This window comes from Dendrobates tinctorius, unplaced genomic scaffold, assembly GCF_039654945.1.
Source record: "Dendrobates tinctorius isolate UK_male_01 unplaced genomic scaffold, ASM3965494v1 ptg000205l, whole genome shotgun sequence".
In the NCBI taxonomy this organism is placed as follows: Eukaryota; Metazoa; Chordata; class Amphibia; order Anura; family Dendrobatidae; genus Dendrobates; species Dendrobates tinctorius.
This window is the reverse complement of record NW_027361872.1, coordinates 5,413,595-5,485,683: the sequence shown is the minus strand read 5'-3', so window position 1 is coordinate 5,485,683 and position 72,089 is coordinate 5,413,595.

The window sequence follows — 72,089 nt, the reverse complement described above, 5'->3', positions numbered from 1 at the left end:
GTATTAAGGTATCCCTTACCGATTGGATAGGGAATAATTTATTAATCGTTGGTGATCCGACCACTATGACCCCAAATGACCCAAAGGGATCTGAAGATCCTTGTCTAAAAGGAGTGGAGATCAAGCTTGCAAGCCTATTCCTTTATGAGATTGTCAGGAATAGCGAGTACAGTATTCGGCTAGAGTGATGCTTGACCTTCGCTCCTTTCAAATTGAGTTCTTCAGAGCACTATTCTCATTCTCATCGATGGGGTCCCAAGAGTCAGACCCCCAGCGATCAGTAAGTTATACCTAATCCTTTCGATATCACAAGGGTAAAGTTGTAATTAGCTCCATAAAACAAAATGAAATTTACAATTAATGGACTAATGCATTTTCTTACATCTCTCAACTGAAGAGTTAAGCATTTTTCAAAATTGTTAAAAAAAAGAAATAAAAAATTACAACCTCATTGCCAGCTTGCGGAGCCCATAATCTCTGCCCTGGAAATATCTGGAATTAATTCATAATGAAGAAATTATGTATTACATAGCTAGTAACTTTACTTGTATGCCTCCAAATCACAGCAAGGTAAGGGAGCTAGAACTATACATCTGGAATTTTTGAAACTGATTTGTCATATTGGATCAACTTGTATGTGACTTTGATTTTTCCTTTGAAGTCCATTATTGTTTAATACCCCGTTAATACACTGTGCACAGTGCTGTTCCTTATTTGATGGTTTACATCTGAAGGCAGAGAACTGTAGCAGAAAGAGCATTAGCAGCCTTTAATCAGCATGCTTGTCACTACAGAGCTGCATGCATTGCTAAATACTCAGTTTGATGATTCCTGTGATGTATTACTCCCTGCTGTTAACTATTTTTGCTTGGTTTTTCATTAGTGTAAACTTCTTATCTTCTGAAAGCTTTCTAGGTATCTTTTGTCAGGATAGCATTCAGAGTAGAGGGCGATGCATATAAACAGTGATACTGTCATGTTAGTGTTTTCAAGAGATATAGTATTAGCAGGTTTTAATTCTTAACTATACACAGTTCTCTGCCAAATCTGGTTTGTCTCTCACTGGTAAATAACATTATTCTATCCTACTATACATGAGTCTGAAAGGCACGACTGGCACATGCGCGGACATTGAGAAGCCACTGGATGAATGCCCATTTCACGGATGGAGAGAAACAGGGTTTTATCAAAGATAATTTAACATTCACTTGTTGCAGGAATAATTTTTTCTGCTTTACATGATTTTTTTGTACAACCTTCATATATTTACATCTAAGTGTACATTATTAATCTTAAAGAGGCTGTTCGATCTTAGAGTATAAGTCTACAGTCGCTCTATGTGACTGCAGACTTGTGAATCTTCACAGCACGTGCACTGCATGCTGTCAGGATTCTCTGGTGCCTGTACTGGAAGTAGACGGTCATGTGACCGTAATTATGCGATTTGCATACTTCAGGCCACATTCTGACTAGATGTGTCAATTCACCTGCATTGAGTGAAGCTGTGCACATCTAGATTAGGGTACAAATCTGCAGTCACATAGAGCGCTTCCTCAAACAGGGGCATATATATATATGACTTGCAGCTTCTAGGAACGGTGCACGTTGCACTTCACTTTTTAGCTGGTCAATCATGCTATATTCAGGAGAATCATGATAAGTTATACATTTTTGGCCTGTACATTTAAGTGACGGTGCACGGTGCCCTTTATTTTATTAACTGGCCATTTACTGTATATTTGTTATGATCATGATTGCGTTTATGTAGCTATTCCCACCTGATCTAGTAAAATCAGGAATAATATAATTTACATTTGATATATTGGCAATTTACATTGTAGCACATATGCGTGAAGCACTTTAATTGTTCGCTGCTATATATTGTGCTTTGTATACTCCTGAATCTGTATTTGCACTATTGCATTTTTGGTGGCACAATTATACTCCTGGTCTCTTTATACCCTTGTTTTTTACCTATGAGGATTCCTTGTTTGGGAGTCAATCATTTTAATATGCTTAAATAAAACTTTTTTAATTTATACTGTGTCTATGCCTCTATATTCCCATTTATGTGTGGGGATGTTGTTGTTCAAGTATAAATTTAAGGGTTTGTTATTTTTTAACATTGAGAGAGATAATACCAAAAATAAAATCCAGGAAATTACATTGAATAAATTTTATAAATTTATTTGCTTTTTGCAGTGAGAAATAAGTATTTCGGATTGGGTTGGGATTGGACTGATAAAAAATCACAGCAGGTTGCGAGTCGATGCAAGTTTCGGATCGCAACCACCAATGCAAGTCAATGGGTGCAAGAAGAAAATTTTTTTAGCACTTCTGCAGTGTCTAATGCTGATGTGAGTAAAATCACCGAAGTTCATAGCCAATGAACCCCGGTCATGTTACTGACGCCACTGCTCACATCGTGAGAAAATTCTCATGATGTGAGCAGTGTCATCAGTAAGATGACTGGGTTTCATAGACTATGACCTCCGGTGACCTCACTCACGTCTGTGCAAGACACTGTAGGAGCGTTGTCACACTGCTGTCTCAGTGTGTTCTGGCTGGATCATGACCTGCTCAGCAAACCATCTGGATGAAGGCTAGAGTTCTTCATGGGACAGCATCACATAGAGATTATCTGCGGACAGGTGAGGATTACTTTGTGTTTGTATTTTTATTTGTATATTAATAAATGGGTAAAAGAAGGTCGGGGAGTTTTTATTTAAAATAATAGAATTCCATCTGTGTTTGTCTTTATTACATTTGACTATGGGGTTAGTAATTGGGGTGTCTTATAGACACCTATCCTTTTCTAACCCCTGGGCTTTGTGTCAGCAGACATAATCCAGCTGACTTCAACCTCAAAACTATTGCCAACACACCAGGGCAAGTAGGAAGCGCCGAGGCTAAGCACCAGAATGAACTCATTTAATAGATGCCATTTCTGGTATGGATGAGAGCTGGTGTTCTTAGTCTGGGAGTTGGCTAACATCCATGACCCCTTCCCAGGGTATTAATATCAGCCCACAGCTGTCTGTTTAGCCTTTGCTGGTTATTAACCCCTTTGTGACATTGGATGTATCCATACTTGCCGATACATCATGGAAATAGCCTGTGCACAGGGGTTGTGTGTGCTCGATCGTCGACGGGTGTCAGCTGATTCTGATAGCTGACAGCAAGCACTCAGTGCCGGTGGGGGGCCACACTGTTCTCAGCATTTTCATCCTCTAAATGCTGCGATTGAAATCAATTGCAGCACTTAGAGAGCAGGCAGAGGAAGGAAGCCCCCTCTCCACTTGGATTGGCTATGGTGACCCAATGTCATCATGACGACATCTGGGTCACCAGAGTTAGTAAACTTGCTAGATAATGCCCGGAGCATGATCTATCAAGTTTGTGTGTCAGTGCAGCGCTGACAGTTTGATAGCATAGCAATGCTCCTGCATTCCTATGCTGTGCAAGCGAACAGCCTGCAAAAAGTGAAAGTGCCATAGTGGGACAAAGTAAAAAAATAAAAAAAAAGTGAAAAACAAATTGTAAAAATATAAAAAAAAAATAAAATCACAGAATGCTAAAATAAAAATATTTTGTATCCATAAATAAATATTTTTATGAAAAAAGTACATGTCCCACAAGTTAACCCCTTTGTGAAAACGAGGCAAAGAATTATGTTTAATCATCACCACCGGGGTGGCACGGTGGCTCAGTGGTTAGCACTGCGGCGTTGCAGCGCTGGGGTCCTGGGTTCAAATCCCACCAAGGACATCTTGTATGTTCGCCTTGTGTTTGTGTGGGTTTCCTCCCACATTCCAAACTAAAATAAATTAATATCGCCAAACAAAAGGTGGGATAAAATGTAATAAAAAGACAAATGAAAATAAAAATGATACTGCTGAAAACATCATCTTGTCCTACAAAAAAACAAGCTATGATACAGCTCAAGTAGCAGAAAATTAGGAAGATATAGCTCTCACAATATAGCAATGCAAAAATAATTATTTTTTCAATAATTAAACAGGAATGGTCACAAATACCTTCATCCAGGATCCAGGAACTCAATAATAGCTACAGGAAGCGACTAGAGGCTGTTATTTTTGCAAAAGGAGGATCTACGAAATATTAATGTCACTTTTATGTTGAGGTGCCCATACTTTTGCACCGGTCAAATTTTGTTTAAATGCAGATTGCATATATATACAGTTGTGGCCAAAAGTATTGACACCCCTGCAATTTTGTCAGATAACACTGTTTCTTCGTGAAAATTATTGCAAACACAAATTCTTTGTTATTATTATCTTCATTTAATTTGTCTTAAATGAAAAAACACAAAAAGAATTTTCATAAAGCCAAACTGGATATAATTCCACACCAAACATTAAAAAGAGGTTGGACAAAATTATTGGCACTGTTCGAAAAATCATGTGATGCTTCTCTAATTTGTGTAATTAACAGCACCTGTAACTTACTTGTGGCACCTAACAAGTGTTGGCAATAACTAGATCACACTTGTAGCCAGTTGACATGGATTAAAGTTGACTCAGCCTCTGTCCTGTGTCCTTGTGTGTACCACATTGAGCATGGAGAAAAGAAAGAAGACCAAAGAACTGTCTGAGGACTTGAGAAACCAAATTGTGAGGAAGCATGAGCAATCTCAAGGCTACAAGTCCATCTCCAAAGACCTGAATGTTCCTGTGTCTACCGTGCGCAGTGTCATCAAGAAGTTTAAAGAGCATGGCACTGTGGCTAACCTCCCTAGATTTGGACGGAAAAGAAAAATTGACAAGAGATTTCAACGCAAGATTGTGCGGATGTTGGATAAAGAACCTCGACTAACATCCAAAGAAGTTCAAGCTGCCCTGCAGTCCGAGGGTACAACAGTGTCAACCCGTACTATCCGTCGGCGTCTGAATGAAAAGGGACTGTAGGGTAGGAGACCCAGGAAGACCCCACTTCTTACCCCGAGACATAAAAAAGCCAGGCTGGAGTTTGCCAAAACTTACCTGAAAAAGTCTAAAACATTTTGGAAGAATGTTCTCTGGTCAGATGAGGCAAAAGTAAAGCTTTTTGGGCAAAGGCATCAACATAGAGTTTACAGGAGAAAAAAAGAGGCATTCAAAGAAAAAAAACACTGTCCCTACAGTCAAACATGGCGGAGGTTCCCTGATGTTATGGGGTTGCTTTGCTGCCTCTGGCACTGGACTGCTTGACCGTGTGCATGGCATTATGAAGTCTGAAGACTACCAGCAAATTTTGCAACATAATATAGAGCCCAGTGTGAGAAAGCTGGGTCTCCCTCAGAGGTCATGGGTCTTCCAGCAGGACAATGACCCAAAACACACTTAAAAAAGCACTAGAAAACGGTTTGAAGGAAAGCACTGGAGACTTCTAAGGTGGCCAGCAACGAGTCCAGACCTGAATCCCATAGAACACCTGTGGAGAGATCTAAAAATGGCAGTTTGGAGAAGGGACCCTTCTAATATCAGGGACCTGGAGCAGTTTGCCAAAGAAGAATAGTCTAAAATTCCAGCAGAGCATTGTTAGAAACTCATTGATGGTTACCGGAAGCGGTTGGTCGCAGTTATTTTGGCTAAAGGTTATGCAAACAAGTATTTGGCTGAGGGTGCCAATACTTTTGTCTGGCCCATTTTTGGAGTTTTGTGTGAAATGATCAATGTTTTGCTTTTTGCTTCATTCTATTTTGTGTTTTTTTCATTTAAGACAAATTAAATGAAGCTAGTAATACCAAAGAATTTGTGTTTGCAATCATTTTCAGGAAGAAACTGAGTATCTGCCAAAATTGCAGGGGTGTCAATAGTTTTGGCCACAAATGTATATATTCCTTTAGGAATCTAGTTTCCAAAATGGGGTCACATGTGGGGGACTTCCACTGCTTAGGCATATCAGGGACTCTCCAAACGCGACATGACGGCTGCAGGCAATTCCATCAAAATCTAAAAATTTCTGTGAAGCATCCGAAGGGTTAATAAACTTCTTGAATGTGGCTTTGAGCACCTTGAGGGGTGCAGTTTTTAGAATGGTGTCACTTTTGGGTATTTTTTTGTTTTGTAAATTTTCTTGAAAAAAATGAGAAATCGCTGGCCAACTTTTAACCCTTATAATTACTAACAAAAAATATGTTTTAGAAATTGTACTGATGCAAAATAGACATGTGGGAAAAGTTATTGATTAAATATATTGTGTGACATAACTCTCTGATTTAAGGGCATAAAAAGAAAAAGTTTGAAAGTTGCAAAAAACTTTACGCTAAATTTCCATTTTTTTCACAAATAAATGCAAGTCATATCAAATACATTTTACCACTATCATGAAGTACAATATGTCACGAAAAAACAGAACCAATGGGATCCATTGAAGCATTCCAGAGTTATTACCACATAAGTGACATTGGTCAGGAGTGTAAAAAGGTAAAGGTGTAAAATATAGGGGGACCCCACAGCATTTTTTTTCTTTTATTTATTTAATTTTGAAATAAACACGAGTACAGACAGCATAAATCACTGATTACACATATCAATGACTTCTTTCTCTCTAATTACAGGTGCTTCTCACAAAATTAGAATATCATCAAAAAATTAATTTAGTTCAGTTCTTCAATATAAAAAGTGAAACTCATATATTATATAGAGTCATTACACACAGAGTGATCTATTTCAAGTGTTTATTTCTCTTAATGTTGATGATTATGGCTTACAGCCAATGATAACCCAAGAGTCATTATCTCAGTAAATTAGAATAATGTATAACTAGTGTTGAGTAGTGTTGAGCGATACCATCCAATATCGTGAAATATCAGATCGGATTGGATCGGACCGATACCCAAAAAGTATCGGGTATCGCCGATTTCGATACTGGAAACCAATGCAAGTCAATGGGACAGAAATAGCGGAATTCAAAAAAACCCTTTCTTTCCTTGTAGGTTAATTCTACATGAAGAAAAACAACTAATAATAATGTAGAATGTATTGGGGGAGGTGGAGGAGACATTAAAGGCATAGAGGTTTAGCCCAATCAAATGGAATAGCAGGAATTATTTTTTTTTTTTTTAAAGATGTTCGGAGTTACAAAGATATTGACTATGTTAACTTTTTTATATTTTGTCAGATATGTATGTTTCACTACTTCCATGCTCTTCACCTTCTTTTTTACTTCTCCCACACTTTATCCTTCATGATCCTCAGCAGCAGCATCGTTTTCATCAACTTCTTCACCTTATTCATCTTCTTCTTCTTCACCTTCTTCCTATTATTCTTTTTTTTTACATTCTTCATATTCTTCGTATTCAGCTATTATTCTTCTTCATATTCTACTTCTTCATCTTCTTCCTATTCTTCTTCTTCATCATATTCTTATTTGTGACAGGCATTCCTGTAGTTGTTATCTATAAAAGTTTGAAGATTACACCTTCCGTTCTGCCTGTCACAAAAGATTTACAACAGGATTTGTCCGCATTCAGTTTGGCCTGCAGCAGCAGGCATTTTCCAGGGGCACCACGAGGAGGAACGGACTCACCCCCATACACTGCTTAGTCTTCTTCTGCTTATAATTTAGATAATATCTTTTGCTCTGATTTTTAGTCTTATGCTTAATGTTCTTCTGCTTTTTGTTCTTCTGCTTCTTGGTCTTCTGTCTCTTGTTGTTCTGCATCTAGGTGGTTGTCATCATGTTCTTTGTCCTCTTGGTCATCTTCTTCAGGGTCATCTTTTTGGTCGTCTTTGTGGTGGTCTTCAGGGTCATCGTCTTCAGGGTCGTCGTCTTTGGGGTCGTCTTCTTCTTCGGGGTGGTCTTCAGGGTCGTCGTCTTCAGGGTCATCGTATTAGGTGTCATCGTCTTCTTCGGGGTGGTCTTCAGGGTCGTCATCTTCAGGGTCGTCGTCAGGGAGATCCAGAGTGATTACCAAAAACCATTTCAAAAAGCTTGAACTTGGAAATGTAGCAGAAGGTACAAGAAGGCTGAGGAACTGCCGAGAACCAGCTGACGGTACTGGAACCCGCATGGGTAGCATAAGGAACAAGAGCTAATGGCACTACCGAGGACCAGCTGATGGTACTGGAACCCGGTTACTAAGAAGGAGGTACCTGTGCTAGAAAACACTACCAAGGACCAGCAGACGTTGATGGAACTCGGATATCGAGATGGAGGCACCTAAGCCAAAGGCACTGCTGAGAACCAGCTTACAGTACTGGAACCTGGAGGGGTAGCAGAAAGTACCCCTGAAAAACAACTTTTCAAGGTCGTGAGTCGGCCGCAGTTACCAAAACCCACAGTCCTACAGGGGGTGCTTGTCCTATTGGCACTATGGAACCAGCCTTTATTGCCAGATCCCGCAGCCTACATAGGAAGCACCTAAACTGCAGGCACCATAGAGTCAGCTAAGCTAACCCGACCGCAACATGACAGAACAATGTATTGGTGCCAAAGTGACGTTGACACTACCCAGAAACAGCTGGCGTGCTGGAACCAGGCTGGGCAGGAGGGAGTACCTGTGCCAAAGACACTTCTGATCAGCAACTGGCGGTGTTGGAGCCCAGGGATTACAGTAGAAACAGAGTGTAGCCAGAGGCCTAATTTTTGCAAGTTTAAAATCTGGAGTAGTGTGAATGTGGACAGAGCAGGCGAAATTGCTGGACACACAGCAGGGGAGCAGCTGACGTTACTGAACCCCACTAACACAGGAGCTAGTGTTTTCCTCTGTGCAGACAGAACTTCTGAGCAGCAACTGGCAGTGTTGGAGCCCAGGGTCAATCATGGAGTAGGCTGAGGCCTAATTGGAGCAAGTTTAATATTTGATGTTGGGATGAATGTGGAGGGAGCAGGAGATATTGCCGGACACGCAGCAGGGGAGCAGCTGGCATTACTGAACCCCACTAACACAGGAGCTAGTGTTTTTCTCTGTGCAGACGGCACTTCTGAGCAACAACTGGCGGTGTTGGAGCACAGCGTCAATCATAGAGTAGGCTAAGGCCTAATTGGAGCAAGTTTAATATCTGATGTTGGAATGAATGTGGAAGGAGCAGGAGATATTGCCGGACACACAGCAAGGGAGCGCTGGCGTTACTGAACCCCACTAACACAGGAGCTAGTGGTTTTCTCTGTGCAGACGGCACTTCTGAGCAACAACTGGCGGTGTTGGAGCACAGCGTCAATCATAGAGTAGGCTAAGGCCTAATTGGAGCAAGTTTAATATCTGATGTTGGAATGAATGTGGAAGGAGCAGGAGATATTGCTGGACACACAGCAGGGGAGCGCTGGCGTTACTGAACCCCACTAACACAGGAGCTAGTGGTTTTCTCTGTGCAGACGGCACTTCTGAGCAGCAACTGGTGGTGTTGGAGCCCAGGGATTACAGTTCAGGTGGTAAAAACATGAACACAACAGGAGACCTGGATACTGTTGCCAACCAATTATTTATTCTGGAAGAGGACTGGCAAATTCCGGTGAGATCCAGGCCTTGTTCATTTTCAGAAAAGTAAGCCGGTCAACATTATCGGAGGATAGTCGGGTGCGACGGTCTGTTAGTACACCACCTGCGGCACTAAAGACGCGTTCCGATAATACACTAGCAGCAGGGCAAGCCAGCACCTCCAATGCATACTGGCTAAGCTCTGGCCATGTATCCAGCTTAGAGACCCAAAACTTGAAGGGGGAAGAGCCGTCTGGGAGTACACTGAGAGGGCAAGACATGTAGTCTGTCACCATCTGATGGAAACGTTGCCTTCTGCTGACACAAAACTTTGCCACATTTGGGCCATACTGGTCTTGCCTTGTGCTGAGGCGCTGCCTCTGCTCCCTCTTTGTGCAGAGCTTCCTCCACTGCGTCGACACACAGAGCTGCTTTGTAAAGCACTAGCAGCACTGCTCTCGGGTGGAATGGAGAACATGATGGAATGCACCAGTGTGTCTTGGTACTCCCGCATTTTACGCTCCCGGTTCAACGGTGTTATGAGGCTTTGTAAGTTGTCCCGGTAGCGAGGATCTAGGAGGGTGTACATCCAATAATCAGCCGTGTTGAGAATGTGGGCGATGCAGCGGTCGTTTCTCAGGCACTGCAGCATGAAATCAACCATGTGCTGCAGACTCCCAAGAGGCCAAGAACGCTGTCCCCTGCTTGAGCCGTCATTTCTGCCTGCTCTGCATCACCCCACCCTCGCTTTACAAGCTGACTACTAGAGCATTGTGTATTTCCCTCTGGAGAGATGTCTTCCTCCTCCATGGACTCCTCCTCATCCTCCTCACAAAGTGTCCCCTGCCTAGGCCTTTGTGAGGAACCACGTTGCGCAGACTGTCCAGAAGCAGATGGCATTTGTGACTACTCATCCTCCACCTCTTCCAAAACCTCCTCCCTTAGTGCTTGCAGTGTTTTTTGAAGCAGGCAGATAAGGGGGACAGTCATGGTGACTAGTGCATCATCTGCACTCGCCATCCGCGTGGAATCATCCAAGGCATGCAAAACGTGGCAGATATCCTTCATAGAGGCCCACTCAGTGGTGGTGAAGTGTGAACGGCGAGCAGTGCGACTTGTTTGTGCCTGATACAGCTGGTACTCCATTACTGTTGCCTGCTGCTCACACAACTGCTCCAACATATGTAACGTTGAATTCCACCTGGTGGGTAGGTCACATATGATGCGATGTTCCGGAAGGCGCAATCGGCGCTGCAGAGCTGCAATGCACGATCTTGCCATGCTGGTACGCCACAAGTGAGCGCACTCTATGCAGACCTTGTGCAGCAGTGCATCAAGATCCGGATAGTCCCTCAAAAAACTCTGCACGACCAAGTTGAGCACATGTGCCAGACATGGGATGTGTGTGAGGTTGCCTAGGCCCAGAGCTGCCACCAGATTTCAGCCATTGTCACACACTACCATGCCTGGCTGGAGATTCGCTGGCACAAACCACACGTCGCTCTCATGCTTGATGGCATTCCAGAGCTCCTGCGCTGTGTGGCTTCGATTCCCCAAAGAAATTAATTTCAGTACGGTATGTTGACGTTTGGCCACGGCTGTGCTCATATCGGCCATAACAGGAAAGCTTTCATGGGTCCATGTGGAGGTAGACCGTGATGGCTCCTGCAGCGCTGATTCTGAGGAACTGGAGTATGAGGAGGAGTCAATGTGTACAGACTGGATTCCTGCAATCCTTGGAGTTGGCAGAACACGTACAGCGCCATGCTCAAGATCTGTACCCGGCTCCACAACATTTACCCAATGGGCAGTGAGGGAAAGGTATCGTCCCTGTCCATGGTTACTGGTCCACGCATTGGTGGTCAGGTGGACCTTGCTACTGACGGCGTTTAGTAGCGCATGTTTAATTTTTCCCTCCACATGCTTTTGCAGGGCAGGAACGGCTTGCCTGCTGAAATAAAAGCGGCTGGGCACATTGTATTGTGGGACTGCCAATGCCATGAAGTTCCTGAAGGTGTCAGTCTCCACCAGCCTGAATGAGAGCATTTCAAGGGCCAATAGTTTTGCAATGCCAGCATTCAGAGCCTGTGCTCGGGGATGGTTTGCCGAGTATGGCCGCCTTTTCTCCCATGCCTGTGCTATCGATGGCTGTAAAGTGGCCTGGGAGTGTGAGGATGACAGGGAACGTGGTGCTGTGGGTGTAATTACACTGGGTCTCTGTACAACAGTGCCAGAGGTTCTTCCATGGCGATCCTGTGAGGAAGCCGAACCAGCTGTGTGTGAGCTGGAGGAAGAGGCTACAACACGAGCTGAAGAGGTGGTAAGTGTTGCTGTAGGTTGGCCTACGTCTTCAGTGTGTCTTTGTAACTCCACCACGTGCTTGGTCCGCAAAAGTTTGCACATATTTGTGGTATTGAGGTTGCTGACACTTTTCCCTCTTTTGACTTTCTGATTACACAGCTTGCATTTGACAAAGCAAATGTCATCTGCAACTGTGTCAAAAAAGGACCACGCACTGCAAGTTCTGGGAGCGTCCGTTTTTGGTTTTGGAAGAGGAATGCTCCTAATGGGTGCCAAAGTGGAGGCTAAAGGCAACCAAGTCTGCCCCCTCCCTCTCCCTCCTGTCTTGGCCGTTCGGGGAATCTCTTCCTCAGAGCTGCTCCCACCACCTTCCTGTTCCTCACGCCATGATGGGTCAAGGACCTCATCATCTACACTCCCCTCTACAAACACCTGCTTCTCCTGGGTAGTCTCGTCAGCACAGTACGCACCAGAAAGTGGCACCTGAGTCTCATCATCAGATGCGTACTGAGGTGTGCTGACCATAGGCACTGGCCCACCCGCCTCTTCAGATTCAGAGAGACAAAGCTGTTGCACATCACTGCATACTCCCTCTTCTTCACATTCTAGAATGCTGCTTGGCTGGCCCCCTCTTTCCAAGCCAAGAGATTCAGAGAACAGAAGTAGAGAATGAGATGGCTCCTGTCCAGGGCTCTCTGACTGCCTGGGCAATTTGGCAGGTGGTGAAGAGACAGATGGTTGCTCTTCAGTGCTCTGGACCTGAGGCGATGTGGAAGTAATTGAAGTCGATGCGTTAGCTGCCATCCATCCGACAAGGGCTTCAATTTGTTCCTCCCGCAGCAGTGGGGTACGGCGAGCTCCTACAAAGCTGCGCATAAAGGACTGTTCCCTGTTATAACTGGGGGATGCTGAGTCACTGGTGCCCGCAGCAGGCACAGAATCCCCACGTCCTCTCCCTGCTGAAACTCCACACCCACGACCAGATGCCTTACTCCCTGCCTTCTTCATCTTGGTAGAGTGATAAAGGCAGAAAAGTACTAAGGGCTTAGTGTGCTTATTCCTGAACTGCTGCTAACAGGTGTAAGAAACACTACTTTTATAAAGTATGTGGACTACACTTTAATATGAGCTAATGTGGCCTACACAACTGTAAAGTGTAGTGTTTGGTGAACTTTATTTACGTGTTTTTTTTCAAAAAAACAAAAAGGATGTGACCAAAGATGTAAAAGCGATAGTATCACAAACTTTTTGGAGCTATTACAATGCAGGAAGGTAACCTACAATGCAATAGATGAGGCTCCAAAAAATAGGCTAATACTAATCTGGCTGGGGCTGCAGGGCACAAGCCAGCAAAAAGGCTCCTCTATCTACTCCTATATAGTGTTTGCAACCAATCTAGCTGGATACGGATGGAAGAAAACTAATAGGAGAAATTCAGGAAAAATAAGCAGCACTACAGCAAAAAAGGACAATGTATGAGGCAGTGACGCACGCTAAGCGGACTACTACCAGAGGTGGTGCAGAACACACTACAGCGTGAGCTGCACTCACACACAGAGACCTCACAGACAGCAATGAACAGTGCATAGAACTGTGCACTAGCACTGAAAGGCTGCAGAAAGGCTCTGCTATCCACTCCTATATAGTGTTTGCAACCAATGTAGATGGATACGGATGGATGCACACTAATAGGAGAAATCAGTAAAAATGAGCAGCAATAAAAAAAAAATATGTATGAGGCAGTGACGCACGCTGAGCGGCCTACAACCAGAGGTGGCTGCAGAACACACTACACCGTGAGCTACACGCACACACACAGACCTTGCAGACAGCTGTGAACAGCGCTGCAAGGCAAAAGAAAGCTTCACACAGGGGTTGCTAAAGTAGCCTGGGTTAAGCACAATATAGCAAATCGCTATCTCTAACTGTCCCTCAGAGTCAGAAGAGCAGCATCCTGTCCCTAACTGAATTCACAGCAGAGTGAACCCAAAATGGCGGCGGCGGCTTTTATAGTGCATCATGACATCATTTCAGCAGCCAATCACAGCCATGCCATTAGTTAACATGCCTACATGCCTAACAGGATGTGCCCACACTTCTTAGGATTCCTCATTGGCTGAATCAAATCAAACTGGCTCATAGCATTATGGGAACTTCCGATTCCGGTATTCAATATGCTAAAAGTATCGGAACTCAGTATCGGAATTCCGATACCGCGAATATTGGAATGCTCAACACTATTTATAACACCAGCTTGAAAAATGATTTTAAAATCCGAATTGTTGGCCTACTGAAATGTATGGTCAGTAAATGCACTCAATACTTGGTCGGGGCTCCTTTTGCATTATTTACTGCATCAATGCAGCGTGGCATGGAGGCGATCAGCCTGTGGCACTCCTGAGGTGTTATGGAAGCCCAGGTTGCTTTGATAGAAGCCTTCAGCTCATCTGCATTGTTGGATCTGGTGTCTCTCATCTTCCTCTTGACAATACCCCATAGATTCTCTATGGGGATAAAGTCAGGTGAGTTTGCTGCCAATCAAGCAAAGTGATGCTGTTGCTTTTAAACCAGGTATTGGTACTTTTGGCAGTGTGGACAGGTGCCAAGTCCTGCTGGAGAATGACATTTCCATCTAAAAAAAAGCTTGTCGGCAGAGGGAAGCATGAAGTGCTCTAAAATTTCCTGGTAGACCGCTGCGCTGACTTTGATCTTGATAAAACAAACTGGACCTACACCAGCTGATCACATAGTTCCCCAAACCATCACTGATTGTGGAAACTAGACACACACTAGACCTTAAGCAGCTTGGATTGTGGCCTCTCCACTCTTCCTCCAGACTCTGGGACCTTGATTTCCAAATGAAATGCAAAATTTACTTTCATCTGAAAACAACTCCTTGGACCAGTGAGCAACAACCCAGTTCTTTTTCTCCTTGGCCCAGGTAAAACATTTCTGGAGTTGTCTATTGGTCATGACACAAGGAATGAGACACTTGTAGCCCATGTCCTGGATACGTCTGTGTGTGGTGGCTTTTGAAGCAATGACTCCAGCAGCAGTCCACTCCTTGTGGATCTCCCCAAATTTTTTGGCCTTTTCTTAACAATCCTTTCAAGGCTGCTGTTATCCCGGTTGCTTGTGCACCTTTTTCTACCAAACTTTTTCCTCCCACTCAACTTTCCATTAATATGCTTGGATACAGCACTGTGTGAACAGCCGGCTTCTTTAGCAACTACCGTTTGTGGCTAAAGCTGATGTTAATAACGAAATGTATAAGGATTGCAGACGCATGTCAGATGGATGTTACTTGCTAAAAATCACATTGTACTCGCATGACACTCCTCCTAGTTTTCTGGAACAACATCAGACTAAATTTTTAAATGCTAGTATGACTCCATAACTCCTGCCTAAGTCTTGTTGAAATATTGCAGAGAGCTCAGGTAATATTCTCTTGCTGATCAGCTCAATAACAGGTTGAAGAAAGTCAGATTTAGCAATCTTTTGTTTTACTGCATGGGAAAAGGTTTCTGCTCTAGGCGGTTATCTTAAGAAAGCCATACATATTGAATGAAATTTGTCACCAGGTTTTTGCTATGTAGCCTAAGAGCAGCATGATGTAGGGGAAGAGACCCTGATTCCACCAGTGAGTCACTTACTGGACTAGGCTTTACTGTTTCAATACAATCATTGTTTTATTAGCAGTGCATCATAGAATCATAGAATCATAGAATCGTAGAGTTGGAAGGGACCTCCTGGGCCATCTGGTCCAACCCCCTGCTCAAAGCAGGATTCGCTAAATCATCCCAGTCAGATGTCTGTCCAGCCTCTGTTTGAAGACTTCCATTGAAGGAGAACTCACCACTTCTCGTGGCAGCCTATTCCACTCATTGATCACTCTAACTGTCAAAAAGTTTTTTCTAATATCTAATCTGTGTCTCCTCCCATTCAGTTTCATCCCATTGCTTCTAGTCTTTCCTTGTGCAAATGAGAATAAAGTTGATCCTTCTACAATGTGACAGCCCTTTAGATATTTGTAGACAGCTATTAAGTCTCCTCTCAGTCTTCTCTTTTGCAAACTAAACATTCCCAAATCCTGCAACCTTTCCTCATAAGACAGGGTTTGCAGACCGGTCATCATTCTGGTCGCTCTTTTCTGAACTTGCTCCAGTTTGTTGATGTCTTTTTTAAAATGTGGTGCCCAAAACTGGACACAATATTCCAGATGAGGTCTGACCAAAGAGGAGTAGAGGGAAATAATGACTTCACGTGATCTAGACTGTATGCTTCTGTTAATACATCCTAGAATTGCATTTGCCTTTTTTGCTGCTGCATCACACTGTTGACTCATATTCAGTCTGTGATCTATTAGTATACCCAAGTCTTTTTCACATGTGCTGTCACTTAGCCCTATTCCTCTCATTCTGTATATGCTTTTTTCATTTTTATTGCCCAGATGTAGTACTTTGCATTTCTCCCTGTTAAAAACCATTCTGTTAGTTGCTGCCCACTTCTCCAGTTTATTTAAATCTTTTTGAATCCTCTCTCTCTCTTCTCTAGTATTAGCTATCCCTCCTAGCTTTGTGTCATCAGCAAATTTAATCAGTTTACCCTCAATTCCTTCATCTAAATCATTGATAAAGATGTTGAACAATACAGGGCCCAGGACAGAGCCCTGTGGTACCCCACTTGAGACATTCTTCCAACTGGATGTGCAGCCATTTACGACCACTCTTTGGGTCCGATCACTAAGCCAGTTATGAATCCACCTAACAGTTGCCTTGTCCATTCCATACTTAGTCATTTTTTCAATAAGGATTGTATGAGAGACTTTGTCAAATGCTTTGCTGAAGTCAAGATATACTATATCTACAGCATTTCCTTGATCCACCCAATCAGTGATACCGTCATAGAAGGAAATTAAGTTAGTCTGACATGACTTATTAGTTACAAACCCATGCTGACTCTGTTTGATCACTTCATTCTTATCCAGGTATTGACATACATGTTGTTTAATAATTTGTTCAAAGATCTTTCCTGGTATAGAAGTCAGACTCACCGGCCTATAGTTCCCTGGGTCCACCTTCTTCCCCTTTTTGAAGATAGGAACAACATTTGCTCTTCTCCAGTCTTCTGGCACTTCTCCTGTTCTCCAAGAATTTTCAAAGATTATGGAGAGGGGTTCAAAAATTTCTTCTGCTATCTCCTTCAGTACTCTGGGGTGTAATTCATCTGGACCTGGAGACTTGAATTCATTTAGGTTAGCTAAGTGTTTCCTCACTATCTTTCTGTTTATAGATATCCTGGATTCTTCTATTCCCTTAATAGGACAGTGAATAACAGTTGATGTTACATTTCCTTTCTGAGAGAAAACAGATGCAAAATAAGAATTTAAAAGTTCAGCCTTCTCAACATCCTGTCTTACCATTTCATCATTTTCATCCTGTAAAAATCCTATAGCATCTTTGACTTTTCTTTTACTTTTGACATATCCCCAAAATCCTTTATTATTGTTTTTGACATCTCTTGCAAGCCTCAATTCATTTTCAGCTTTAGTTAATCTGATTTGTGCCCTGCAGGTTCTGCAGACAGCATTATATTCTTCTTTAGATATGCCTCCCTCATTCCATTTTATAAACATTTTTTTCTTCCTTTTTAGCATGTGCTTAAGTTCTGTGTTCATCCATCCTGGTTTCCTTAAATGCTTCCTATTCTTCCCTCTTTTCGGAATTGTTAACAACTGTGCTTTGAGAATTTCATTTTTCAAGATTTCCCATCCCTCCTGGACATTTTTGTCTTTTAGGATATCCAGCCATTGGATCCCTCCAATTCTCTTTCTGAATCCCTTAAAATCTGCCTTTCTGAAATCTAACCTTGACGTCTGAGTCTTCACAGGTCTTCCGCCTCTAGTTATCCAAAATTCTAAAATAGCATGGTCGCTACCTCCTAGGGTCCCAGCCACTTTTACCTCCTCAACCATTTCCTCCCTGTTTATAAGGATTAGATCCAAGGTAGCAGTTCCCCTTGTTTTCTCCCTTACCTTTTGGAAGATAAAGTTGTCAGCAAGAGAGGATAAGAATTTCCTTGACCTGTTAGTTTTGCCTGAGAGAGATTCCCAACAAATGTCTGGATAGTTGAAATCTCCCATGACAACTATGTCATATTTTTTGGAGAACTTGGCCATTTGATGCATAAAGAGTTCATCCATATCGTCAGCTTGCACAGGCGGCCTGTAGTAAATGCCTACAATGGTGTCCTTTCCATTGTTCTGTCCTTGTATTCTTACCCAAACAGTTTCCACAGAACTCCCAGTCTCTGAAGCTTCAATCTCTGTGCAGATATACATGTTTCTAACATACAATGCGACACCTCCTCCTCGTTTATCAAGTCTGTTTCTTGCAAATAAGTTGTATCCTTCTAGTCTTGTATTCCAATCATGTGTATTGTCCCACCAAGTTTCAGTGATCCCAATGACATCATATTTCTTTTCCTGTGTTAGTAGTTCCAATTCTCCTTGTTTGTTGCCCATGCTTTGTGCATTAGTATAGAAGCATTTTAGTTTGTGATTGGTTTCTCTTTCTCCAATATTTTTATTAATTAGATTCTTTCGTCTTTGTTCTTCCTTTCCACTTCTAATAGCAGAGTACTCAATAGCATTTGTCAGGTGTATGGCTTTTTCTGGTCTTTTGCTTCCCTTCCCATGTTGTTCTAGTTTAAAGCTCTCCTTACAAGTGTAGCAAGGCGACTTCCAAATACATGCTTTCCAGTCTTCGTAAGGTGCACCCCATCTCTAGCAAGTAGTCCATCGTATAAGTAGTTCACTCCGTGATCCAGAAATCCAAATCGTTGCTGACGGCACCATCGACGTAGCCAGTTGTTCACCTGCAGAATCTTATTCCACCTCCTTGTTCCATGGCCATCCACTGGGAGGATGGAAGAGAAGACCACCTGCGCTCTTAGTTCTTTCACTTTCTTGCCTAAGTCTTCAAAGTCTCTGCAGATGGTTTCCAGGTCATTTCTTGCGGTGTCATTTGTCCCCACATGTAGTAGCAGGAATGGGTAGTCATCTGTAGGTCTGAAGAGTCCTGATATCCTGTCAGACACATCTTTAATTTTTGCACCTGGAAGACAGCACATTTCTCTTGAAGTTATATCCAGTCTGCAGATAGCGGCCTCTGTTCCTCTCAACAGGGAATCCCCCATGACCACCACTCTCCGTTTCTTCTTCATAACATTTTTCTTTCTCCATCCAGGAGGACTCTGAAGGCGTACAAGGTTGCTGTTTGTGGGCAAAGTCTTATCCTGATGTATTTCTTCATCGTTTTCCTGCGTGAGAGCCTGGTACTGGTTTCTGAGCAGTATGGGTGCTGACTGCCTCCTGATCCTCCTGCTTCTCTGGGTCACATGTCTCCATTCCTCTGTTTCTTCAGGTGCACTTCGAATTTCTTCTCTTTCTGTAACATGAAGAGATAATTCTGCTCTGTCCAAGAACTCTTCACCTTCCTTAATGATCTTCAACGTAGCTAACCTCTCTTCGAGATTTTGCAACTTTTCCTCCAACAGGGACACAAGCTTGCATTTGTGGCATGTGAAGTTTGGCTTTTCCACTGGTAAATCTGTGAACATGTAGCAAGAAATCATCACTACATGACAAGCAGTCCTCATGCTTCCTTTTCCAAACCTGCCCCCAGCCAATCAGTGGTGTGGAGAGGGTTATGTGACACCCCAGAGTCTGGTTGTCACAGTGACATTACCTCCCTCTAATGGGTAAAGTCATGCTTGGAGGCAAAAAGGACCCCCATGCCAGGCAGCATAGATTAAATCACAATTTCCTGCTGCAAGTCAGAAAAGGGAGATGCCTTATAAATTCTGGCCAGCAGAGGGGGTTGGTGATTCAACTAGAAATCAGCTGAGGGAGTTGTCATGGAAACAAAACAGCTGTGAGCTGTGAGGAAAAATAATAGTTACAACGTGAGGAGGTGAGGTAAAGACATCTTTCTAGGAGATCCTATCAAATGAAGACAGGCAGCTGATCTGTGAAGAGGGAAAGGACAGGAGCAGAGGCTGAGAGACTCTAGGGAAGCTAAAATACTGCATATAGCAGACCCCTGAGTGAAGCGCTAATAAAGAGAAAAGGCACGTCAGAGTCCTAGGCTTTCAGGACCTGTAAGTCCTGATAGCCAATTCTGAAAGTACAGGGGATTGTAAATTCCTGTGCACATTGAACACCTGAGGGCACGGCAGCGAATAAGGAGCCCGGGGCCGACGGTGAAGAGAATGGTACCGTGGAATAGGCTCACGCTGACAGCCATACAGGTTAGTGAAACCATCATGAATAGAGGGTCGCAGCATAGTTATATACAGCGGAGACCCACACACAAAGCGCAGAAAGGAAGGTCCTAAATCCCCACCTGGCACGGCGGATCCCCTGAATGCCTCCAGGCGAGCCGGACTCATTCCATCACCTGTATTTGGTACTCGGGACTGCAACCTATTACCAGTAAAAGGTAAAGAAGCTGCACCTCTCTGTGTCTTTCTCTCATTTATCTGCACCCCAACGTTCACAGCCATTTTTACTATTTATTTAACATCTTTGCCCTGGGACTACAGCCCTACCTGTGGAGGGCTACAACATCATAGCTTCGCCCAACATCCATCCCAGAGAAGCAACACCGCAGCGTTGGTCACCTCTGACTAGAATACCACAGGTGGCGTCACGTGTTTCACCATCTAATAACTTTATTTTCATTTTTTTATCACATAAATACCACACAACTTTCTCCTATTTTATTACTGGACGCCTCTGGGCCACGGACCATGTCGCCGCCGCCGTAACACTGTCCCCCATGGGACGCTCCAGTTACACAGAGCTCAACATTCTGAGCTCCATCTGATCTGCAATAGTGAAAACTGTGATTCTATCACAACCACTGCACTCAGCAAACTAAGTGATATATAGATGAAATCAAAGTTTCTGTCCCTATGTCACACTACTGTCTGATTACATAGCAATTACCTGCTGTCAGATTCCCTTTTAATGGCTGTCAGCCAAATGATGCTTCGGTCGATCATTTGGCTGAAAGCCATCTTCTCCAACCTTCCCATATATAGGAGCAACAATGCGATCAGCAGCCTAAAATCAGGCATAGACGATCGACATCTCTCCCGTCCATTCATCAGCCAGCTCCCCCATACACATTAGACCATCGTCCTAACCCATCGGTATGTAAGGTTAGACCAACATTGATCTAAAGCATATGGACACCTTTACAGCCATGCACAGAATGCTGAGTATGATGGGACATGGCTGAGATTTCTTTCTTTCTATTTCTTATTTTTTTATTGCAATATAAAACAAAATAGGATTAAAGGAGAGGAGGAAAAAAGCGAGAAACGACTGTGATATTTTTAATTTTTTTGTGAACTCACTGGCATGAGCTATACTAGATTTCCATATTTTACATTACGAGCACGTATATACATAACTCTTCACAGTTAAAGTCCTAGCATCTATAACTGAAATTGAAGTAAGTGACACATTCTCCTCCAGGAGAAACATGCATAGAATTGAAAGAAGAATCCTGAAATTTGGAATATTTCCAGGCTGGTTTATTCTTAACATTCTCTCGTCATTTTTATTCCTTTGTGTTCCTGTTGCTATATTTGCATGAATTATACTTGAGAACGGGACTGGTGAATGTGGGTATTTCTATCTTTGTGCATTTCGTATATAGTGCTTTATATCCAACTTGATACATGATATACAGTATTGAAAGGCAGGTCTGAAAAGTGATCGACCAAGAGTATATTTGTAATAACAATGCAATTTATATAGTTGTGTCCACCCTTACATTTTCTCTTGGCTTTCTATATCCTTAGATGAGCGGCTCGAGATGACTAGCTTTAAAAAAAAAAAACTCAAATACATTATTTTGTGATACTCTGTTGGGAGATGTTCATGTCAATATTTGATGACTAAAGGGTTGTGACATGAATTTCAGCCTCTCATGGGTTTTGCTATCATGTTGCAATATTGTCCCTGAAAAGTAAACTAAAGATTGCCACATCCTGAACAATCTGATTTTATATACAGTATTGGTCAATATACAGGGTGGGCCATTTATATGGATACACCAGAGTATAAAGTTGGATCCAAAATGGCTGACTTCAAAATGGCCGCCATCGTCAACACCCATCTTGAAAAGTTTCCCCCCTCCCGTATACTAATGTGCCACAAGCATGAAGTTGATATCACCAAACATTCCCATTTTATTTAGGTGTATCCATATACATGGCCCACCCTGGTATATCCATATAAATGGCCCACCCTGTATATTCTTGAACATTGAAATTGCAATAAGAAGGAAAAGTGGTGGAATTATGGAAATATGACAGACAGACATGTTACTGATACGCAAATGATGACATAAAGGAAAATAGTGTTTTCAAAGGATTTTTATTTATTCAGTACTGAGCATGAGTGGCACATACAGAAATCCTTACACCATCAATGAGGTTATTAATGGATGTCTGAGGAATGATTTGCCAGACTGAATGCACTTGGGCATGGAAATCATCAAGATCTGCGGCTTGGAAATTTTCGACTGATGATGTCACAGATGTGCTCGATCCGAGACAAGTCCAGAGCCACTGTAGGCTATAATAAAAGGCTGAGACCATGTAGGATGTTCACAGCAGTGAGAACAACATGTGGTCTCTTGATGTCATATTAAAAATGGCTTCTGGGACACTTTAGTACCACTGGTTCCACAAATGATTTATTCTGTATTGGAAGGGAAATTGTACATCACTTGGCAAGTCTGAGGCGTTTGCACAACATTGAGCCATGGGCCAGATGTCCATCTACAGGTGATCCACTGACTTCATGCCACCACTCTCATAGGCAATCATGGTGCAGAATAAAACAGCAATGGAGGCTGGAATGGTGGTCTATCCTCTTCAGCGATGAGTCTTGCTTTAGTCTTGGACACAATGATAGTCGGAGATTGATCTGGAGACAAGGAAACCTTCACGAGAAAATGTCACACTGATTATCCTTCTGCAATTATGGTGTGGGGTGTTATAATTTACAGGAACCAGACCCCTCTAGTCAAAGGGAGCTGCCAGCAGTGGATCTTGATGATTTGCCCAGTTGCATTCAGCACCGCAGAACATTCCTGAGAAAACTATTAATTAACCATATTGATAGCAAGACTGTAAGTGTGGAGATTTCCCCATATGCCACTCATACTTAATACTGAACAAATTAAGATGTTTAGAATTTTTTTTATCATTTGGAATGTCATTGTTGAAGAACGTACTATATGAAGTTGAACATCTTATAGTTCAGACTACAGCTTCTGCAACAGACTCCAACTTTTAAAGACAATATACTGGGACAACTAATAATTTCTCCTTTAATGATGATATTCTGCTTGAACTACCTCTGTTTTAGATTAAGATCGTCTTGACAGCAGTTGATTGCAATGGTACCATTAGTAAATATTATAGGTACAGAACTTTTTTCATACAAATATGTCCACCCTTACCTTACCTCCATTAGGAATCTTAATTTCTCAAAAAACAACCAAATTCAATATAATATCAGAAACTTGTTAGTAAAACCCTGTACAGGCTGCAATGCACATCATAACCTCTAGGTGGCCACACAGAGACATACATAACATGCTACAGACTCACAAAGTCATGTTTTTTTTCAAACTCATAACCAAATGCCACAGATCTCGGCAATATCTGTACATACTAATTTTGCCTTCAAGGAGGGTCTGTCTACAAATTTCAATACATTTCTGTGTTCTGCTGAAAGAAGATTTTTTTTATCTTGTCAATGAGGGCAACCATGCTTGGGGTTTAGTGTACACATAGGAAATGGGTTATTAAAAGCAAACATATAAAATATATATAATTGCTATAAATATTTTTTACTTACAACCAGGAAGAAACAAATTCCAGATATTGCAATTTATAATATTTATCCAACATATTGTGTGGTTTGAAGCATATCAAGATTGTGTTTGCTAAATTCTGATTTACTAATTAAGGCTATTATCACAATTTACAATGGAAAAAAATGACATATGTTAGTGAATATTAGGGGTTCCATTTTGACTGTGACCCTTTCCATGGCGCTGTGTCCATGTGTTCTGGTAATATATGCTGGTTTTTTGTCTGGGATGCTGCTGTCTTCACTATCTCACATAGATCAGCACAGCAATCAGTACCGCATCATATGTGTTCTGCTTTAACCATTTACAGCTCATTTTGTGCAGAATGACACTGGCCCTGATGATAGTGTAATTTTCCCTTTCTTCTTTCTTTACAATGATGCACAACCTGGTTCATTCCTCTCCTTTTCTATTTCCTTCCATGTGTATGATTTCTTCCTTACATCCGCCCTTACACAGTCTACCCTCCCTGAAGACTAGGATGCTTTCCCCCTTTCCCCATTATGATCTGCTATATACAACCAGCTCCTTTGACTGGGTCTGTTCTAACATTGCAATTGGAGGAGATGAGCTGATAAAACCAAGATAAATACAGTATATTGTGCTATGAATCTGGTAAGCAGTAAAATAGCATAAGGGAGTTGTTTAGAGTTTTAAAAAAGGTAGGTATTATTAAATCCATAAGGTTATGTGCACACGTAGTTTTCTTGGTGTGCGGATTTTGGAGAGCGGTTTTGCCTGCGGTTTTGCCTTGCGGTTTTACACCTCATAATGGATGAGGTGTAAAACTGCAGCGTTTCTGCACCAAACAATTGACATGCTGCGAATTGTAAACCGCAGCAAAACCGCACAGAAAAATCCGCAGCATGTGCACTGCGTTTTTTAATTTCCATAGGAAATAAAGGTACTGTACAACGCAGCAGAATCTGCTGCGGACCCGCAGCTGCAGAAACGCTGCGGAACCGCAGCAGAATCCGCACCGTGTGCACATACCCTAGGATTCTCACAATGCAATTTACCAATCTATTCTATTATTTCTAAACACTGTTTTTCGGTGATTACTTTGTATCCCTGTTCATACTGCACCCATACACACAAATGATACACCATTTGAAAGGTAAACTTGCCCCCTTCAGCAAGAAAATAGCCAAGCAAACCACACATCCACGATTTGATCACAAAATACAGTTTAAACATTAATTTTCACAAACCTGCAGTAAGGAAAAATGACCTGCAGGTGGCACCACAGTACCCCAAAGCACACTACCAACACATTTGTATACATGCACTGCTTTTTCGCTGATTACTTTGCCCCAAACACACACATGATACACCATTTGAGAGGTAAACTTGCACCCTTCAGTAAGAAAACAGCCAAACAAACCACACATTCACGATTTTATCACTAAATATAGTTTAACCATTCATTTTCATAAACCTGCAGAAAGACACAATGACCTGCAGGTGGCACCTCAACCGGAAAACATTTTTTGGCCTCTACTTATCAAAAAAATGTATTGTATTACCAATCTACAAATATAAATACCTGTCTGTGTTCATCATCTCATGATATACATTTACATTTGACCAGCTTGCTTTTTCTGAAATTGCCTGCGCTCCCGACGACCAATGTGTGAAAATTTTGCATGGACCAAGCTAGTCTATTTCTATTCTTTCTTAATTAGTTTAGTTGCCATTCAGCATTAGTTTGTCTGCCATTAAGTGTGATATTTCCAAAGTTACAAAGTTATGAAAAAAGATTAATATTATGATGATCATAACATCGCTGTTGAGTATTTTTTTAAAGTAGTGCTTTTCTGGGAAAATTGAATGCTTCATGGGAATATTTGATCCAAGTTCTCCAAATTTTGTCCTTTTTTCGTACAAAAATCGAACAACTCTTAATGATCAGTGTACTGCCAGACAACCTGCTCTTACATAATAAAATAATGTGCTAAATTAATAACCTGTAGATCACTTTATTTAAAACTATGTAATGTTACCCCTGAAAAATAATTTCATGGTGCCAAGTGTAATCCATCTTTAGTAGGAATCAGTGAACCCGAAGAGTAAGATTTGGGGTTCATACCGGACATCTCCTAGAAGTCTGTGAGACACCCATGTTACTGTTTGGAGTTTGGATGCTTGCTAAAGCTTGTCCAAAAGGCTGCAGCACAGCCAATTAACCAGCCTTTAGGCTATGGGCACTTTTGCAGCCATCACAGCCATGCCAAGTATTGGCATGGCTGTGATTGGCTGGCACCACCCGTGATATAGCCTGTATAACTGTCGGATCACAGGTGGCGCCGCCATTGTGCTCTGACTAGGGTTAGGACAGCTACAGTGAAGGAAAGTGTAAGACAAATAATTTAGAAAAATTAAGTGGGGTCCTCCAAATTTTTTAATAACCAGCCAAGCAAAAGCAGACAGCTGATATATGGTTTCATAATGTTGGAAAAGGGCCAATATCCATGGACCTTCCCAGCCTATTAGAATCCGACCCAGCTATCTGCTTTGCCTTTGCTGGTTATTAACCCCTTACCTACAATGGACGTAATATTCCGTCCATGTGACCCTGGACCTAATTACCATGGACGGAATATTACGTCACAGCGATCAGCGGCGCCCACGTGGTGAGCGCCGCTAATCGCGGCCGGGTGTCAGCTGATTATCACAGCTGACACCCGGCACAATGTGTCAGGGGCGGTCACGGACCACCCCCAACATGTTAACCCCTTGCACACCGCGATCAAACATGATCGCAGTGTACCGGGGGTTAAAGGGAAGCATCGGCAGGGAGGGGACTCCCTCCGTGCTTCCCTGAGCCCCCCACGGCAGCGCAATGTGCAGCGCTGCTGCGGTGGGCTCCTTTCCTGCAGGTCCCCGGATCCAATATGGCGGCGGGGACCTCCGGGGGCCTGCAGGAAGCTGGCTTCCTCAGTGCCTGCAAAGCGCAGGCATGAGGAAGCCTTCTGGACTGCCTGTGACAGATCGCTGATCTGTCACAGTGATCTGTGATGTGACAGATCAGCGATCTGTCACAGGACAGTTATGTCCCCCCTGGGACATTGTAATAAAGTAAAAAAAAAAAAAAAAAGTGTAAAAATAATTTTAAAAAAATCGCTAAATAAATTAAAAAAAAAAAAAAAAATTACCCAATAAATTCATTTTTTGGAAATAAAAAAAAAAAAAACACCCGCCCTATAAAACTGTCCCAATAGTTAGCCCCTTAAGCAAACCCCTTAAAAAATAAAAATAAAAAACGAAGCAAAAAATAATGATTTATTATTAGAGTTGAGCGATACCGTCCGATACTTCAAAGTATCGTATCGGATGGTATCGGCCGATCTTTAAAAAAAGTATCGGTATCGCCGATTCCGATACCGGAAGTCCCATTCAAGTCTATGGGACTTCCGGTATCGGAATAAGAAAAACCCTTTCCTGCCCTTGTACAGCCTCTCTGGGGTCTGTACGGGCCTTTCGGGGGGCTGTGCCGGCCTGCCAGGGGGTCTGTGCAGGCTCCGGTGGTCTGTGCCGGCCTGCCGGTGGTCTGTGCAGGCTCCGGGGGGCTGTGCCGGCCTGCCGGGGGGCTGTGCCGGCCTGCCGGGGGGCTGTGCCGGCCTGCCGGTGGTCTGTGCAGGCTCCGGGGGTCTGTGCAGGCATCGTCCGATGGGACTACAAGTCCCATCGGGCGATGCCTGCTACCATGACAGTGATTGACACATTAGCCAATGATGGGACAGTAGCAGTCCCATCATCCGGCTAATGTGTTAAATGTAAAAAAAAAAAAAAAAAAAAAAAAAAAATTACATGCTACATACATACAACATGCATACTACATACATGCTACATTCATACTACATACTACATACATGCTACATACATACTACATATATACTACATGCATGCTACATACATACTGCATGCTACATACATACCACATACATACTACATACATACTACATGCTACATACATACCACATACATGCTACATATATACTACATGCATGCTACATACATACTACATATATACTACATGCATGCTACATACATACTGCATGCTACATGCATGCTACATACATACTACATACATACTACATGCTACATACATACCACATATATACTACATACATACAATACATTCATACAATACATACATAGACATACAGTACATATAACATAGAGTAACATACTTACCAATACTTGTCACATTGTTCCCCGAAGCCATTGTCGTCTACGGAATAAATATTAACATAACAAACCACAAAAATACTCACCCACGATCCGAAGCAGTCCACGAGTGTGTCCCACGACGATCTTGGGTAGAGAACTGCAGCATCAGCTGTTGCTGCCGTTCTCTACGGGCTGCAGGAATCCAATGACGGAAGGTAGGTATCCTTCCGCACTGTATTCCTCCGCCACTTAAAAAAAAAAAGTCCCTAGTCTCACTTTATGCCATTGCTGTGTGGGAAATTCCCACGCAGCAATGGCATAAAGTGAGACTAGGGACTTTTTTTTTTTTAAGTGGCGGAGGAATACAGTGCGGAAGGATACCTACCTTCCGTCATTGGATTCCTGCAGACCGTAGAGAACGGCAGCATCATCTGATGCTGCAGTTCTCTACCCAAGATCGTCGTGGGACACACTCGTGGACTGCTTCGGATCGTGGGTGAGTATTTTTGTGGTTTGTTATGTTAATATTTATTCCGTAGACGACAATGGCTTCGGGGAACAATGTGACAAGTATTGGTAAGTATGTTACTCTATGTTATATGTACTGTATGTCTATGTATGTATTGTATGAATGTATTGTATGTATGTAGTATATATGTGGTATGTATGTAGCATGTAGTATGTATGTAGTATGTATGTAGCATGCATGTAGCATGTAGTATGTATGTAGCATGCATGTAGTATATATGTAGTATGTATGTAGCATGCATGTAGTATATATGTAGTATGTATGTAGCATGTAGTATGTATGTAGCATGTAGTATGTATGTAGTATGTATGTAGTATGTATGTGGTATGTATGTAGCATGTAGTATGTATGTAGCATGCATGTAGTATATATGTAGTATGTATGTAGCATGTAGTATGTATGTAGTATGTATTGTATGTATGTAGTATATATGTGGTATGTATGTAGCATGTAGTATGTATGTAGCATGCATGTAGTATATATGTAGTATGTAGTATGTATGTAGTATGTATGTGGTATGTATGTAGCATGTAGTATGTATGTAGCATGCATGTAGTATGTATGTAGTATGTATGTAGTATGTATGTAGCATGTAGTATGTATGTAGCATGCATGTAGTATATATGTAGTATGTATGTAGTATGTATGTAGTATGTATGTAGCATGCAGTATGTATGTAGCATGTATGTAGTATATATGTAGTATGTATGTAGCATGCATGTAGTATGTATGTAGCATGTATGTAGTATGTATGTAGTATATATGTAGTATGTATGTAGCATGTAGTATGTATGTAGCATGCATGTAGTATGTATGTAGTATTTTTTTTTTTTTTTTTAACATTTAACACATTAGCCGGATGATGGGACTACTACTGTCCCATCATTGGCTAATGTGTCAATCACTGTCATGGTAGCAGGCATCGCCAGATGGGACTTGTAGTCCCATCGGACGATGCTTGCACAGACCCCCGGACATCAGCACAGCCCCCCGGCAGGCCGGCACAGCCCCCCGGCAGGCCGGTACAGACCCCCACAGGGTGCACAGACCACCGGCAGGCCGGCACAGCCCCCCGGCAGGCCGGTACAGACCCCGGGCAGTCCACACAGCCCCCCGGCAGGCCGGCACAGCCCCCCGGCAGGCCGGCAGAGACCCCCGGAAGGCCCGAAATGACGGCGCATCATGATGCGCACACACCGCGCATCATGATGACGTCAGGCCGTCAATCAACTGAACTTCCGATTCCGATGCCGAATTCCGATATTGAAAAAATATCGGAAGTCGGTATCGGAATTCCGATACAGCAAGTATCGGCCGATACCCGATACTTGCGGCATCGGAATGCTCAACACTATTTATTATCATACCGCCGAATAAAAAGTGCAATAACGTGCGATCAAAAAGACGCATATAAATATCCATGGTACCGCTGAAAACGCCATCTTGTCCCGCAAAAAATGAGCTGCCACACAGCATCATCAGCGAAAAAATAAAAAAGTTATAGCTCGCAGAATAAAGTGATGCAAAAATAATTATTTTTTATATAAAATTGTTTTCATAGCATAAAAGCGCCAAAACATAAAAAAGACCTAAATGAGGTATCGCTGTAACCACACTGACCCGAACAATAAAACCACCTTATAAATTTTACCACACCCAGAACGGCGTAAACGCACCATCCAAAAGAAATTCATGAAACGCTGATTTTTGTAAATTCTGCGTCCCAAAAAACAAAATAAAAAGCGATCAAAAAATGTCACATGCCCGAAAATGGTACCAATAAAAACGTCAACTCGTCCCGCAAAAAATAAGACCTCACATGACTCGGTGGGTCAAAATACGGAAAAATTATCGCTCTCAATATGTGGTGATGCAAAAACTATTTTTACAATAAAAAGCGTCTTTTATCGTGCGACAGCTGCCAAACATAAAAACCGCCATAAATAGTAAATCAACCCCCCCCGTTATCACCCCCTTAGTTAGGGAAAAATAATAAAATTAAAAGAAAATGTATTTATTTCCATTTTCCCATTAGGGCTAGGGTTAGGGTTAGGGCTAGGGTTAGGGCTGGGGTTAGGGCTAGGGTTAGGGCTAGGATTAGGGCTAGGGTTAGGGGTGTGTTGGGGTTAGGGTTGGCGTTAGAATTAGGGGTTTCCACTGTTTGGGCACATCAGGGGCTCTCCAAATGCAACATGGCGTCTGATCTCAATTCCAGCTAATTCTGCGTTGAAAAAGTCAAATGGTGCTCCTTCCAAGCTCTGCCATGCACCCAAACAGTTTTTTACCCCCACATATGGGGTATCAGCCTACTCAGGACAAATTGCAAAACAACTTTTGGGGTCCAATTTCTCCTGTTACCCTTAGGAAAATAAAAAATTGGGGGAAAAAATATCATTTTTGTGGAAAAAAATTATTTTTTTATTGTCACGCCCGGGCGTTATAAACTTCTGTGAAGCACTTGGGGGTTCAAAGTGCTCACCAAACATCTAGATAAGTTCCATGGGGGGTCTAGTTTCCAAAATGGGGTCACTTGTGGGGAGTTTCAATAGTTTTGGTACATCAGGGGCTCTCCAAACGCACACCACACCCGCAGTCCATTCCATCAAAGTCTGCATTCCAAAATGTCACTACTTCCCTTCCGAGCCCCGACGTGTGCCCATACAGTAGTTTTCTCCCACATATGGGGTATCAGCATACTCAGGACAAATTGGACAACAACTTTTGGGGTCCAGTTTCTCCTGGTACCCTTGGGAAAATAAAACAATTGGGGATTAATTGATCATGTTTGTGGAAAAAATATGATTTTTTTATTTTCATGCCCGGGCATTATAAACTTCTGTGAAGCCCTTGGGGGTTCAAAGTGCTCACCACACATCTAAATAAGTTCCTTAGGGGATCTAATTTCCAAAATGGGGTCACTTGTGGGGGATTTCCACTGTTTAGGTACATCAGGGGCTCTCCAAAAGCAATATGACACCCGCAGACCATTCCATGAAAGTCTGCATTCCAAGACGTCACTACTTCCCTTCCGAGCCCCGACGTGTGCTCATACAGTAGTTTTCTCCCACATTTGAGGTATCAGCGTACTCAGGACAAATTGGGCAACAACTTTAGTGGTCCAATTTCTCCTGGTACCCTTGGGAAAATAAAAAAATTGGGGACTAATTGATCATGTTTGTGGAAAAAATACGATTTTTTTATTTTCATGCCCGGGCATTATAAACTTCTGTGAAGCCCTTGGGGGTTCAAAGTGCTCACCACACATCTACATAAGTTCCTTAGGGGGTCTAGTTTCCAAAATGGGGTCACTTGTGGGGAGTTTCCACTGTTTAGGCACATCAGGGGCTCTCCAAAAGCAACATGACACCCGCAGACTATTCCATCAAAGTCTGCATTCCAAAACGTCACTACTTCCCTTCCGAGCCCCGACATGTGCCCATACAGTAGTTTTCTCCCACATATGGGGTGTCAGCGTACTCAGGACAAATTGGACAACAACTTTTGGGTTCCAATTTCTCCTGGTACCATTGGAAAAATAAAAAAGTTGGTGACTAAAAGATCATGTTTGTGGAAAAAATACGATTTTTTTATTTTCACGCCCATGCATTATAAACTTCTGTGAAGCACTGGGGGGTTTAAAGTTCTCACCAGACATCTAGATAAGTTCCTTGGGGGGTCTAGCTTCCAAAATGGTGTCATTTGTGGGGGTTTCCACTGTTTTGGTACATCAGGGGCTTTCCAAACGCGACATGGTGTCCGATCTCAATTCCAGCCAAAAACATCAAATGGCTCTGCTTCCCTTCCGAGCTCTGCCATGCGCCCAAATAGTGGTTTACCCCCACATGTGGGGTATCAGCATACTCAGGACAAATTGCACAATAACTTTTAGGGTCCTGTTACCCTTGGTAAAATGAAAATTGGGGATGAAAAGATCATTTTTGTGGAAAAAATATGTTTTTTTAATTGTACCACTGTACGTTTTAAACTTCTGTGAAGCCCTTGTGGGTTCAAAGTTCTCACCACATATCTACATAAGTTCCTTGGGGGGTCTAGTTTCCAAAATGGGGTCACTTGTGGGGGGTTTTCACTGTTTAGGCACATCAGGGGCTCTCCAAACACGACATGGCGTCCGATCTGAATTCCAGCCACTTTTGCATTGAAAAAGTCAAACGGCGCTCCTTCCCTTCTGAGCACTGCCATGCGCCGAAACAGTGATTCCCCCCCACATATCGGGTTTCAGCGTACTCAAGACAAATTGCACAATAACTTTTGCAGTCAAATTTCTCCTGTTACCCTTGGTAAAATAAAAAAAATTGAACCTGAAGTATTTTTTTTGTGAAAAAAAGTTAAATGTTAATTTTTTTTTAAATATTCAAAAAATTCCTGTGACGCACCTAAAGGGTTAATAAACTTCTTGTATGTGGTTTTGAGTACCTTAAGGGGTGCAGTTTTTAGAACGGTGTCACTTTTGGGTATTTTCTATCATATACACCCCACAAAGTGGCTTCAAATGTGATGTGGTCCGTAAAAATAAAATGGTGTTGCAAAAATGAGAAATCGCTGGTCAATTTTTAACCCTTATAACTTTCTAACAAAAAAAAAATTTTGGTTCCAAAATTGTGCTGATGTAAAGTAAACATGTGGGAAATGTTACTTATCAAGTTTGTTGTGTGCCATATCTCTGTGATTTAAGGGCATAAAAATTCAAATTTGGAATATTGCGAAATTTTAAAAATTTTCGCCAAATTTCCTTTTTTTTTCACAAATAAACGCAAGTTATTTGAATGAAATTTTACCACTAACATGAAGTACAATATGTCACGAGAAAACAATGTCAGAAACACCGGGATCCATGGAAGCGTTTCAGAGTTATTACCTCATAAAGGGACAGTGGTCAGAATTGTAAAAATTGGCCCGGGAGTTAACGTGCAAACCACCCTTGGTAGTGAAGGGGTTAAAAATGGGGGGACCCCCAAAAAAATGATGTTTGGGTGCCCTATATTTTTCATAACCAGCAAAGGCAAAAGCAGACAGCTGGGGCTTGATATTAATAGAATGGTAAGATCTATGGATATTGGCCCTTTCCCAGCCTAATAAGACTCAATCCACTCCAGAAATGGTGCTTAGCCTCAGCTCTTTCCGATTACCCTGTTGCGGTGCCAATTAGGGTAATAGTTTTTGGGTTTGATGTCATGTGTAATGTCAGCTGGCATCAAGCCCAGGGGTTAGAAATTAATAGGCATATATCAGACACCCCCATTACTAACACACAATGTGGCCTATGCACGTCATGACTTTAAACTGTCATTGTGTGTCAAAGCACGGTCTAAGAAACTTCTGTACAAGTACAGTTGTGGCCAAAAGTATTGACACCCCTGCAATTTTGTCAGATAATACTCAGTTTCTTCCTGAAAATGATTGCAATCACAAATTCTTTGGTATTATTATCTTCATTTAATTTGTCTTAAATGAAAAAAACACAAAAAGAATTGTCCTAAAGCCAAATTGGATATAATTCCACACCAAACATAAAAAAGAGGGTGGACAAAAGTATTGGCACTGTTTGAAAAATCATGTGATGCTTCTCTAATTTGTGTAATTAACAGCACCTGTAACTTACCTGTGGCACCTAACAGGTGTTGGCAATAACTAAATCACACTTGCATCCAGTTGACATGGATTAAAGTTGACTCAACCTCTATCCTGTGTTCTTGTGTGTACCACATTGAGCATGAAGAAAAGAAAGAAGACCAAAGAACTGTCTGAGGACTTGAGAAACCAAATTGTGAGGAAGCATGAGCTATCTCAAGGCTACAAGTCCATCTCCAAAGACCTGAATGTTCCTGTGTCTACCGTGTGCAGTGTCGTCATGAAGTTTAAAGCCCATGGCACTGTGGCTAACCTCCCTAAATGTGGACGGAAAAGAAAAATTGACAAGAGATTTCAATGCAAGATTGTGCGGATGTTGGATAAAGAACCTCGACTAACAACCAAACAAGTTCAAGCTGCCCTGCAGTCCGAGGGTACAACAGTGTCAATCCGTACTATCCATCGGCGTCTGAATGAAAAGGGACTGTATGATAGGAGACCCAGAAAGACCCCACTTCTTACCCCGAGACATAAAAAAGCCAGGCTGGAGTTTGCCAAAACTTACCTGAAAAAGCCTAAAACATTTTGGAAGAATGTTCTCTGGTCAGATGAGACAAAAGTAGAGCTTTTTTGGGCAAAGGCATCAACATAGAGTTTACAGGAGAAAAAAAAGAGGCATTCAAAGAAAAAAACATGGTCCCTACAGTCAAACATGGCAGAGGTTCCCTGATGTTTTGGGGTTGCTTTGCTGCCTCTGGCACTGGACTGCTTGACCGTGTGCATGGCATTATAAAGTCTGAAGACTACCAACAAATTTTGCAGCATAATGTAGGGCTCATTGTGAGAAAGCAGGGTCTCCCTCAGAGGTTATGGGTCTTCCAGCAGGACAATGACCCAAAACACACTTCAAAAAGCACTAGAAAATGGTTTGAGAGAAAGCACTGGAGACTTCTAAGGTGGCCAGCAATGAGTCCAGACCTGAATCCCATAGAACACCGGTGGAGAGATCTAAAAATGGCAGTTTGGAGAAGGCACCCTTCTAATATCAGGGACCTGGAGCAGTTTGCCAAAGAAGAATGGTCTAAAATTCCAGCAGAGCATTGTAAGAAACTCATTGATGGTTACCGGAAGCGGTTGGTGGCAGTTATTTTGGCTAATGGTTGTGCAACCAAGTATTAGGCTGAGGGTGCCAATACTTTTGTCTGGACCATTTTTGGAGTTTTGTGTGAAATGATCAATGTTTTGCTTTTTGCTTCATTCTCATTTGTGTTTTTTCATTTAAGACAAATTAAATGAAGATAATAATACCAAAGAATTTGTGTTTGCAATCATTTTCAGGAAGAAACTGAGTAATATCTGACAAAATTGCAGGGGTGTCAATACTTTTGGCCACAACTGTATAATGCATTGAAAGGTTTTATACTTGTGATCAATAAGAAAAAGTGAAAGTCCCTCAGAGGAACTAAGCATAAAAGTTTAACAAAAATAAAAAAAAGTATAAATAAATATTTTTAAAAATATTACAAAATAATAAAAAAGTAAAAATGATTACACAAATAAATATACATTTTTTATGTAAAAAAATGTTCACATATTTGGTATTGCCAAGTCTGGAATTACCTGATCTTTAAAAGTGTCACACTATTTAACCCCTTAAGAGAATGATGTAAAAAAACATGGCAAACTATGCTTTTTCATCATACCGCTGGAAATAAAGTGGAATAAAATGAGATAAAAAAATAATGTAAATACACTACAAGATTAATTGATTAAGAGGTGTAGTTTGTAAAATGATGCCACTTATAGGGGGTTTCTCTTGTACTGGCACCTCAGGGTTTATGCCAATGCTACATGGCACCCTCAAACCATTCCAGCAAAGTCTGAACTTCAGTATGGAATATTTTCCTTTCTGAGCTGTGTACTGTGTCTCAAAAGTAGTTTTCGACCACATATGGGGTAATGGCACACTCAGGAGACATTGCACAAAAAATTGTAATGTGCATTTTATTCTTTTACTCTTGTGAAAATAAAAAATTAACATTTTTAAGGGAGAATTGTGATTTTTTTTTTTATTTTCACAGCTCTAGGTTATAAACTTATGTGATGCACCTGGGGATTCAAGGTGCTCATCACACATCTAGATACATTCCTTGAGGGATCTAGTTTTCAAAATGGGGTCACTTGTGGGGGGGTTCTACTATTAAGCACATCAGGGTCTCTCCAAACGCGACATGGCATCTTCATTTTTGCGTTCAAAAAGTCAAATTGTGCTCCATCCCTGCTGTGAGCCCAAATAGTAGTTTTCCCCCACACAAGGGGTATTGGCATACTCATGAGAAAGTTCTGGGTTACATTGTCTCCTACTCCCTTGTGAAAATAAAAAATGGGCTAACGTAAAATTTTGGGGAAAAAAGTAAAATGCTATTTTTTTTCCTTCATCATTGCATTAATCTCTCTGGAGTACCTTAAAGCTTAAACTTATTGAAAGAGGTTTTGAGGACTATGAGGGGTACAATTTTTAGAATGGTGTCAATTTTGGATATTTTCTGTTGTATAGGTCCCCCAAAGTCACTTCAAATGTGATGTGGCACCTAAAAAAATGGTTTTGTAATTTTTGTTGAAAAAGTGAATTATTGATGATCAACTTTTAACCCTTCTAACTCCCTAATTTAAAAAAATGTTTTAAAAGTTGTTCTGATGTAAAGTAGACATGTGGTAAATTTTACTTTACTTATTAACTATTTTGTGTAACATAACTCCCTGGTTTAAGAGCATAAGAATTAAAAGTTTGAAACTTGTGAAATTTTCACATTTTTCACCAAATTTCTAATATTTTCACAAATAAACACAAGTCATATTGAACAGATTTTACCATTATCATCAAATAGAATATGTCATGAAAACAACATTCTTAGGGTCACTGGGATCCATTGAAGTGTTCTAGAGTAATTACCTCATAAATTTACACTAGTCAGATTTAAAATATGAGGCCTCGTCATTAACCTACAAAGTGGCTCGGTCCTTAAGGGGTTGAACCCACAAATGAGGAAATCTGTTTTTGGCAAATTGAATTTGCAGCAAATTTGATATAATAAAATATCAGATTCTCATGATTCTGAATTTTCTTCTATTGTCTTTTTGTGAGTTCAGGAAAAGGACTAAAGGCTTGCGCCATTTTGCTGAATTGTAAACAGCTGTGAAAAAAATACCCCTTTACGATAATCATAAGATGAAAAAATATTACCTAGCTTACCGCTCACCTGTCCTGTGGTCTGTGGGTCCTCTCTGTGATCTTTGGCTGCTCTTGCAGTTCCTCTACAATCAACACCAAGGCATTCAAATTCTTATTGGCCTCAGGTGTCACAATATGCATCATCATGTGTCATCATGGATGCGTCAACATCAGGATTTTAGTTGACAAAGACCTAATCAGTGCGAAGGATGTTGTGACTTCATGATGAGCATCACCATGAAGAGTGAAGATCAATGAAGGGGATAACAGTGAGAGGTGAGTTATTGTGCATTGAAGGCTAGAAAGAGTCCTGAGCATAATAAAGAATATTTGATTTGCATCAAACAACTTGAATGTGAATCAAATTTCCAGGACTAATCTGAGAGCATTTCCAAATTCAAATGTTGACAGATTTGTTCATCACTATTTTAAACATAAAAACATTTCCTACTACTTGCACCTAAAAGTGCAATTTCTATGCCACCATTTTGAAGCTTTTATTAAAGGAATTCTCTAGTAAAGAAAAGTTATTACCTATCCACATGTTTGGTGATAACTTAAATATCAGTGGGGGGGCCAACCACTGGAACCCACACCAACTGGCCAAACTGATAAAAGCACACTGGTCTGCCAATCCATGCATTTCCCAATGGTCATACCCCCGGGGTCCGTAAGTTATCACCTATCCGATAATACAGTCATATGTAAAAGTTTGGGCACCCCTATTAATGTTAACCTTTTTTCTTTATAACAATTTTGGTTTTTGCAACAGCTATTTCAGTTTCATATATCTAATAACTGATGGACTCAGTTATATTTCTGGATTCAAATTAGGTTTATTGTACTAACAGAAAATGTGCAATCTGCATTTAAACAAAATTTGACCGGTGCAGAAGTATGGGCTCCCTTATCATTTTCTTGATTTGAACACTCCTAACTACTTTTTACTGACTTCCTGAAGCACTAAATTGGTTTTGTAACCTCATTGAGCTTTGAACTTCATAGCCATGTGTATCAAATCATGAGAAAAGGTATTTAAAGTGGCCACTTGCAAGTAGTTCTCCTATTTGATTCTCCTATGAAGAGTGGCATCATGGGCTCCTCAAAACAACTCTCAAATGATCTGAAAACAAAGATTATTCAACATAGCTTTTCAGGGGAAGGATACAAAAAGTTGTCTCAGAGATTTAACCAGTCAGTTTCCACTGTGAGGAACATAGTAAGGAAATGGAAGAACACAGGTACAGTTCTTGTTAAGCCCAGAAGTGGCAGGCCAAGAAAAATATCAGAAAGGCAGAGAAGAAGAATGGTGAGAACAGTCAAGGACAATCCACAGACCACCTCCAAAGATCTGCAGCATCATCTTGCTGCAGATGGTGTCACTGTGCATCGGTCAACAATACAGCGCACTTTGCACAAGGAGAAGCTGTATGGGAGAGTGATGCGAAAGAAGCCGTTTCTGCAAGCACGCCACAAACAGTCGCCTGAGGTATGCAAAAGCACAATTGGACAAGCCAGTTACATTTTGGAAGAAGGTCCTGTGGACTGATGAAACAAAGATTGAGTTGTTTGGTCATACAAAAAGGCGTTATGCATGCGCTGTATTGTTGACCGATGCACAGTGACACCATTTGCAGCAAGATGATGCTGCAGATCTTTGGAGGTGGTCTGTGGATTGTCCTTGACTGTTCTCACCATTCTTCTTCTCTGCCTTTCTGATATTTTTCTTGGCCTGCCACTTCTGGGCTTAACAAGAACTGTACCTGTGTTCTTCCATTCCTTACTATGTTCCTCACAGTGGAAACTGACTGGTTAAATCTCTGAGACAACTTTTTGTATCCTTCCCCTGAAAAGCTATGTTGAATAATCTTTGTTTTCAGATCATTTGAGAGTTGTTTTGAGGAGCCCATGATGCCACTCTTCATAGGAGAATCAAATAGGAGAACTACTTGCAAGTGGCCACTTTAAATACCTTTTCTCATGATTTGATACACCTGGCTATGAAGTTCAAAGCTCAATGAGGTTACAAAACCAATTTAGTTCTTCAGGAAGTCAGTAAAAAGTAGTTAGGAGTGTTCAAATCAAGAAAATGATAAGGGTGCCCATACTTTTGCACCGGTCAAATTTTGTTTAAATGCAGATTGCACATTTTCTGTTAGTACAATAAACCTCATTTGAATCCAGAAAGATAACTGAGTCCATCAGTTATTAGATATATGAAACTGAAATAGCTGTTGCAAAAAACAAAATTGTTATAAAGAAAAAAGGTTAACATTAATAGGGGTGCCCAAACTTTTACATATGACTGTATATCATCTAAACTGGAGAATCCATTTAAGTTCTGTTTTATTTTTTTGGAATTCATTATTTTATAAACATTATAATTTACGTGTTACATTCTCTGAACGACACAATATATAATCTCTGCACTATAATGTGATGAAATAATTTTATTGTAAAGGTGTAATGTTGTAGAACATATATTGCTTACATGGACCCTTTCACTTGAATTTCCTGGCCACCAATACAACATTTGTAACAAGGACCACTGCTATAGTGTGCAATTTACAATTCTAGTTTAGTCCTACATGATAGTGGATTTTACAGATACTCAGATTATATGATCCAGATGCCACTGCTTACTCTACACCAGGTTTGATAAATGATGTCCAGTTTCCTACACTAATTGCTCAGCTTATTGCTACAAGTTGCATGGGCTAAGACAATGGGTAATCAACATATTACAAACATCGATTGTTCAATTATCCAACGCCTTTGTTTCCTGAGGATAGTAAGACAATAAGCTGCAAGGACCGATACAATAGCCAAACAGCAGCGATTCAACAATTCACAAACATTAATTCAATCTTCAACAATAGTCAACGTTCAGACTCATAAACAATAGATCATGTTAATGTTGTGTCATCACAGCGGGTCAGAACCAGTAGGTCAATGCAGGGACAAAACAGAAAGGCAAGAGAGCGGTAAAAAAATAAGCCACAGTCAAAAAACATGAATGTCTACAGGGAGTGAAAACAAGATGCTGAGAAGATCTCTAGGAGGAAGTCAAATTCTAACGGGCTGTGGACAGTTTTCAGGAGTTTAAATATCCTGCAGCCCCTCACAAGGCACACAGAAGGAATCAAACACAGAAAAATTAACACCTGCTCTCCCAGTTCAGACAGAACTACAAGTATCTGGGAACATGGAACTAGAGTAATATCCTCGTGTTGTCCACAATAAGAGCGCAGTGCTGTCTGAGAACAGAAGCAGAGAGAGGAAGAGCAGACACCGAAACAGATGTCACACAGTGCTCTGCTTTTGATTATGTCTTTGGGCTAAAAATCATTTAAAAAATTTTCTATTCTGTTCTGTGTATAGGAGACATTGTAGCAGATTGTCTACTCCCACCAGCTCAGAGTGAATTGCAAATTAGAGATACAAAACAGATAATGACTAGAAGTAGTGTTATTCCCCATGTACATACACCGGAAAGCTTATTCTGAAAAATTAATTGAAAGTATAGTTACTTTTTATAATAATATATACCTTGTCCATATACTACTAAAGACTCCCCTTTCTGAACCAGAATGGGAATGACTCTCTAAAAGCAGCTTATCAAACTTAAGCTGTTCATATCTTTCATGGTTAAACATTTATTTAATCCTATATTTCCCCTGTCTGTGCTATCGATAGGATAGGAGACACATTTGTTATAAATGAGAATACAACCATCAGGGCCAATCCCAAGAATGGCAATCTGTGAAGCCCCATGTGAATGAAGTGGAGGTTGAGCAAGTGAACCTCTGCTCGATTCATTCCCAATGGAACTGGCAGAAATTGCAGAGCCCTGAACTCCGCTATCTCCAGTGGAGGTGACAGAAATGGAGCAAAGGTGATAAAGGTGGAGGAGAGGTGACGGGTAATAGAAACTATGTGCCATTTGCACGAAAAAAAAAAACTTGAACTTGAATTCTAAATTACAGCAAAGATGGAAAGTCTAATAATTATATCAGCAGGAGCGAAATAGAAAATTGGGCTTTTATTTGACAGTTGTGTCACCAATTAAATGGTAAATGCAATATTGTTAAAGGTCATATATATGATGCTACAATGTGTCAGACATCGGACTTGGATTCAGAAAAATCCTTATTAAAACTTCATTCCGCTATAAAAGACAGCAATATATTCTCAGTATCCTGCACAGACAGGATTATGGCTTTTAAAGCTAATAGCTTCTTCTGGTCGTATAACATTGTCGGAGCTAATTATTATCTTTTAAAAACAGATTTATTGGAAAATAAGAAAAGGGAAATGATTTATGGAACATCTATATGAGTTAGATTAGAATAACTGGAAGCCAATAACTGGCTTTTAAGAAAATATTACTGCATCTGTCTGGCAGTGAGGATGGTGGCTTCTACATTTACAATGAAAGTATTCTTACTTGTGCAGACTATGATTTTTGAATAGAAAAGTAAAGTTGGGAAAAGAGAAAAGGGTCTGCTTTTTTTCCACTTTGTCCATGTACCATTGTTTCATATTTCAGCTACTCCCCCTCCATTCATCTAAGATAGGTAATACCTGACATAGTCTGTAGACATCAGCAGCTTTTTTCGCTTTCATTTTCCTTCCTTGCTTTCGCAGAGCAGTAATGTGATTTTTATATTGACTAAGGGCATGAAGTTTTGCCTTTCCGCTGTGCTTTTTCATTTTTTTTCCCATGTCAGCATTCACCTTATGGGATTAATATTTTGATATTTTATTATTATGCACACAGTGCTACCAAATTTGTGTTTGTTTTTTTTAAAAATCGCTAAATACATTTAAAAAAAATGGGTGATTTGCATGCCTATAGCAGCAAATACTTTCAGGTGTCGGCTGTGTAATACAGCTAACTCCTGTATTGTATGGAGCAGGCTCAACTCTTGAGCGAGTTTTTTTTACATTCAGTGCTCCTCTCTGCCATACATATATGGCAGATGTTGACAAAGGGTTAACTTGGGATCCAGTTATAGCTAGATTCACCTTAAGCATGTACAGGTGCATCTCACAAAATTAGAATATCATCAAAAAATTAATTTATTTCAGTTCTCCAATACAAAAAGTGAAAACTCATCTATTATATAGTCATTACACACAGAGTGATCTATTTCTGTTAATGTTGATGATTATGATTTACAGCTAATGAAAACCCAAAAGTCATTTCCTCAGTAAATTAGAATACTTTAGAATACTTTATAACACCAGCTTGAAAAAATGATTTTAAAATCTGAAATATTGCCCTGCTGAAATGTATGTTCAGTAAATGCACTCAATACTTGGTCGGAGCTCCTTTTGCATCAATTACTGCATCAATGCGGTGTGGCATGGAAGCGCTCAGCCTGTGGCACTGCTGAGGGGTTATGGAAGCCCAGGTTGCTTTGATAGCAGCCTTCAGCTCGTCTGCATTGTTGGTATTCAGAGTGCTGACTATTTTATTTATTATAATTCACATCCAAAAAAATGTTAAAATCAAAGATAGTCAAGACAGTATATTATCACAAGAATTTTATTTGTATCTCATAATTTTAATAAAAATACGATTAAAAACACATGCACAATTGGTGTGCAGGGGGCACGAAGAGACACAATATGGCCAGTAGTAAAACACAATATGGCCAGCAGTAAAACATATATAACTTACAGTAAATGTCAGAAAGTCAGTGCATGTGTTTTTAATCATATTTTTATAAAAATTATGAGATGCAAATAAAATTCTTGTGATAATATTACTGTCTTGAGTATCTTTAATTTTAAATTTTTTTTGGATGTGAATTATAATAAATAAAATAGCCAGCACTCTGAATATCTCTGGTTTTGGTTTTATATATTTTTGATATTTTGAGTCCTGTGATTATATATTTTTCTATTGTTGGTATTTTTTTCCATATAGGTATTTATTTTGTCTGCATTGTTGGGTCTGGTGTCTCTCATCTTCCTCTTGACAATACTCCACAGACGCTCTATGGGGTTAAGGTCAGGAGAGTTTGCTGGCCAATCAAGCACAGTGATACTGTTGTTTGTAAACCAGGTATTGGTACTTTTGGCAGTGTGGACAGGAGCCAAGTTCTACTGGAGAATGAAATTTCCATCTCCAAAAAGCTTGTCGGTAGAGGGAAGCATGAAGTGCTCTAAAATTTACTGGTAGACGGCTGCGCTGACTTTTGATTTGATATAACACAATGGACCTAAACCAGCAGATGATGTGGCTCCCCAACCCGTCATTGATTGTGGATACTTCACACTAAACTTTGGAAATTAAGGTCCCAGAATCTGGGGGAAGAGTGGAGAGACAGACAATTCAAGCTGCTTTAGGTCTAGTGTGAAGTTTCCACATTGAGCGATGGTTTGGGGAGCCATGTCATTTACAAGTATAGGAACACCGTATTTTATCAAGACCAAAGTCAGTGTTCCATGCTTTTGTGGATTGCTTAAGACCATAGAGAGATTTTTGTAGTTTGCAGAATGAGATTCTTTTCACCTTCTTTACTATAGCCCTCAAGTTAAGTCATGTGCAAGTCCTCTTCAATGTTACCATTTAAAAAGGCAGTTTTGATGTTCAAATGTCTGACAACATCTAATGCGATAGCCAATAGACTCCTGGATATGATTAGTTTAACAACTGGAGAAAATGTAGCATCATAATTTTCACAATATTTCTGAGAATATCCCTTTGCCAATAATCTTGCTTTAAATATGTGAACCTTGCTTTCAGAGTCATACTTGGTCCTAAAAATCCATATATATTTGATTACTTTCTTGCCTTGGGGTAGTTTGGTGAGTTTCCAAGTTTGAAGCTGATGAAGGGACTTCATTTCCTCCTTAGCAGCATTAATCTGCTTCAGTTTTTCATGGACAGGTAGTTGTTGCATCTCATTCTATGACTGAGGTTCTGACTGAGGTAGTGTTTTGCAAAGTAGGATAGACACCTAGCTGGTATACCCTTGTTTGATCTCAATGATCTTCTGACTTTAGGTTCACCTGATTTTTCTGCTCTTTCTTCAATGTTTGAAGAACCTTACCAAACTTCTACATCCTTTTCTTTGTTATTTTGAAATTGTAATGGAGATTGTTGTTGCTCCAGCTGGACTACTTGCATGATGTCATGAAACTTGAGCAACACGAAGTTCTCATCAGTCATTACATCTCTGTTTATTATGACTTTGTTTCTGAGTTTAGAATTCTATATCCTTTCTAGATTTCACTGTAGCCCTCAGGATACCCTCTTTTGCATGAGATTCCCGCTTGGTACGTTTTTCTTTGGGAATTTACTTCCGAATATTCTTATACCAATAAGTATTTGATTCACTGCCAATTTTGCAAGTTTTCCCACATACAAAGAATGAAGCGGTCTGTAATTTTTATTGTAGTTACAAGTCAACTGTGAGTGTCAGAATCTAAAAATAAAAAAATGAAAATTACATTGTATTATTTTTACATAATTAATTTGTAATTTATTGAATTAAATAAGTATTTGATACAGTGGAAATCAAAATTTAGTATTTGGCACAGAAACCTTTGTTTCTAATTACAAAGGTCAGATGTTTCCTGTAGTTTTTGTCCAAGTTTTCACACACTGCAGCAGGGATTATGGCCCACTACTCTATACTGATCATCTCCAGATCTTTCAGATTTCATGGCTGTCACTGGGCAGCATTAAGTTTTAGCTCCCTTCAAACGTTTTCTATTTGGTTCAGGTCTGGAGACTGGCTAGGCCACTCCAGGACCTTGAAATGCTTCTTAAGGAACTACTCTGTTGGTCAGTGTCTCTGCTTTCCTGTTCATTTCCCACACCGAGGATTTGTCTGCAGCTCGGAAGCTTGCAAAAACCCGTATCGCATCCTGGATGTATTGTTCACATTAGTGAACATATTGCTATGAAATTATTTGTATACATACTGGATGAAATGTTTTAGATAAATTATGAAGAAAATTACTTGTTGCGCCCTTTTATTATATGATATGTACAATAATAGGCATTATTCCAACAATTATCCACACCAATCCCTATCTATCATTGTGTCTAAGACAAAGTGGAACTTTTCAAGAAAGAAGATGGACCTCCATTTTAGCCTCCATTGCAATTTTGCTCTGCACCATGATAGCCTTTACGAGAGGTGGTGTGAGGTCAATGGATCACCGATATCTGGATATCTGGCTCATAGTCCAATGTCATTGGAACAGCTTTTGATGGTTTGGGTAGACAATGTTTGTTGGAGTGATATCTGACATCCAATTTTACTTGCAGTACAAATTGAAATATTTGTGAAACCAGTGATACAGCCCATCTCCAGAGTGTCCCAGGAAGTGGTTTTAATCACTACTACCCCAAGCCACATATTGCTCATGCTACTGTGAGCAGCCTTGATGGCCTAAACCTGCTATCATGGTCAGCAGCATCTCTGAAATTTTCTCTATTGATCACATATCAGATGTTATTGCACCTACAATTACAAAAGGGACTGCCAGCAGTGGATCTTGATCATTTTCTCAAGTACATTCAGCGTGGCACAACATTCCTTAGACAAAAATTAATACCGTTAGTGATGGTATCCAAGGCGTGTGTAGGGGGATTTCTACACGTGGCACGCATACTCAATATTGAATTAATGTTTTGAAAATTTTCTTTCCTTTTTTTCATCACTTTTATATCACTAAAATATCTATCCATCCAGTGATTTGCACAATTCCAATATTTTTACATTTTGGTGTTGCAAATTCAATGTTGAACAGTGTAGATACAGTACTGAAATCTAAAACCCAAATGTTTTGATAAACTGGCACTGGAGAAATTAGTCAGATTGTCAGTAAGTTGGCCTCCGGTACGGTATTGTCTGTGTGCGTCTCTGCCTTTTGATATCTTTGAAATGCAATAAAAAGATGCTGCTTTCATTGAGATCACTAAGTCAATATCACATTCCATCCACTTAATACATCGTACTTTTTGACTATGCCATTAAGAACAAGTATGAAATGCCGGCATTAAAAAATGTAATGCGCCTCTATGCCAATCTGGATGAAAAGAAAGGACATATTTCTGGCTATGTCATAAGAGCACTTTATGTGAAGGGGAACGGCTCGACGTCATTTATATTTCCCTTTCTCTACATAGTAAAAGCTGAGAATAACTTAAACAAAACACTGGATTCTTTCCAAATTAATTTGCCGTCCGTAATTCATGTTGTAGAATGAGAAAAATGAACCTTGCTGGTAGAAAGCTCTGCCATTAACTTGCCTGTCAAACTCTAAGCTGAAATTATAGTGCACTTAGCAGGCAACCCCTTAATGAATAATTTAGCTTAAAATTAAAGCTCTCTTATTAGCGATAATGATAGCTGAAATCGATAGTGAATGCCCATTTTAATTTCAGTCAGTTTGATTTGCTAAAAAGGAAGATAGTTAATTTCCTGCAAAAAAAGTACAGTTCATGATAATGGCATTGAAGTAAAGTAGTTGTGCACCTGTGCCTTTTAATGAATCACCTTTCTCCACCTTGATACCTTTCCATGTGTGATTAAAGAAGCACTCTCATCAAAGTTTCACCCTCTTAATATATTGCAGTTATCATATTACACAGCACTGTGTACTTACAATTACTTATTTTGTCTTTCTACCCAGCTAATTCTTCTGTTTTACATTAGGTCTATGACATCACGTGATTAAAAACTGATTGAATCCTTCTAATGCCTGTTTCACACTTCAGTCTTTTGGCGTCAGTCAAAATCTGTCAAAGTGTGAAAAAACGGATCCAGTGAAGATTGACAAAAAACTGATGCACCGGATCCGTTTTTTTTATGGATTCATCAAAGCTGCAGCTTTTGGAATTTAAAGGAACAGGATTCTTGAGAGAGAGAGAGAATTTTCAGTGCCAGAACGGCTTTTGGGGTTAAATTAAAGGAATGGAAAATCTTGTGGGCATGCTCAGCAGAAAAAAACAGACTCCGTCGCTGGATTCCGTCATATGACGGACGGCGACGGATCCGCCGCCCATAGGCGTCCATTCTAGCAGATGACGTACGGCGACAGATCCGTCACTGCCTTTTCGACGGAGACAAAAAACGTTCCTATGGACTTTTTTCTCAGCCGAAGGACACCAATTTTCCAACGGACAAAACGGAAGACCATCCGTCGGAATCCGTCGCTAATACAAGTCTATGGGGAAAAAGACGTTTCCGCCAGGCAAATCCATCGGATCTGTTGTTTTCTGCTAACGATGGATTTTGACTGAAGCCAGAAAACTGAAGTGTGAAACAGGCCTTAACTCTATGTAGAAACACGAGGTCAGTTTTCCCTGTATGAGTCATACGTCACTGCAAATGTTCCTGGCAGGGCAAGAGTGGAACATCTGGGTCAGGAGCTGAAGAGCGGAATGATAAATGAAGTAAAAAGACTTCCTATTTCTACATAATTCAGAGACAAGAGAAGAATTTTAATGGGTAGGAAGACAAAATGAGCAATTGTAAATACACAGTGCTTTAAAATATGAAGATTGCAATATATTCAAAGGATAAAAACTTTGATAGCAGTGCTTCTTTAAGTATTCTGCAAGGTTCAAATAGTGAAAAATGTTCACTGTGGATTTGTCTGCAAATCTGGGGCAGCTGAGCGGAAAACAAAGATAAAAAACTGGAGTGTGTAGGGCAAGTTCCTTATCGTAGATATGCTTTCTTGGACCAGAACTTCTCCTATTTTACCGAAGTGTTTTTTAAATTAGCAGGAGACAGCAAGAGAAGTTCCTCCTAACTGTTGCTTTCAGATCACAGTCTGAGAACATGTGAAAGATGAGTTTTTTAGATCTATTCACTTGGTGTTGGTGCAGTGTAGTGGTCATTGTTATTGTGGTGTTAAGCCTGTGGGGTGGAGCAGTGAGGCTTGGAGCCATCGGGGCTTTGCCCTGCAGCAAAGATGCAAAGGGGCATCAGATTGGTCCCCCTGCTGGTGTGCTATCACTTCAACAGTGGTTGGCACATGGCGTCGCACCTTTTAAGTCACTGAGATGTTCCCCATAATGTTGCAGTGGGCTTCATATAGTCTGGTCAGAAAAAACTGTGAAACTAAGAACCTAATGTTCTGTCTTGTACATTTTTGCTCAGATCTAAAGTATCATTTTTGGATGTGTGGTCCATGTCTATTTCTACAGTTATGGTCCATAAAGCAGATATACAGTATGTTGGACTTCTTTATAACTTCATTTCTTAATTCTCTTGTTTTGCACCATTATTGAAGCAGAACTACAAAATTAATGGAAGTGCCGGATCACTTACATGCCGACTCCAGAAATGAAATACACAATCTATTAACTATCATTGGATCTGAAATATTGTCCAATGTCTTGAGCTTTACCAGACACAATAGGGCAAGATGCTGCACTACCTCTTCATGTGTTTTTGAACAATTAAGCGATGGAGCCCTAAATGCAAATATGAAGAGAGAATTAAGGTCCATTTACACTGCATGATTATCATGAAAGAGGATTAGTAGGCACTAGGCACGCTAAACAGGCAGCCCTTGTCCTGCTGAATGATGAGAAGGCTTTTTCTTGGGTAAAATGATCTTTTGGGCTGAATCCATCAAACATCTTCGTTCTTGGCAACACATTATCCTATCTGAACAGGACCTACGGTTGGAAAATAACTTTACAGAATCCAAAAGACAAGCTCACCACTGTTAGGGTGTATTCAGATGGCCATATAAATTAGAACACAGCACATAAACTGGCCAGCGTGTCTCACGACCAAGAGTGTCAGCTTCATGTATTTCTATGCAGCTGTCATGGACTGGTCGGGAGAGCTGCCGACCAGTCTGTGCATTTCTTTCTGCTCTCTGTCCCTTTTATTCTGACTGTGCCTTTAGAAACATGGAAAAAGGGAGCACAATCTGGAAAATTCATGAAGCCAATCAGACACCGTGTTGGCCTATGGACACATATATTTCAGCAGCCATAAGATCCGCACAGTGTGTGCCATCCAGCCGGCATCACAAAAAATGACTACTACATTTTAACAAAATGATAAACTCTGTGCATCTCTTCTACAGACTTACACCTACGTAAAATAGGAACATTATATTTTTGAGCATTTGCTGAATAATATTGTTAGGTGGGTGGTGTCTTCTGCATGTTGGATAATGGATGTAAGAATGAAAGGATACAGGAGTACAGAAAATGAATACATGTTATTTCCAAAGTTATGTACTTGGCTTTCAGTATCTAAACTTACTACCTGGGGATGAATTTCGTACCAATAAGTGCTCTGAGCTGTCATTTTATATTATTTTATTTTAGGCTTTGTTGCTATAAGTTTCAGAAGATGCAAAGAAAATGAGTAACATAATAGTTCTAAGTTAGACAAAAACTTTCACCTTTTTCAGATTTTAAAGAATTATCACTGGTATACAGCGATTTTGGTGCCAACGATGTCTTAACAGTCTTATATTAAGTTTATGGTGCAGATTAAGAATGTGACTTTGGTTCTGCCAGATTAGCTATAATTTCTGAGATAGTTAATGGTTAATTAATTACAGTAGAATTCTAGCTTCAAAAAGTCACTTTTATAGCATTGTAAGCCTGCAATTTAAAATACAAAATAATTATATGTGCTCCTCACTAAATTAGAAAATCATCAAAAAATTAATTTATTTTAGTTCTGCAATACAAAAAATGAAATTCATACACCATATAGAGTCATTACAAACAGAGTGATCTATTTCATGTGTTTATTTCTGTTAATGTTGGTGATTATGGCTTACAGCCAATGAAAACCCAAAAGTCATTATCTCAGTAAATTAGAATAATTACCAAAAAAACCTGCAAAGTCTTTCTAAGGCTAGTTTCACACTAGCGTTTTGGGCCGCAGCGCACGGTCGCTGCTAAGCCCTGCCCCCTGCCTGCCTCCTCCAGTCATCTCCCCCTAGTATCGCACACGTAGTATCTTTAGCATAGGGTGCGCAGACCGTGCGCTGACCGTGCGCTAGTAGAATTTTGCGTGTGCTGCACCCTTTTGACGGTGCTCCAAGCGCACCAAAATGCAACATGGTGCGTTCAGCGCACACCGGCGCACCGTCAAAAGGGTGCAGTGCACGCAAAATTCTACTAGCGCATGGTCTGCGCACCCTATGCTAAAGATAGGGTGTGCAGATCGCATGCAGCCGTGTGCGATTCTAGGCGGAGATTACCGGAGGGGGCGGGCAGGGGGCGGGGCCTAGAGGCGGCCGTGCGCTGTGGCCCAAAACGCTAGTGTGAAGCTAGCCTAAGCCTTTAAAATGGTCCCTGTTTCAGTAGGCACGTGGGGAATGTATAGAGCAGGAATAAGATATCCAAAGATTGAAATATTGAAACTAGCGTGTGGATATTCAAAAACTTAACCTTTATTGGGTTTATTAAAATAAAAACGTGTACATAAAAGAAAACCAGGGTGCAGGGGAACCCTATACCAACGTACAAAGAGTGAGGAGCAAAATGATTAAAACTAATAGAATCCAAGGTCCTTATGGATCCAATGTTATGGATCTTCGGCCTCTAGGATCTTTTCAGTTGAGACCTCCTTTAAGCTTACCTGCGTTGATGCTCTCAGCTGCTCAGTGTTGGCCACTCCCCTCTCCTATATATATTGACAAAGTTAGCTTCATGTTCAGGAGCTGGAGGAGTTTTGTTGCTTGATGAGGCACTTGGTGAATTTATCTAAAGACTGTTGCTTGGTTTTGGCTATATCCAAATCCTCTACTTCACCTACTTTGATTTTTCCCTTCCTTCAATTCCCATTGTTTCCCTATGAGTCGTATTTTCCTTTATTCCTGTAAGTATTCCTTTGTTAGTCTGGTTGGTGTATTTCCATACACTACTACTCCCCTCTTCCCTGGGTGGGGGGCGGTAACGCACTTAGGATAGATTCATGAGCTCAGCAAGGTACATGGCCCCCATGTCTTCACCATTAGAAATAATCACCACCCCACAGTGTGCTATGAAGTATTCACACTGCAGGGCTGGGAATCAGGGGACTCCAAAATATGCAGGCTTGATAGCCTGATGTCAGTTCCCGGGCAGCGTGCACTGTGCATAACCGAGAACTTTTGGAACAATGCAGGCGCCTTCCGGCATGTAAAGAAAACAGCAATACAGGAGGAGGCAGGGCAGGGATGCAACACAGTGATGATGGACAGTTGGGATGTGGCTTAAACAGAGGGACTCACCATACCTCTGTGACTGAATCCAGGTATGAGGACCTAGTTATAAAAGTCAATATTTTGCCGTTAATGGGGGTCAGAAACAGAAGAACCACCTTCACAGAATGCAGCCTTAGTGCTGCTGAAGGTGGCTCTTTTAGTTAAAAACACGCTGGGGGGTGACAGGTTCCCTTTAATTTAAAAGCATGTATAACAAATTGGGGAGAACCCAAAGTGAACCCTCACTAGAAGGCTTTAAAATTTTACTTTTAATTTTTAACTAAAATTATGAACAATTTAGGGTATACAATTCAGTCCCAAATCTGCCTAAATTGTATCATAATTTGTTATTAAAGTGTTTATTGCTCTCTGCATCATCAGGGGTTGGGACACAAGCTTGTCGGCTATCATAGCAGGTGATCATTTTAACTACACACAGCATGGCTGAAGCCCTGCTGTGTGTAGCACAGGTGATTGGATGATTGCAGCTTCTAATCACTCATGGAAACTATTGAAGCCAGTGAAATGTAAAAAAAATGTAAAAAAAAGATTAAAAAAGTTAAAAAAAAAATTAAATCACCCCTCATCCAAAATAAAATAATTTAAAAAAATTAAAAAATACATATATTTGGTATGGCCACGTTCAGAAACACCTGATCTATCAATATATAAAAAGAATTAATTTGATCGGTAAACATCACATTAAAATGCAATAACTGGTGATCAAATTATCGTATCTACACCAATATGGTATCAATAAAAATGTGAGCTTGGCATGCAAAAAATAAGCCCTCACCCGGCCCCAAATAATGAAAAATGGAGATACTACGGTTCTCGTAAAATGGCGACTTTTTTAAATTTAAAAACCTTGGATTTTTTTTCACCATTTAAAGGGAACCCGTCAGCAGGATTGTGCATAGTAACCTACAGACAGTGTCAGGTTGGCGCCATTATACTGATTACAATGATACCTTCGTTGATGAAATCCATCTTGTGGTTGTTTATTAATCTTTATTTTCAGTTTTGGGTTAATGAAATTCTCGTGTCCTAAGGCGGGGCTGGGGTATGTGGTGCTCTGATTAGATATTCATAATGCAGACTGCTGACAGGTCACTGATCCATCACTGACCTGCCCTCTAGTTTACATAATGAATACCATCAGATACTGAATTAAAAAAACGCTTCTGCAGGCAGATGCCGGCCGTGGCACCTGCCCTGCAGCATAATCGCGTGGTTACTGTGCACTTAATTCCTTTTGCAGATTTACTTGAGCGAGGGAAAAAAAGTCATTTTGGAAATGGCACCAGGGGCGCCTGCGCAGTATCAGCTATCGGTTTGTATAGAGATCCAATAGCTGCTGTTGCAAATGACTTTTTTTTTTCATCAACCAAAGTATCATTTTATTCAGTACAATGGCGCCGACCTGACACTGTCTGTAGGTTACTGTGTACAATCCTGCTGACAGGTTCCCTTTAAATAAAAAAAGAACCTATACATGTTTGGTATCTACAAACTTGTAATGACCTGGAGAATCATAATTGCAAGTTCAGCACTGCACAAGAAATAAACTTATTTTGTGTTTCAATTATATAGATTTTAATATTGACGGGTGGCATTAGGCGCCACTGGAAATTATTGAAAACAAATATTACTAGACCAACTCATTGTTAATGTAAAGGATACAATTAAGTAACATACCCTATAGGCAGAGATAACATTTACACTGTATTATGGAAAACAAGTCAATATTTTCATTAGGCCTAAGGGAAATTTAATTCTGTATTTGTAATGTTTTAATGCAATTACTTTATACATATTTTATGATTTTCCAAATTATGGCGAGTCGTGTGTCATTCTCATCCACTATAAGACATTAGGTGACTATATGTTAGGTCCAATAATCTCAAAGTTTGTGCATGCATATAAATGAAATAAATGAAAATCGACTGGGGAAAAATAGCAATGGATTAAGTAAAATAAAGCAAGAAAGGATTAAGAATAAAATTATGCAAAATACAGACTATGGTCATAAAAGAGAAGATGAAGGAACCTTTCCCTATACAACACTTACTGTATATGTAGCTTTATTGTATCTTTAGTCAAAGAATCTGGGAAAATGGGGTATGTTTACTTAAAAATAATACAATTTCCTTGCGATAGCTAAAGATACAAGTTGCAAGTATCTGTTTTCTATATATATTTTAATCTACCGTATATAAGCCGACCCGAGTATGAGCCAAAGCACCTAATTTTGCCCGGTAAACTGGGTAAGTTTATAGACTCGAGTATAAGCCAGGTATGCATTGTCCCCCGTCCCTGTCCTGGTATACATGGCTCCCCCCCATATACAGAGTAGTATATAGAGTACATACAGAGGGTTATACACAGTATACAGCTGGTTACACCACACAGTATATACAGTATACACAGCTGCATATAGATCATATGCTCCTGTATACAGAGGTTTACACAAAGTATATAGCTGGTTATACCGCACAGTATATACAGCAGTATATAGATCATGTACTCCTGTATACAGAGGGTTACACACAGTACACTACAGATTGCATGCCCCTGTACATCGCTGGTTGCCCGGCGCAGCTCCCCCATGAGCCCCGGGTTTCCTCTTCCCGGACGAGCAGATGAGGATGACCGTGATGGCCAGCGTGGTGGCGACCCCCCCATGGCTGCGGATAGATCCACATGGACAGTGGTAGTGCTGACTACAGGAGGTGGAAGGGAGGCAGCGACGCCGGTCATCTGGAGAGCAGAGTGAGAAGCAGCAGCCGGGAGACCGGGGCCCCCATGTCCCAGGGGTGGCAGGGAGAAGGCAAACTCTTCTCTCTGAAGCGGGAGGATGGGCTGTGGAAGGTCTCCTCTCATCGCTGGGCCTTCAGCTGCATGGAGCCCAGGCGGTCTCTGCACTTTCTGCTTCTCTGTTGTCCCGGGACCTGCATCTTCTTCCTGTGCTCAGCAGTCAAGTGGTGCTGCTTATTAATGTAATGAATATGCGCTCCACGCCTTTGGGAGTGGAGTTGTGTGCATATTCATTACTTTAATGAGTGGTACCATGTGACCGCTCAACACAGGAAGACGCTGCAGGTCCCGAGACGGAGATACAGGGATGGACACCAGCAAAAGCATGGAGAAGGGTGAGTATGATCTCTTCAGAGGCTGCAGCTGCTCCCCCGCTCCCCCTCCCCTGCCGGCTTTCTGGCATTTGACTCGTGTATAAGCCGAGGGGGGCATTTTCAGCACAAAAAAATACTGAAAATCTCGGCTTATACTCGAGTATATGCGGTATATGCTATCTAGACAATGGAGCATTACCATGCATGATAGTCAGGATGTGGACAATGTCCTGGCCACTGTACCTCATCGAAATCTATCTACATATCTAAAGTTTAGAAAGTGACAACTTAGATTATTTTCTTCTGCAGTGAATGAAATCCCCATATAGGAGTGATATAAAAGACATCCAGACGTCCACAACCTCAAATAGTCATACTCCAAACTCCAATATGGTGAAGACCAAAGAGCTGTCGAAGGACACCAGAAACACAATTGTAGCCCTGCACCAGGCTGGGAAGACTGAATATGCAATAGGCAAGCAGCTTGGTGTGAGGAAATCAACTGTGGGAGCAATAATAGGAAAATGGAAGACATACAAGACCACTGATAATCTCCCTCGATCTGGGGCTCCATGCAAGACCTTACCCCTTGGGGTCAAAATGATCACAAGAATGGTGAGCAGAAATCCCGAAACCACACGGGGGACCTAGTGAATAACCTTCATAGAGCTGGGACCACCATAACAAAGGCTACCATCAGTAACACACTATGCCGCCTAGGGACTCAGATCTTGCAGTGCCAGACATGTCCCCCTGCTTAAGCTAGTACATGTTTGGGCCCGTGTGAAGTTTGATAGAGAGCATTTGGATTATCCAGAATAGTATTGGGAGAATGTCGTATGGTCTGATGAAACCAAATTAGAAATGTTTGGTAGAAACAAAACTTGTCATGTTTGGAGGAGAGAGAATTCTGAGCTGCATCCAAAGAATACCATCCCTACTGTGAAGCATGGGGGTGGCAACATCATGCTTTGGGGCTGTTTCTCTGCAAAGGGACCAGGACGACTGATCCATGTACATGAAAGAATGAATGGGGCCATGTATCGTGAGATTTTGAGTGCAAACCTCCTTCCATCAGCAAGGGCATTGAAGATGAAATGAGGATGGGTCTTTCAGCATGATAATGATCCCAAGCACACCGTCAGAGAAATGAAGAAGTGGCTCTGTAAGAAGCATATGTAAGTCCTGGCGTGGCCTAGCCAGTCTCCAGATCTCAACCTCATAGAAAACCTTTGGAGGGATTTGAAAGTGTGTATTGCCCAGCGACAGGCCCAAAACATCACTGTTCTAGAGGAGATCTGCATGGAGGAATGAGCCAACATACCACCAACAATGTGTGCCAACCTTGTGAAGACTTACAGAAAACATTTGACCTCTGTCATTGCCAACAAAGGATATATAACAAAATATTGAGTTGAACTTTTGTTAATGACCAAATAATTATTTTCCACCATAATTTGAGAAATAAATCTTGCCAAACCAGACAAGGTGATTTCTCATTTTGACTCTCATAGTTGTGGACTTCCCCACTATATATATATATATATATATATATATATACACACACACAGTATATATATATATATATATACATATATATATATATTTATATAGTAACAAAGCGACTCACTTGAGAGCGATCTGAGGTATCACAGGAACTGTTTCTATTTAAAGTCTGGCTGGTTTATTTCAGTCCTCATAAACCACATCACAGGACACTCAAATACAGCCCTAGTCTGGTGCAAAATAAAAGATAAAGTAACAAGTACTGGCTTAGTCCAGCATCTTAGTCCTTTAACAAAGGCACTTATTCCAGGAGATCTGCACACCTCCCTAAACACAGACCTGTGAGACAAAACAAGTCTCATTTTACCATGTAAACTATACCCAGGGGCGGAGATGTGGTGAGCAGCTGTTCAGCTCCTCATAATCAACCTGTCATGGCCAATAAACCCCTTTTAGCATTGTCTATGGGATGAATGAGTATGTTGGGTCATCCAAAGTAAGAAACGCTATTTGTATGAAAAGGAAGAGTTGAAAAGTATCTAAATTATGGAACTTTAATCCCGTCCCAACCTTTGACGTATAGATAATTTCAAAGGTCATGTACCAGCGTTTGATTTGGAATCCAAAGCTGAGCTTGCATTTTTCCCTGCTCAGCTGTCATGTCCCTCTAACGGCCAGGGTTAGATTCGAGATCCACTCCTCATCTGTTAACCAGTTAAATGTTGCTGTCACTCACTGACAGTGGTAATTAACATGGGCCAGCTGAAATTGCGTCACAAGTCCTACCCATCAGCGCCCCTGTCACGTGATTGTGGGGCTCTGATGGATTGTCATGACCGCCGAAGGTCCACAGAAGACCCCCATGCATGTCACTGTGAAATTGCAATTTCTGCTACACGCTGAAACACTGCTATGCTTAGCACAGGCGATTAGATGATCACAGCTTCAAGTCTCCTAAAGGGACTATTGAAGCCAGTAAAAAGTTTTTAAAAAGTGTGAGAAAAAAAATTAAAAAATACAAAAAAGTTCAAATCACCCCTTTTTTACCCCATTGAAAATAAAACATTAAAAAATAAACATTTGATATCACTGCTTTCAGAATTGTCCGATCTATGAAAATAAAAAGTAAATTAATCAGATCGGTAAGCGGCGTAATGAGAAAAAAACTAAACTTTTCCTGTTTTCAGGTACACTATGTGGTAAAATCAATGGTGCCATTCAAAAGTACAACTCGTCACACAAAAAAACAAGCCCGGAACCCAGCTATATCGAAGGAAAAATAAAAAAGTTATGGCTCTGGGAAGAAGGGGAGCAAAATACAAAAACGCAAAAAACGGATAATCACAAGGTCATGAAGGGGTTAAACACTCTCTATAGCAAAGAACCTATAAGCTCTCCTTGCCTAAGAGACCAGCCTCCGCTGATAGACTGCAGAAGTGGTCGGTGAGCTAGGCAAGGATCAGTATACCGTAAAACTGATAACCCCCCTTTTGTAAAGAGGATTTTAATATCAAGTAAGTTGCAAAGCTGATTGTCATAATAAACACTTTGCCAGGTGGCCAATGGCATACACGTCAGACCAAAGTCGTCCAAATCTGAAGGCTTCAGTGGAACTCACAGACCATTTGTCAGATGTCAGGGAAAACAGAATCGCACACATCGAAATTCAGGATGCCCCACCCTTTTTTCTAAAGGTAGCTAGTCGATCACTTGAGTTGTCTGGAAGCGGCGTTTTACCATCTCACTCTCTCAGTGTATTATTTGGCCACTGGAGAAATTCATCACCTTAGTAAAAATGCAGAAAAAAAAACAGATTTAAACCAAGTCAGAATCAGGCGTCTGAATAGGAGAAATAAACACAAAATAGTAAGTGATGTGCTGTCATTATTATTATGAGAGAGGGGGAATCAGACAAATGTCTGACGTCTCTGATCACCTTAGGAGCTCTGCTTTCTTCCTTGTGTGAATGTGCATCTGCAGGAGGTTCTCTATTTTCTTCCTGGGGCGCCATCACTATCTATGATGCTAATGTAGCTCAGATCTGTTTCTAATCTCCCATCTGTCATACTGGCTTTCTTACAGCTACTTATTCTTATTCTCTTAGTACCCACACTTGTACCGGTTACATACTTTATGCTAAGTGCTACAATCATTGCAAATAATTTCTCCATCTTAAGTTCTTAAGAGATGTTTCAAATGATACTTTAACATTCAATGGCTAAGCATTTACGAGAAGCTTGCTTTTGCCTTCTATATAAACACAATGATCTGTTCTGCTGTTTAGACTCGCTCCTGTACAATGTATTATACAGTTCTGCTCAAAAGTTTACATACCCCTGTAGAATTTTAGCTTTCTTGTCCTTTTTTCAGAGAATGTGAATGATAACACCCTGGAGTCACGATCCAGTTTTGTATCTGTGGCAGATTTGGCCTTTCATATATAAACTTTTTTCCTTTCAGACCATCGGGGTTAATGTCTGTTTATGCCCCTGGTGGCCGCTGGTGTAATTACATTGCTGCTGAATTTGCTGATGCAGGTGGTGACCACTTCCAACATTCTTTAAAAGGTCACCTGATGCATCAGCTGACCGTCGGTGTTAGAGGTCATTGTGCAGCGACCACTGGGAGAGAAGGAGCTTTCTGGGAGTGGTGGTACCTCAGCTGTTTAAGGTGCATCTGGTGCCGTGATCCTGCTGAGCGGTGCATTACAGCAGAAAGCTAAGTGTTGTTTGTCTTTACCTTGTTTGTCATATCTTCCCTTGGTGTCTTTTTTATGCAGCGGTGGGACCAGTGTCCTCACTTGCCAATTCCCTACTTAGGGATAGATGCAGGGCAAGTGAGGGCTAAGGTATCCTGCTCGGCCTCGGTTTGAAAGATGCTGTATAGGGATGTCAGGATAGACCAGGGCACAGCCTCAGGAGAGTGCAGGAGGTGTCCATTCCCCGTTCCCTATTGCAGGGCCCACCGTTGTAATTGTGTCCCCGGTGTTCCCTTGTTTGTTGTGCTTTGGTGACCGACCAATTGGTGGGTCGTGTCACACTGGTCAGTCACTGTGTGACACCTGGTGATTTTGGCCTGATAACATGCACAAAAGTTGACACAAATGGGTTTGAAAGGCTACTAAAAGTAAAATCCTCACCTGTGCCCTGTAACAAATGCCAGGAAAATTGTTCGGGATGCAAAGAAAAACCGACAAATAACATCAGCTGAAATACTGGACTCTCTGAAAACTAGCGGTGTGGCTGTTTCAAGATGCACAATAAGGAGGCACTTGAAGAAAAATTGTCTGACATTCACTTTAACATGCTAACAGACTCTTCAGATCTTGCCATGAAGACTACTTCTGTAAGAATGCAGACAATGAGGGATACAGTGGTTCAGAGTCTGCGCTGCCCTAGGTTCAAAGGTTCAAAGATCATTGCAGTGTGTGATTACACCTTTGAACCTTGGGCAGCGCAGACTCATTTTCTGCTTGAACATAGGAATAATTTGTGGATGCCTCCCACGGTGCTGTGTGTGGAAGATGTCAAAGTTCAGCATCACATCACAACAAGGTACCAAACTCCAATCAGAGGACAATAAAACTTTCACACTCCATATCTTTGAACTCCTTATTTATGAACTGTTCCAATATTTATGTTTATCCCTCTCCCATAATGATAGTTCTGCTTCACGTCACTTGTCTTATCTATTGTGTTATTTCTGTGCTGTTTTGTGCATAAATAAGTGACTCTTCAGTTTTTATATTGGTCTTTGCCTGATGAAGAGACCTGAGTATTCTCGAAAATTTGCAATTTGTTACCATCTTTTCAGTTAGTCAATAAAAGGTATCAACCACTGAGGACTCTCAATTCTAAAAAGTTCAGCGATTTATTCAAACATGTGGTTTTTATTCTATTCAATGCGTTTCATACTGTCAAGCACTTTTTCATCAGGAAATGACCACATATATCATTTTCTGCATGGCATTTTATTGTCTGTCCAGCTTTATTATTTGATTTACTTCTTTTAGAAGGCATACCAACCTAAATGGCACAGTGACATCATGAGTGGCTATTAGGTTTTATGCCCAAAAATAAAATTTTATGTTATACTAGCAAACAATGACAATTGTTTTTTATTCTGTTTGAATTCTCAATCTATCTTACATTTGACTCTCCTAAGACCCTCCCATACCAGTCCCACCACTGTTCAGTCCTATAATTGGCTCTTCTGATTGACTGGCCACTCCTCAATCTATCTTACATTTGACTCTCCTAAGACCCTCCCATACCAGTCCCACCACTGCTCAGTCCTATGATTGGCTCTTCTGATTGACTGGCCACTCCTGGAAAGGTTCACCACTGTTCCATGTTTTCACCATTTGTGGATAGTGGCTCTCACTGTGGTTTGCTGGAGTCTCAAATCTTGAGAAATGGCTTTATAACCTTTCCCAGACTGACAAATCTCAATCACTTTGTTTCTCATGGAATGATGTCTAGCTTTTGAGGATCTTTTGGTCTACTTCACTTTGTCAGGCAGGACCCATTTAAGTGATTTCTTGATTGAGAACAGGTGTGGTAGTAATCATGCCTGTATGTGGCTAGGAAATTTGAACTCAGCTTCCAAAGATGTGATAAACCACGGTTAATTTATGTTTGAAGGGGGAGGGCGTGATCTCTTTTTCACAAAGGACGTGTAGGTTTGTATTTCTTTTCCCCTTAATAATAAAGACCTTAATTTGAAAACTGCATTTTGTATTTACTTGTGTTATCTTTGCTAATATTTAAATTTGCTTGTTCATGTGAAGCATTTAAGTGTGACAAACATGCAAAGGAATTGAAAATCAGGAAGGTGGCAAACACTTTTTAACACAACTGTATAAGATATGATAAACAAAAGTGTACTGTTCTTCACTACTGTGCTGTTGCACACTATCTATAATGTTTATTCACTATATTAAGTATTTTGCTTCCTATCTCTAGGGTTCAATAAATTGCTAATAATTTAATTACATTTTATTTGTATTGAATCGATTTGCTCATCTTTAATACATACCTATTATTATCTTTATTGCTAGGCATAATTTTTAGAAGAATACAACAATCAGGTGCAAGGTTAAGATAATTTCTCTTCAGACCTTAGAACATAGTGTTAAAATAAATAAATTCAAACAATGTTTACTACTCCTCTGGCCATAATCTGTCTAGCAGCACAGCATACTCTGGCTTTAGTTACTCTTCAGTGCTCTTTGGAGCCTTTGAAATATAAATCTATTGACACCTTTTATATTTTGTATCTGTTGCTGCAGTCTAGAAAAATTAGCATTTTTATTTATATCTAAGGCTAGTTTCACACTTGCTTTTTTTTGCAGCGCGTTTTTCCCGCAAAAAAACGCATTGAAAAAACGCATACATAAGCATACAACTGCTGCGTTTTTTTCAAGCATTTTTATGAGCATGCATGAAAAAAACGCAGCGTTTTTATGCGTTTGTATGCGTTTTTAGCGCGTTTTTACCGCGTTTGCGTTTTTTCCAACATTTTTAGGTGGCCCCTCACACTACCCAAACCATGACTTTACTAACCCTAACCCTGACCCTAACCCTAACCCTAACCCTGACCCTAACCCTAACCCTAACCCTGACCCTAACCCTTAACCAAATCATACTTAACCCTAACCCAAACCCTAAACCCTAACTAACCCTAACCCTAACCCTAACCCTGACCCTAACCCTAACCCTGACCCTAACCCTGACCCTAACCCTAACCCTAACCCTAACCCTGACCCTAACCCTAACCCTAACCCTGACCCTAACCCTTAACAAAACCATACTTAACCCTAACCCTGACCCTGACCCTAACCCTAACCCTAACCCTAACCCTAACCCTAACCCTGACCCTAACCCTAACCCTAACCCTAACCCTGACCCTAACCCTTAACAAAACCATACTTAACCCTAATCCTGACCCTAACCCTGACCCTAATCCTTAACAAAACCATACTTAACCCTAACCCTGACCCTAACCCTAACCCTGACCCTAACCCTAACCCTGACCCTAACCCTAACCCTAACCCTAACCCTGACCCTAACCCTTAACAAAACCATACTTAACCCTAATCCTGACCCTAACCCTGACCCTAATCCTTAACAAAACCATACTTAACCCTAACCCTGACCCTAACCCTAACCCTAACCCTGACCCTAACCCTAACCCTAACCCTAACCCTGACCCTAACCCTTAACAAAACCATACTTAACCCTAATCCTGACCCTAACCCTGACCCTAACCCTTAACCAAACCATACTAAACCCTAACCCTGACCCAAAACCCAACCCTAACCCTGACCCTGACCCTAACCCTAACCCTAAACCCCCTTAACTAACCCTAACTCTAACTCAAACCCCTAAATTCCATGGTTAAAAAAAAAAAACGCATATGCAAAAAAACGCTTACATGAGCATGCCAGTGCGCACATATGCGCATCCATAGGCTATAATGGCCCTTTTTAGCGCAAAACGTGCGCATATGTGCGCATGCGCTTTTTTGCAGGGCCAAAAAATGCAACATGATGCGTCTGGAAAATCCAATCGCACACCCCAAAAAAACGCAGCGCATGAAAATCGCATACATGCGCTTACAAGCGCGCAAGTATGCGCACCCATGTTAAAGATAGGGGAAAAAACGCATGCGCAGGTTAGCGTTTTTTTCCAGCGCTAAAAAACGCAAATGTGAAACCAGCCTAAATGAGGGGTAAAAAGAGATTTATCAAGATGTTTACAATCTTTGAGTTTCGAATCACTAGAACCCATAGTAATCCTGAGAAACAGAGCTCTGAAAAACCCCTATTGAATGGAGTGGAGCTCAATCATGCACTCTGCCATTATGTTTATTCTTAAAGGGGTTGTCCACTTCTCAGACAACCCCTTCTCAATCTGTAAGCTTTACGCTCTCAAAATAACAACACATACTCACCTCTGGTGCCATCACCATTCCAGCAGTGTAGGCACTCTCTCAGCAATCGAGGTAGAGTGTGACATTATGCAAAACCTCCCCCAACAAACTGCTGCTTCACTCTCCCTGCCTTCAGACTAATTGCTTACATCAAGAGGAAGTGAGTGTTGCTGCTCTCCTCCGGATGTATGTGATATGTGGGGAGAGTGAAGCGGACACTGATTGGCTGCAGTATTCACGTGACGTCGCACTGTTATGCGAGCCCTGGGAGAGACAGTGCCGACACTGCTGGAATGGCGCCAGCATTGACACCGGCAGTCAGTATTATTTTAAATGTTATTTTAAAATGGGGAAACAACCGGATTAAGAAGAGGTTGGCTGCGTAGTGGACAACCCCTTTAATGGAAACACCGGCGATTGACATCACAACGCTGATTGATATTTTGACACTCCCATAAGAGTGAATGGAGTGAAACTGTACATGATTGACCACTGCTAGATTCACATAGGGCTCTTCAGAGTGGGGTCCCAGCGACTAGACCCCTAGTGATCAGGAAGTTGGTCACTACCCCATAGGCATAGTATAACTTGCAAAGTTAGATTGCATTGCACTGATATTTCCATACTGTATGGCAGCATGGTAGTTTTTAGTAATAGCTAATATATTGCTAGCAATTTTGTGAGTGGGCATAGCACTTTTATTTAGAAAGTAATACAAAGTTCTTATACCCTATTGTATATCTGAGGCACAAAAAGCTTTGTGGAGAATCACACATATATTTGTCTCAGTAATCCAGTGGGACCGGATTATCAGTTTTCAGCCTTGTAAAGAGAAGAGACGTGCATAATGAGAAAAACTTTACAGAGTAAAGAAAGCCAATTTGTATTTCCAAGTTAAAAATCAATAAGAAGCCACGTTAAATTTGTGTAAGGTTTGAAGTTAGAAAAACAAAATAAATGTGAGAATAAAGAATTAATAATCTAAAGGATTTTAAAGGTGTTGTCCAGATGATTTTTTTATTATTTAAAAAATAAAAGCTTTGTGTGTAATAAAAAGCAAAAGTTATCGTACTCACTTTCATCTATACTCCCGTTCCGACACTCACCTCGTCTCTGCTTGACTCTACTTACTGGTCGCATCTCAAAAAATTGCCAAAAAATATTCATTCAGCCAATTACTGACCTAACTGAACCAGTGACTGGCTGAGCGGTATTTCCTGTGTGCCAAGAAGGACCAGGTAGTAAAGACCACAATGGAACCAATAAAGTTTGTAAAACGCTGTGGAATTAATGGTGCTACACTGGGGAAAAAAAGTATTTAGTCAGTCAGCAATAGTGCAAGTTCCACCACTTAAAAAGATGAGAGGCGTCTGTAATTTACATCATAGGTAGACCTCAACTATGGGAGACAAACTGAGAAAAAAAATCCAGAAAATCACATTGTCTGTTTTTTTTTTCATTTTATTTGCATATTATGGTGGAAAATAAGTATTTGGTCAGAAACAAAATTTCATCTCAATACTTTGTGATGTATCCTTTGTTGGCAATGACAGAGGTCAAACGTTTTCTGTAAGTCTTCACAAGGTTGCCACACACTGTTGTTGGTATGTTGGCCCATTCCTCCATGCAGATCTCCTCTAGAGCAGTGATGTTTTTGGCTTTTCGCTTGGCAACACGGACTTTCAACTCCCTCCAAAGGTTTTCTATAGGGTTGAGATCTGGAGACTGGCTAGGCCACTCCAGGACCTTGAAATGCTTCTTACGAAGCCACTCCTTCATTGCCCTGGTGGTGTGCTTTGGATCATTGTCATGTTGAAAGACCCAGCCACGTTTCATCTTCAATGCCCTTGCTGATGGAAGGAGGTTTGCACTCAAAATCTCACGATACATGGCCCCATTCATTCTTTCATGTACCCGGATCAGTCGTCCTGGCCCCTTTGCAGAGAAACAGCCCCAAAGCATGATGTTTCCACCACCATGCTTTACAGTAGGTATGGTGTTTGATGGATGCAACTCAGTATTCTTTTTCCTCCAAACACGACAAGTTGTGTTTCTACCAAACAGTTCCAGTTTGGTTTCATCAGACCATAGGACATTCTCCCAAAACTCCTCTGGATCATCCAAATGCTCTCTAGCAAACTTCAGACAGGCCCGGACATGTACAGGCTTAAGCAGTGGGACACGTCTGGCACTGCAGGATCTGAGTCCATGGTGGCGTAGTGTGTTACTTATGGTAGGCCTTGTTACATTGGTCCCAGCTCTCTGCAGTTCATTCACTAGGTCCCCCCGCGTGGTTCTGGGATTTTTGCTCACCGTTCTTGTGATCATTCTGACACCACGGGGTGGGATTTTGCGTGGAGCACCAGATCGAGGGAGATTATCAGTGGTCTTGTATGTCTTCCATTTTCTAATTATTGCTCCCACAGTTGATTTCTTCACTCCAAGCTGGTTGGCTATTGCAGATTCAGTCTTCCCAGCCTGGTGCAGGGCTACAATTTTGTTTCTGGTGTCCTTTGACAGCTCTTTGGTCTTCACCATAGTGGAGTTTGGAGTCAGACTGTTTGAGGGTGTGCACAGGTGTCTTTTTATACTGATAACAAGTTTAAACAGGTGCCATTACTACAGGTAATGAGTGGAGGAAAGAGGAGACTTTTAAAGAAGAAGTTACAGGTCTGTGAGAGCCAGAAATCTTGATTGCTTGTTTCTGACCAAATACTTATTTTCCACCATAATATGCAAATAAAATGAAAAAAAAACAGACAATGTGATTTTCTGGATTTTTTTTTCTCAGTTTGTCTCCCATAGTTGAGGTCTACCTATGATGTAAATTACAGACGCCTCTCATCTTTTTAAGTGGTGGAACTTGCACTATTGCTGACTGACTAAATACTTTTTTTCCCCACTGTATATAAATGAGTGCATGTAGAGACGTAATCTAGGGAGCATCGGAACGGAGTGACAGACAATTTTTGGAGGTCAGCATTTGTCCTATTTTATTGTTTCATTAGGAGTCCTTAAAAATAAATTATTGGATAGACCAATAGCGGACACCTACGGAAGAGGGTTCTCATGCAAGAACAGAATATGAGCCCCTCTTTGCGCCTGTTACAAGACCTTCTTGTGAATTTGGAGATGGAAGTGGGCCCCCTTACTTCTTGAGTCCCTGTGCAGCTGCACACATTGCACCAATGATATGTTCACCCTTTTGTAAGAGAATGGTCAGCCATAATATACTGAGCGGCTATGTTGTCTCTAGCAGCCATCTTGTCGAAAGTTAGAGAAGATTCAACTTTTACAAAAGAGCTAATAAAATGTACTAAATGGAGGATGGAAAATGAGATCATGTCTCTTACCAACTTCAGTAGATGTGCATAGAGGAAGATTGGATCAATAGGGTCACAGGTCACCAAATATATGGTCAGTATGCTTATACGTGATAGTGTGGTAGCGAAGTGTAGAGTAGTTAAAATGTCAGGATGTAAGAATTTATGGACCTAGACTGGAGACAATGATAAGATTTTAGGACAGTAGTCATAGATACCAATGACTTATGGGTTTTAGTGTTGCTTGGAGAAATGTTAATTAATATCTTCGTATTATGTCATTATATTCTCTGTTCTAAACCACGTTTCTGTAGATTACCATGAAAACTCCTTAGAATTATAATGTTAACGCCCTCTGCGGCAAAATGCAGCTTTCTTTGTTCTGATAATGTATAAGAAGCTCTTGTTACTGTTGCTTGTTGCCATTCCATCGCCATCATGCCACTGTGCCTCACCATGGCCAGGGCACAGAGCCTTATCACCGCTAGACCTCCTAGCAAATCTCTGCCCATCTGAATTCCTGTTTTTGCCCGCATATTCCAACTCCTCTGTTATTCTGCATCTGTTTTGCCGTGTATCTCCGAATAAACTTCAACCTCAGCTTCGAGAAGAATTGTCTGCAATTTTATCCGGCTCTTCCAACTCTCCCGATAAGAACATTTTTTTTACACCTTTTGCAGTCTATCACAACCAAAACTTAAACATAACACTGTATTATACCAAGTAATACTGTAAATTGTTGTCCACTTGACTTTTTTTCCTTTAAGAATGCAATGAAAATACACAGAGGTGAAAAGTTACAGCACTAGCTACATTTTTCTGCGTAATTTGGCGGCAAGAAAAAAATACAAATAAAACAATATTTAAGCTGTGACAGAGAAGGGGGCTGGCTTAGCTGCTAATATAATCTGTCAGCCAGACTCCTTCATAGAAAAATCAGGACAGAATACAACCACAATCCACGCCTCCAGGGCTCAATTTGGAGCATCAATGGCATCTCTGTGTGCACATGAGAGATTATGTCTACTGATAGTGAAGAAATTGTTTGTACCAAAACATAAATGAACAAAGGAATATATATATAAGCTTAGTGAACATGTATTCCCTTAAAAATATTTCTTTAATAGACAAATTCGTAAAAAAACACCTATTCCCGTGAAAAAGGAATTGAAACAATTCCACTATATGAGTACAAAATGAAGTACCAAAAAGTCCTGCAATACCCTACAATAATATTATCTGAACACCTTCCTTGCTGTGGACGTTGGCACCCTAGAAGGAATGATTTTTTGGTGCCCCCACTCAACGTAGACTGAGCCTCTCTCCTCTACCTCACCCTTCAATCAAAGGTGGGAAAACAATAAATGAGAGAAAGAGGATGAAGGAAGAGGAAGGAAGGATTTGGCAGGTAATTTTGCAAGAAACAATAACATATCAATAAATACCAATTTTCACTTATGTACGAAAAAATAACCTTAGCATTGTTTCAAGTCTCAAGGATAATTTTGCTTGTAAATGCTATAATCAATGAATGAATTACGAACATGCATGGATCACATCAAAAGAATCAAAAAATATGATCATATTAGATGCCAGTCAATATCACATTGAAACATGACCAACCAGTGGTATAATGAACATATCAGTGGTCCAACTAGCGAGTCCAAAATCAAATAATCAGAGCATTATTAGCAACTGGCACAAAAAGCCAAATAATGGTCACTTGTCGTGTATGGACGCCTCAATGCGTTTCCCCATTATGACGGTTCATCAGGAGGCCTATGTGATTAGTACCTCAGATACGAGATGCAGTTTGTGATGCCGGATACCATTATGAGAAAAGGCATACCGGCGGTCTGTGATGGGTGGACTTAAATAACCCCCATGAATCATACGTGCACACAATGTGCCAGAGTACCCAATCAGTATCCCTGAAATCAACACGGTCACAGGAAGAATACACCTGTCAGCTCACCTAACCAATCTCTGAATTTAACCCTGGCGAGAGGCCCCCTCTGTGTTCCATCATGGCTCAGCGTGCGTTTCAGACTCACTGCGCATGACCGGAAGTGATGGATATAAAATCTTTCAGCGCATGTCCAGAATAACTTGCTTGCGATCCACCTAGTGTAACGCATTGCTAATGTTATGCGCATGCGCAGAGATAACTTAGAGCGCTATGCAGTTTTAAAGGGAGGTAATTGTATATCCTAATTCCTCTGGCAGGAGCGAAGGGACATTAGAATCCCTTATATAAATACCGCAAATAATGCACTGGTCTTTGGCAGGAACAATATAATACAAATAAGATTTAAGAACAAAAAAAAAAATGATAGTGAGGAAATTGTCCTGGACCCAGAAAATTCCAGCCAACACTTTAAAAGTGATGTTTGATTCCATTTTTGCCCTATTAGGGAATCCTAAGTTAAAATCTAGAGTCCCTCATATAAAACCTCTATCAATAAATGGGAGAGGACAAATGAAAAGAGCATCTGATCCCGAACAGCAATGTACGAACTGGTCTCAGGCCTCCAGACTGCAGCGTGACAGCTTCTTATATTTCTATGAGGCTCTAACTCTCAGGTAGGAGACCTGTAGCTAGTCCGTCCATGCACTGCTGTCCATAATTGAACATCTATATGAGCCCTTACTCTCTGAAGGATGCAGTCCCTCATTACTCCAACTGCTCATTGATATCAATGGGCACCTTCTGATGTCCTAGTTTTGCTGTGGTGACATTATAGAAGAATTAATAATAATAATAATTTTATTTCTATAGCGCCAACATATTCCACAGCACTTTACATTATAGAGGGGACTTCTACAGACAATAGACATTACAGCAGAGCATAGCAATAAACACAGATCAAAACAGATACCAAGAGGAGTGAGGGCCCTGCTCACAAGCTTACAATCTATAAGGGAGAAGGGGAGACACGAAAGGTGGATGGTAACAATTGCTTTTATTGTTTTTATGGTTTGGACCTTCCCTAGTGTAAGAATCGGATGTTCCTGTTGCTGCATGAGCCAGTTAACAGTCTAAATATGTAACAGTACAGACACAGAGGGCTATTAAATGCAAAAAGCATGTGAGAACATGATGTGAGGAACCTGTTTATGGTAAAAAAAATTTGAAATGAGCCACACAGGAATATTTAGCTTAGTACATTGAGGCGATAGGCCAGTCTGAACAACTGCGTTTTTAAGGCACACTTAAAACTGTGGGGATTGGGGATTAATCGTATTAGCCTGGCTAGTCCATTTCAAAGCCTCTGCGCAGCACGTGAAAAGTCTTGGAGACGGGAGTGGGAGGTTCTGATTAATGAGGATGTTAACCTCAGCTCATTAGCAGAACGGAGGGCACGGGTAGGCTGAGACTAGGGAGGAGATGTTGGGTGGTGCTGAGCCATGGAGTGCTTTGAGGGTGAGGGTAATAAGTTTATACTGAATTCTGGTGTGGATGGGTAGCCAGTGTAAGGACTGGCACAAGGTAGAGGCATCGGTATAGCGATTGGTGAGAAGAATTAAACACTTCCATAGATTACCTTGATTGGCAGTCCAGCAGCAGAGCACTCTATCATCAGTTCTTTAAAGAAGCACTCCTGCTGACATCAAAATTTGTATCTTCTTAATATATTGCAGTCATCATATTATATAGCACTGTGTACTTACAATTGCTCATTTTGCCTTTCTACCAGTTAATTCTTCTCTTTTCCATTAGGTCTATGACATCACGGGATTAAAAACTGACTAGCTGAATCCTTCTAATCTCTATGTAGAAACAGGAGGTCAACTTTCCCTGTATGACTTATGAGTCACTGCAAAAGTCCTTGGCAGGGGAAGGAGGGACAGGAGTTGAAGAGGAGAATGATAAATGCAGGGACAAGAGAGTTCCTGTTTCTACATAGAGTAGAGAAAAGAAGAAGAAGGATTAGCTGGGTAGAAAGACAAAATGAATGAGCAATTCTAAGTACACAGCGCTATATAATATGAGGACTGTAATATATTATTATAAAATCTTTGATGGGAGTGCTTCTTTAAACTAAAAGAGATTGCCAAATTAGGACAAACCTTTCAATAGACAGTAAATAATTATTTTTAAAAAAAAAATTTTGATAAAATATTTACAATTTACTATAATATTGTATACAGTAAAAAAAAACTTGCAAATAGGGATGAGCGAGTACTGAAGTATTCGGACACGCTATACTCGTACCGAGTATACCGTAATACTTGGGTATTCGGTACGAATAGCGAGTCCAATGAAAGTCAATGGAAAATGCGAGTAATTGTCTGTTGGACCCTACAAAGCAGTCTGGGGGCTGAGGAAAAGGCTAAAAAATGTGTAAATGTTAAAAAATGTATGCTGTACACAAATGTATATAACATGGGGGCACCTGGGCAGGGGCTGCACGATTGTTTTTACACCACTGCTTCACTAAAATGTACAAACACTATTTGAAGTCCTGTGTTTTTTTGCCGAAAGAGCGGGACTCGTACACCATTTACGCAGTGCCAGTGATATATCAGAAGTGCCGTAAGAGCGACTGATGATGGAGGCGATCTTCTTACAGCTAAGTATGTAAGTGGTGTAAGGAGAGCAATCTGCACTAGGGGCTGTGCTATGGTTAATGCAGGAAGAAGCCACCCATCATCGTCATCACAAAGGATTCACAATTATAAAGCGTGGACTACTGTCCAAGTTGTGCCACGGCCCAATGTGTAGGCATAGCAATAGTGTCTCCAAAATTAGCCCTAGGGGCTGTATCATAGTTGATGAAGGAAGCAAGGCAGGTCTGATGGGCCAAACAATTATGATAAAGCCCGGACTACTAGCATAGAGGTGGCCGTGCCCAGTGTCCTGGCATAGCCATAGTGTCTCCAAAAATTAGCCCAAGGGGCTGTATCAAAGTTGATGAAGGAAGCAAAACAGGTCTGAAGGGACAAACAATTATGATGAAGCTAGGACTACTAGCATAGAGGTGGCAGTGCCCAGTGTCCAGGCATAGCCATAGTGTCTCCAAAAATTAGCCCAAGGGGCATGATGCCATGGTTGATGAAGGAAGAAGGGTCTCACTCTCATTACAAGTGCCTCCGATGGGAAATATTTTTTAACGTAACATTGTTTTTAGCTTATTGACCATGAGGTACATGTGTAAGAAGCAGGTTTTGAAAACATGTGTAAGAAGAAGAAAAAGGGGCTTGCATGGTAAGGGTTGGATGTAATCATCAATTTAAAAAAAAACGTGTTGGGTGACTTTAGGTTGGGATACTGTCATCTGGAGGGCTTAAATACTGTTGCAAAATCCAGTCCTTGCTAAATTTTATCAGAGTCAGCCTGTCTGCATTCTCTGTTGTCAATCATGTGCGTGTATCTGTGATGATTGCCCCAGCGGCACTGAAAACATGCTCTGACATCACACTAGCAGCAGGGCAAGCCAGCACCTCCAAGGCATAGAAGGAGAGGTTGGGCCAACTATGCAGCTTGGATACCCAGTAATTAAACGTACAGAAGCATCAGGAAGGACACAGGTATGGTCACTTAGATAGTCGTTGACCATCTTGTTCAACTTCTCCCTCCTTGACATTGCTACTGTTCCAGCTAGTCCTTGGTGATGAGCCGGTTTATTGAAGATAGCCCAGTTTGTGGACATTTTACCACCACCTCTTTTGGACCTGCTTGGTGTATCTCTCCCCATTAATGCATGCTGTTGCACAGAGCTGGTATCTCTGCTAGCAGTGGTGTCTGAGCGTGCTGTTGCCATCAAATGATTGACAACGGCCTT